Below are 62,994 nucleotides of genomic sequence, written 5' to 3'. Positions count from 1 at the left end.
GGCAGCAACGCTGACGCTTCGGGTTTTGGGGTGATGGACAGGTTAGTCGCCAGAGAGGCTTGAGAGTTTTGGCAGAGGATGCTGGTTTGCAAGTGCTGAAGTTTGTGCGTGCAGGTGGCCTGCTAGGGCTTCTCATAAATTATTTTCTATGTGAGACTCCCTAGCGGCATTACAGAGGGGTGTCTGTATGAAGCTGCAAATGTTCTTGCCATAAACCTCTTGCCTTTTATCCAGTTCTCTGCAAAAAGAAGGTCCTGTGACTGCGTTTTTGAACAAACAAAAAACCAACCCTGGAGGAATTGGGGCAGCTTAAAATTTAAGCAACAATTTTTATTAATAAGCAGCTGAGGAACAAATTGACACAACAGAGCTAAAAGGCAGCGAAGCGATTCCCCCATCCCCACCCTGCAACATTGCCCCGTCTTTTCTCCAAAGTACATTTTGAAATTTCATCGTTCCTCTTCTGATGGAGGATAATGTCTGTTGTCATGCCCTTGAAAAGAATAATATTGCTGCCCAGGAGCTGCGAAGAAAGCAAACCCTCTGAAATTTTAAGCTGTATTAAATCATCTCTGCTTTCTGAGGGCCCAGATATACTGTTTACAGGCAGTCTGATTGCATGGCAGTCAAAACATTTGCTTTTAAACATTTCCCCTGCCACCACTATAGTAAGAAAATAGCCGTTTATAAAGCTGTGCTTGCAACAAAATCCAATGTTGTTTGATAAGATCAGGTATACTGGTTGTGCATTTGGGGAATATTCAGCAAATAATACCAGTTTATATGGTACACATTCTATTATCCTGTATTTATTATATTTCCAAGAGGAAGTTATTGTTGGAGTCACTTTTTTATTAATAAACATCACAAAATGGTATTTTTTCTGGTGTTTAGAGGTTTCTCTCTTCCTTTCTATTTCTCTTCCTATGTGCTTTTGCTTCATCTCTATATATACAGTTAACATACCGATATTTAAATATACATTGTGATGTATAGTTACATAACCCTGTCTTGCAAAGCGCTGAAAAATGATCCCTGGCTTTATCTTCTATTTTTTAAAAGTAACAGGTTTTGTGTATAATCTAGCACTATCAAAAGACAGAGGGAGGCATGCTGCAGCTACATAAGGATCGTTTTACACAAATCAGAACAAAAATATTACAAATTATACCCCAGCAAGAACAATATGCTATATTCCTGGTAGCAAGCAAATCTTAAAGCCAGAGCGTATAAATGTGTTTGCTAACGAGTGGATACTGAGTTGATTTAATGAGTTGGTGATGCAGTCGGTGACTGCTCATTATCATCAGAGAATTTAACTTGCTGCAGCAACTCAGAAAATAAATGAGTTTAGCTCAGACTGGACTGTGGTGTGAGCACTTTTCCGCTGTGCAGCTTTAGCAGCCTTCAGTTTCTTCTGCTTCGTATTAGCCCTTCTGAGCTGTATTTAGGATCCTTTTACCATCCGTTGCTAATCCATCCAAGGAAGGGTAAGGAAGTGGTCCCAGACCCTGCTTCTCGTGAGCAGAGGCAGTGTTCAAACAGGTAAGCAGAATCGAAGGTCTTGACAGCTGGAGATTAACAACATGCTCCCTCTCAGAACAAATGACCATTCTTCTCCCAAGCGGTGGTGAGAGACTATTAGGAGTCCGGTTATCATCTAACAGGCATTACAGGAGATTAAGGACCTCTAAGGGTGCGGAAGGCTCCAAATAAAACTTGAGCAGGTCAGATCGCTTGCAAACGAGAGCAAATCGGGAGTCCTGGTTAGTTCTGCCGGTGCCTTGGTATGGTGTTAGGCTGGTCCAATGAAAACATGCTGTTCAGATACCACTTACGGAAAGAACATAATGAAAATCTTCACATTTTGATAGACTTTGTAGGACGTCATTCCTTAGGTATCAGTGTGCCGTCAGAGCTGTGGGTCAGAAGCACGGCACAGAAACAATAACAATGAAATTTGTTTTATTTTGGAGTTGGTAGAAAACCAGTGTCCCTCTAGTTTAGGGTATAAATGCTGTGGAAGAGGTTTGTGTGTTTGCACTTCAAAAGTCCTTTATCCTTACAATATACAATTAAAGTTAAAACTGATTCATTTTCTCCCTCCCTGGTGCAGAGTTTTAACATATGCTTCTGATTGCTCGTGCTTTGCTACTACTGCACGATTTTTACACAGTGCTGGAACTCAGAGATGTACGTAATGAAACTTTAAAACTGCGTCGAGTTTTGGAAATGTTCACCTGTTCAAAAAAAAAAAAGGCAAGACAACCTACAGAGAATTTTAAAAATAGACCAAGTCCTCCCGGAATTCAATTACAGATGCCTGCCAGCTGCTTCCCCTGCCTGGGACCTGCATTTCTAGCTTCTCTGTTCCTCTGGATGTTCCTTGCAAGGGAACAACCCATGTGACATGACTGATGAACAGACGGATTGGAGAGAGAGGTGCTGGGGTATGGGCTCCCCTGCTATCCTTCCATCCCACCTGCTGCTTGGGCTGTCCTTTCATAGTCACGATTTAAGCTGTGCGATTGTTGTACAATGTGGATACCGGCTGTGCGGCTACTGCTGGGACTAGCACTTTATTCTCAGGCTATGTGTAATGACTTTTTGAAAAGCTTTTTATTTAGGCCCTGTAGCACTGCATCTTACAAAAAACATTATAAGAATCCCATCTTCTTGGATCTGTATTCTGGCTGAGTTCACAGGCACGTATTACATCCCCCATTTGCTAAAACACTGAAGTGCAGACCTTGAGCAAAACTGCAGGCTTCATTTCGCCAGAAAATATATGCAGATTGTAACATATTTGCCCATAAATGCATGTGCTGGATTCTCCCATAAGATGGACCCTGCCCTTAAGGAATTGTTTCCAAACTTGCAATGCAGGGTCAGGAAAAAAAAAATATCTAAAAATCTGTGCTTACTTATTAAATTACATGTACTGTCTTTTGTTGTGTATCATCCTTTTTGGTCTGGTCGCAGATGATTCAGCTGTCCAGTTCCAGGAGAACATTTTCCAGCAATGTCGTTTGGATGTAATCCTCTTTCTGGTATTGTCCTGTTTTACCCCCATAGGCTTTCTGAGCGTGTGTGCCCATCTGTGTGTGGCTGTGGCAGGAGCTTTCCATCCAGCCTAGCTGTCTGCAGGATCTCACTGGTTCTGTGCTGCCTTGCTCTCTTGGGTATCGTTTTACTCTTTGATTGGGAAGAATATGGTTTGAGGGTTTGTGGCAGAGATTCATTTACTAATTCACAGGGGAGGGAAGTGGGGGAGGGGATGGAAGGGAAATAATTCTTTGGTACAGAACAACAATCCTCCAAGGACATAGTTACAGCATTTCTTGTTAAAGTACAACGTGTTTGTTTTCAAATCGTGTAGAAAATGCAGTGATTCTGTGGCTTAGGCTATTGCATTCTTAACACACAGCCATGATGCTGGGGCAGATGATACAGCTGTTCCTGGGCTGAGCAGTTCCCTGCTTCATGTCTGGTCCCACTGATTTCAGGGGAAACTACTTACTCGCAGGTCTTCACATAACGTGACGTTGCTGCCTGACAGCTGGAGACATGAAGTTGACTGCTATGTTTGATTTGAGATTTCTCAGTGATTTTTAATTTTGATGCAGGGATCCCAGCAGAACTGCATTTAATTAAGAACCTGATCCATAGCTCTTAGATTATGGGACGTGCCTGCTCACAGCGTGCAGAGCTGCCCGGCATTAGGGATTCCTAGACTATCTCCACATTAACTCATTAACTAATTTCTTCAGCAGCATTGTGCAGCTTCCCGTTCTGGTGCTGGCTTGTTTCGTGTTTTCGGAGGTTCCTCTCCATAGGGTTGCATGAATGTGCCCACAGGCTCTCAGGAGCTGAGTTCAGATTTGGTGTTAAAATCAAGCAGTTGTTTGCTGTTTGATAGGTAGATTTTTTTTTTTCTTTATAAGATTTTATGTTAGGTTAAAGGTCCATGCTTCCAAATTTTCTTTTTAGAGGAGCCCGATACCTGTGGGATAAACGAGATGAAGCTGTTGTCTGAGAAGCAGAAGCGCACATAGCAAGTCACTGGAGCTGGCAGATTTCAAAGGGCTGTAGCTGGTTGTGTAAGCCACTAGCTTGGATGGTTTGATGTAATGCTGTTTCCAGACAGTGTGGGGATTGCATGTGCCAGTGCTGTGTGTTGCCAGACGGGAACCACAGCAATTCACCCTGAGCCTAATTGCCACCTACAGCAAGGCTAGCTGCTTTTAAATGAGGAGGAGTGGGATTCTTTCTCTAGGAAAACACCAAAGAGTTTATGTCTTGCTATAAATCTACCTAATCTCTTCATTAGAGGGCAAGGAATAGCAACAGACCTCAGCCAGCATTGCACATAATGAAATATTTTTAAAATACTCTCTTTTATGTTAAACTGTAGCACAGGCAGAATCCAGAAAAATTGGGTGGCATTTCTAATAACTCGTACAGTGTTAGCGATGGTTTTGGATGTGCAGCATAGCTTCTTGTTACATGTGAGCCTTTAATGTGCTTTTTCAGTACCTTATTTCCCTCTATCTTGATGCTCAGATTAATTTTATTAGAATTATAGCTCTAGCCAGTGATGGGCTTCTTTTGGATGGTTGTGGAAAATACCCAGGAACATTGTTAGAGTGGAAAATACCAAGTTAAAATTTTATATTGAATTCTTTACTTCCTTTTCTTACCTACTTTACTAATTCCTCTCATTAAGATGTTAAGAATCAAATTGACTTAGGACTACTGAGGTTGCTTGTGTGTGGATTTGGGGGGAGGGTTGTGTTCTTCACGGAGTGCAGACATGCAAAAATAGACAGTTGGGATTTGATTGTTCTGCTGTGCTCATAGGAGCTACAGATCAGTGAAATGTAAGGTGACTTCCTTTGCACCTGATCCAAATTCCATTAAAGCCAGTGAAAAGATTTCTAATGATATTAGAGCCATGACAGGATCACTCCAGCCACACGTTCCTTGTACCCTTGCTGCTAGCATGGCCTGCTCAGTGTTCAGTGCGGGCTGGTGTCTGGATTCCCCCACTTTGTGTTAACTGAGCGGCATAAAAGGATCAGTCATAACAAGTAGGAAGTTTTTCACCCCTGCCCACCAAGAAACTGGTCTTTACTCATTTAGACGTTTCTCAGTCATTGCACCTGTTCCTCACTGTTACAAAACTAAGGTAGTTGTAGTACAAATGTTGATGGGAAGAGCTTAGATCAAAACTAAGGATTATTTTTTGCCAATAACTCTGGTTCTGTTGGGGACCTAAGCACCCACACTGCTCTCAGATAAGCTAAGTGGGCCCTTGGTGCCATGTTACTTTCAATCTGCCTACTTGGTTTGCAGATAGAATCAGTTACTTTGGCATTTGTGTGATCTATATTATTCCTTCTTGCAATTAGGAGCACAAAGAAAGGCTGATATTAAAAAAAAGGTCTCTTGTGGTGCGGATCTAGGGTATTAGTCATTTCTATGAAGAGAGTTTAGTTTTTGCTTGTGACCCTTTTGCATTTGTACAGTGTGTGCCATGAAGGCTAAAAGATGGTTCTGTGCTAGCAAAAACTTAGGGTGCCTTCAGTGCAAAATTTATTAGAGTGTATGGAAGCTCACCCACTGCCAAAAATATTTGCCAAAGCATGGAAGGAGTCCACTTTCCTCTGTTAGATAGGTCTGCAAAAAGTTGGAGGAATACATGTTTGTTTGATGATGAAACATTGTAGGTATGCACATCTGTATTCAGCTGAATCTCACGAGCTGAATGCATCTGACAGGCGCATCTATCTGCATCTGAGATCAGCTCCAGCTTCTCTGCTTACTTCTTAGTGTGCAACTAGCAGCTCTTCCAGCACGTTGTTCTTTAGCGGCCGTGCCTTGTGAAAGGGTTTGACCATTACAGCTTTGCAATAAATACATCTGTAATCTTGTTGCAGAAGCATCTTCATTAGTGATGTAAGAGCCAGCTATGAGCACTGCATTCGATCCATGTGAGCTCCTAGCTGCGGAATAGTTTATATTACCATAAAGCTCCTTGAGGTGGATTTTTCATCCCCTGAAATGTAACAGTAGCCTCACCTGCACCTGAACTTCTTTTGTGTATAATTTAGTACCAAAAGCAGGAGAAAGTGTCTCAAGTGATTTCCTGTGAACCTTTGCTCTAGGTGAAGGAGGAGACAGATGCATTAACTGTCTGAAAAACGGTTGACTGTTGGATCAATAGATCAGATAATGTGGTGGACAGGGGTGAATATCCTTGGCCACTATTAGACACAGTGGTATGAAGCAGATTTTCTTTTTCTATTGAGTGTCTGTCTGCCAGGTGGAGTGGTATTTAGGTGAAGAGATGGGCTTGCAGTTGTGAAGCCATGCTTGTCCAGCTAAGAAATCTATGGCATCTCTCAACTACTGAAGGCACAGCTTTCTGCCCAACAGGCACATTTAGCATCTCCCCACAAAGACCCAGTGATCTTTGAAGGATGTGGGAATACGGTATAACGTTTCATGGGAAATAACTGTCCTTGCCATAGTAAGCATGCGTAATACCATAAACCCTGTGGTAGATATTTACAGAGTGACTTGCACTGTTAAAGGGGAACTTTAAAAGGGAAAGCTTTTTGTAATCAATAATTGAGTTATTTTAACTCTGGCTGCATCTCCTCTGCCTGTGTTGTGTTGGCTCAAGACTGGAGTCCTAATTTAGGTAAAACTTTAGTCAGGAGGGCAGTATCCTGAGCCAAGCAGCCTACCTGCAGGTCCCATTCATCAGTGCGAGCAGAGGACCATAGCATCTTTCAGGAGCAGACTATAAATGAAGGCCTGCAAGATCTAGTCAGTTCCTCTCAATCCTGCTTTTGTCTTTGGCTTTACGATACAAGATTTATATTTGCATGTCAAGAAACAGATCATAATGGTTATCTCAGAATTCACTGTTATTTTGCAGTGTTTTTATGAAGCCAGTAGCCTAATGCTGCAAAGTTGTTTGTAATGTTAAGCTTCTACAAGTAAAGCAGTGAGGTATCCATGGTAACTGTCTCGCCTGTACATGGTACCCCAGGCTGCCTTTTCACACAGGTCAGAGCACGCACATTCCCAGATACTGACTCAATTTAGCCTGTCTTAAACATCAGGTATTTTTTAAAAGGCACTGGCTCTGACTTTTTTTTAAAATAGAATTTCGTATTTAATTAGCCATTTGAGCCTCTCTGTTCTGCTAGTGAAAGCAATATAAAAAGCCTTTGCCACTGTAAATACGTCTGTTGCCCCGACCTATTCAAATTAAACCTAAGTCTTGTGCTGAAAATGTTAAGGGCTTTGCAGCAAGGACATTCCAAATTAAAGTTTATACTTTACCACCAAGGAATCATCCTAATGTGAAGTTTAAAATAGCACAATTTCATCTAGGTCCTCCATTAGGTACTCAGTACACTCCATTTCCTTTGACTTCCCTTGTAGTTGAGGGTGCTCCAGTATTCAACTCTGAAGATTATCCTCCTTCCTTCTCCATCTTCTCGTTGATTTGCAGAATACACGTTCATTGAAGATTTGTTTCTGTTCTAATCTATAATGGGGTTTTTTTGCTGTTGTCCGAGGTACTTATCTGCATATACCAAAGCCTGAGGAAAATTCTCTGCAAAACTGAATGCCGTGCTTGGAACTTTTTTCACCTGCCAGCCTACATCCATCTTAAGCTTGTCCTGTCTGTTTTTTGACATAATGTTGCTTCATCTTGGTTTGTTCTGTCAGTTCCAATGCTTTTGCTATAATGAATCATCAAGTGTGTTTCTTTCGAGTGTTCAGGTTAGTGATTTGAGTGTGAAGAAGGAGGAACAGGCTCACCTTTTAACCAGATGCTTCTTTCCCAAATGCTCGCTTGCCCTTTTCCGTTCTCCTCCAGAGCCGTTTTACCAAACGAGGAGGCATGATTACCAGAGTTACTGAGTGGGAGAAGCTACAAATCAAGTTCGGCATGTATTATAATATGTCATTGGTACAGCCAGAGGACAGGGAGGAAAAAGGCAAATTCAGAGGGGACAAGAAGGAAGGAAAAAGATAGACGACAGCAAAGCAGGAGAGACAAAATCCAGATCCTCTCCCAGTCTTCTGCATCATCCCTTCTGCACTATATAAATCTGTCAGGCTTTTGGCCGAGTCTCGGCAGCTCTGGGTGCCACAGCTAGAATACTAATACTTGTTTCTACATATAGTGAATTTTAGGCCAGAGGAGGACATTAAGTATGTAGGCAGAGGCATCTGCGTAAGTGACACTCAATCCTTAGCAGTCAAAAACCCATTTCATCGTCAAGTGGACTCACAGGGAGGCAGAAAGGTGTTTAATATGTATAGGAAACCAATTTATGTAGAAAAGTCATTGCAAAGTTGTAATTAATCAAAAGGACTAAATAATGGTGACATTCTGGGCAGTGTTATTTAGGGCTAAATGGGGGATCTGGTGTTCATAGGTTGTCATCAGAACTGAGAAGTCTGATGCTGTGGATGTCTCTGCCGTGCAAAGGCGTTCTTTAGTGTCTTAGAGGATGAGGCATTTTGGACTTTGGTAGTACAAGAACAGAAAAGTCATCTGTGGGAGGCAGAAGGACAAGTTTGGAGAGTTACCTGGCTGAGCAAGTGAGCGTGGGTACCCAGGTCAACACCAGCAGAATGTCTCAGTGAAGGAGGAGCCCAGGGCTTCTCTCTAAGAAGCTGCGTTTTGTTCAAAAGCTGAAGTGTTTCTGCCTCCCATCGTTTTTATATAAACCAGTAGTATTTTGCTGAGCAAAGCTGGAGACAGATAGATGAAACGCAGACCTTTTCCATGTGAGGATTTTGGTAATGTATTCTCTTGTATGGCAGGTCTGCTTTTGGCCTGTCAAATGTAGGGCTCCAGCTGATATTTTGGGTCTCTATAGTGCTCTGCTCTGGGTATCTCCTCATCGGAGATTTAATAAAAACAATTTTTTTTCTTGAATCTACATTGCACTGCACTGGTTTTTGGATCCAATACAAATGGACTTGGGACACTTCATGTTCTCGTTTTAACACATGTGGATTGCCAAAGAGGAACAGACCAGAGGATTGGAGTGCTGTCTCTCTGTGTGGCCATCACCAAATTCTTCAGAAGAAGGTCTAAGAGTCCCCACTGCAGACAGAGTTGAAGTTTTCTATTCTTCCTGAAATCTTGGGATAATCCTTAACAGTAAGATCATAAATCTGTGGCCCCTAAAGCATGAGATTTTGTCCTCTTTCCCATAGCTGTTTTTTTAACATTTGCTATTGTAACTGGTTTCGCTTTTTGTCTATAGAAATGCCCAAGTCCTCTTTGAGTCTTGCTGAATTCTTGGTCTCGGTGACTTCCCATGGTAATGAGTTTTGCCATCTAATAATGTGTGGGTTAACAAGAATTTCTTCATCACTTTTTCATTAACCATCTTCACGTTCCATTAAAGGCCCCTTCTGGGGTGGGAGAGGAAACAGGAATTCCCGACCTCCCCCTCTCCTCACCATTTATACTTTTCCATACTGCTGTCACATCTTTTAATCTCTTTTCCATGGTGAGCAATCTCGATCTTTAATACTACAGTTTTTCCACACCTGTGTGCGCTCCCAGCACTTTTCTGAGCCTTCTGGGAGGTGGAAACCTGTAGTACACACAGAACTTCAGATGAAACTGTGCCATTGATCTAACTTAGGGCACTAAGTTCGTCTATATTATTTCCCACCCTATTCAAGCTTTTAACAAGGTTTTCATAGAGATATGCTAACTAAATGCATCAGCAATGCTGCATTCAGAACAGAGGATTTTACTAATAACCAGCATAGCCTGAGCTGTGAATTAAGTAGCCCCTAAGACTGTTGGTGGTGGGTTTTGGTTTGTATTCATTCAAAGCACTGGCTGGCCGGCCTGCATGTACAGTCTAATTTCCAATTATTGGAGCTGTAAAGTTCATCTTGGTTTTCATAATGCCATTGAGTCCTAATGTTGGGATGTTGCATGGCATTTATGAGAGAGATGTCATTAGTGGGGATATCAGCACTCTTGAAACACAGTAGAAAAAATTGCAGTCATAGGACCTCCAGAGCAGGTTTTCTCCAGGCTCACTGTCAATCTATGCTGTACTTAACAGCTCGAAAGGAGCATATTACATCGTATTTCCATAGCTACGTGCTGTGCATGTAGGAAAATTCCAGTGATAATGTATTTCTCCTTGGAAGTGATAAAAATTTAGGCATTGTAATGGCAACAGCTTCATAATAAATGTATACTAAAATATATTATGATGAAACAGCTACTGCACATGTGCAGCAATCTTATCTGTGACATAAATAACTCAGCAATTTTAGCAAATATTAAATATAAAGGGGCAATTTAATATTACGGGTGAACAGCTTGCATATTCATTTTTATATAAACATGAATCTGTCTTTAGTAGTGGGAATTTGGAAAGCTAAAACAGCCTTATGAAAATGTGTCTTTGTCTCCCCCTTGTCTCTACCTGTGAACAGTTGATTTAATTTCAAGCAAATTTTCTGATTTTTTCAACCAATTCTAGGATGGCCTCAATTTGTGGTTGGTTTTTTTTCTGTTCAATCTAGAAGAGAACTTTTTCCTGATCTTGTGAAACTTAACATTTAGAAATCGCTGTTGTTCCTAAAATAACATGACATCTAAGAAGCTATTGGGCTCTGGCATGACAGCTAATATACCTCCAAAAGTTATTAAAAACAAAATGTTACTTTCTTAACAATGTTTCAATTTCATTCTGTAACTTCGGCTAATAGAAACAGTTTATGAAACTTCTGCTGCAGTGTTAATGCAAAGTCAGAATTATTTCTATGGCACTCTTCAAAGGACATTATTAGGTTTATTTGTTGAAAGATTTGATGAAATCTTGGACTCCAAGAGTAGAAAGCTAATATTGGCCTCTAATTTAAAAGGGAAGATTGAGAACTGCTTTGAAAACAGAGAGGTTTTCCTAATAAAAGTTGCCTAAAAAATTAGAATGCCTGTCATTTGGAAGAGACACTCTGTTATGAAAACTTCAAATATGCCAGGAAAGACCAGCTCCAACAGCAAGTCAGTGCAGTTTTGTGAATCAGTAGGTAAAGGCCAGGATATACTTTGAATGACCCTGGGTAGGTGCTTAGCCTGCTCACTTACTAATGACATTAATGGGAGTTGAGGTAGCTTGGCCTGACCTAGGGTCTGAACCAAGCCCTGATTGCTCATTCCTGGGGAATAAATCTGCTAAATGCTTTTTTCCAGCCTCCTGAAGAATTCAGCACTCAGGTTATCCTAGAGCCCAGCTCTTCCATGTGGCAGCACAGCCTTTGCCAGAGCAGAAGCAGAGCTCAGGTCTTCAGTAACTTTGTTTCAGTTGTAAGATTACCCATTTCTCGTAGTTATCAAGGAGTCCTTTGCTTCTGTCCTGGCCTTACCTTGTAATCCTGGATCACCATTAATTCCTAGTTACTTGGGCTTCATTGTTGGCAGTGGATGTGCTGATTTGCTGTTTGAAGAAGAGGAGATGTGGCACTTTGCGATGATAGCCAAGTGTCAACAGCTATGTCCTTGCTGAGAGTCAGTAGGAAGGATCTGAGCTCCTCTTAGTGTGCAATATCATCAAATCTACTGGATTTGTAGGAGGTTGTTTAATATTTACTTGATATTTACCGCATCTGGCAAAGTCATGAGTTAGGCTCCTAAAAATGATGAAACTACTTTGATTTGGTTTCTTAATGATCAAAAACCCAACAACATATTTTAAGGGGTTTTTTTTCTTTTTGTTTTTTTGGCCTTCTAGCTCTGGCCACACACATTTCACATTTCCAAGTACTATTCCCAGGACCAGGAGCACTAGAAATTATGTGTGTGAGGGTGTGTGGGGTGTGGTTTTTGTTTTGGATTTTTTATTAACGTGAATTGGAACTTTCGCACAAGCATATGACTCTAGGTGCTGAACTTAAAGTGCCAATCATTGTGAAAAGGATAATAAAATTGGCAGAGCTGGCATTAATGGAAAATTACCAATTAAGTTTACTGGAAAATTATTCAAACTACTGCTTTTTCTTTAGACTAGAGAACGTGAATTATAAATATTTTCAAATTATCCTTGTCAAAATGGATAGTTAATAAAGACCAAGTGCTAGATTTGTAGTGTTGTCTAACTTTGCTCTACTTTTCTGTTAGTTTGAAATGCCTCCTAATTTCACAGATACAGTGAAATAGTGCAGCAGCTGGCTTTGCTCCAGGTGGGAATTGTTCTCCTCTGCTTAGAAATGGAGGAAGATGTTTTGTCTTTGCCGTGCTGTGCAGTACAGAGCAACAGGAGAATCTGCCTATCACTGCAGTTAGCACTTAGGACATCTCATGCTGTATCTTGACCCCATCCAGGCCATTCTTTTGAGCTGATGAGTGCTCATTTTCCAGCAAGGTAGATGCTAAGACTATGTTTCCATGTACCATTGATAACACTGGCAGTTTTAAATATTGCTGCTGCCGTGAACTGCCACAAGGTTGGCTCTCTTTCGCCATTCCCGTTTTGCAGCATGGATAGGAGCTGCTTAAATATGTTTTGACCAGCTGTTCTCCTCTGCAGTAGCCACAGTCTGTGCCTCCTACACAGACTGTAGGAGTGCAAACTCACTTGGTCCAGCTTTTTATGTTGGCCTTTCAAGAAATTAAAATAAATTCAGGTCTTCCCTTTTAAGCTCTTTAAGGCCTGATTTTGTATAGTCTTTAGGCACCTAAAAATGCAAGTATACTTGGAGGTTAACACATACACACTGAGTTTTCTCCTTAATGCCTTAAGTCTAAGAAATCAGGAACAATTTGGTATCTGTTTTCATCTAAGAATGCAAGCGGTTTCTCAGAAGCATCAGGCATGTTGGTTGTTTTGTCAGGCTGGTTTTCGGGGCACTACAGGTTGATTGTCAAAAGCACATCTGTAAATCATAGGACAGGATCTGGCAGTTGCATGTACTGAATGTTGTGCTGTTCAGGCAGGGATTAGTGGCATTAGAGGAAAAATGGTTATTTTTGATGAGGTCTTGGGATAGTTTTGAGACAATGCACACATCCCGTGATGATTTTGCAAGGCAGTAAATGCTGAGAATTAGTTCCTTTTAATATCACTATCTTTTTTTTTTTTAATAATATAGGCATACAGAGCAGTTCTAGCTGAGTAATTACTGTTAACTGGGAACATTTGTATGTTTGGAGAAAGTGGTACAGGTGACAGTTTAATGGCATTTCCACAGTAAAACCCCAAACCACAAAGTACTCATTTGGTATTGATACAACGCTGAACTCATGGCAAATCTGTTGAAAAATTTCCAGAGGCCTGGTAACCTGAATTCCAAAATAATCCTGATAACTTGGCTTAGAAAATGTATGGGTTCCTTCAAACGTAAGCGGTGACATGAGTATCTGGAACGCCTTAGAACGAATTCTGAATTTCTGAACTGTCCTCATCAGTCTTTGCTACTAGAAAAGGATGAAGTCGAGAAATCGGTGGAGTTGGGTGGTGGGTAAAAATGAGCAGGTGAAAAACTGAAATACAGAAGGTGCCCCTTGAGCCAGTTTGAAAATCCGGAGCCATCAAGTGAAGATCCTAGCATATCTAATTCAAAATAGGATAGGCAGTACGTCTGCAGTGCATCCCTTATCTAGTAAATCGGGTATCTGTCATGCTTTGGCTTTGAAGTTCAACATAATAGCAAGATGGTGAAACAGAATAATGTAATGAAAATGCTGTTTGGCCACTTCTATTATTTTTCCCTAGCTACCTGTTTCAAATTACTCTTAAAACGTCAAAGCACAGTAGTGCTCATAAGTATGCATCTGGAAATTAAGTCTCTGTTTTAGTAAATATTCACATTAGGACACTTAGGGGTAAATTTTTCTTGCAGAGCATGGGGAGTTCCACACAGAAATCCTGTTAACAAATAATAGGATTTGTGTGCATAACTCCCTGTGCATCACTTTGAAAGTTTACCCCCTGCAGCATAAGAGTTAGATAATTCTAGTCTTTGAAAATTATGCTTTTCAGATCTGGTCTTTTCCTACACTATGTTATTGATGGTGCAGTCATAAAAGCTTCTGAATAATTGTGATCAAATCTTACATTGTATTCTTTCAGTGGTGGAGAACTTGCGTTATTGTGCATCTCAATGCTTTGTCTTGTACTGGAGAAAGTTGCGAAGGAAAAATGACATAGGTGCAAACATGATCTGTTTTGTAAGTGCACAATTTATGACTACAGATAGAAACCACATAACCAAATGAGCAACAGGACAAGTGACAGATATTAACAATAGTATTTGCCCAAACAAAGACATGTTCTATATATACAAATGTGTATATACCTTTGTAGAGATCTTATATTTGGACCCAAAAAAAAGGACATTTGACAGCTGGTAATATTTTATGAGCCAATAGTAAAATCTTATAATACACAAAATCAAACTGTATTTTAAAAATGTTTTCTTCTCAGTCTAAGTTTGAATGCCCTAATGCTGAGGTTTTCACTAGTCCAAACAGTTTATCTCTCCTGCTGTATTCATAGTGGAGACACATTTTAAGAGATGCTGCCAAAACAAAAAATCTTTCTTTTAATATGACACTTTCCTGAGTTTCTTCAAGGTGCAATATCAGACAGTTACCAAGCAAAAACTGGTTTTCTTGTAATATGTCCAGTATTCTTTTCACTATCCATATTGAAAATAGACTGGCGATAGCATTTGTTTTGCAATATTTTGGCACTTAAGCTTCCAGCTTTCTACGGAACCTGGAACTGCAAAGGAAAGAAGAATTAAAAGACCACTACAAAAAATGAACTACTCTCTTAAACCACTGTAGCTTGGTTTTAGAGAAAGGTCATGCTTGTGGTTCGTTATTTTATCTGAACCTGTTTATGAATATCGGCGCTAGTTACAACCCCAGGTTTATCAGTTAGCATTTGTGATGTAGGCAATTTGTATTAAGACAAGTGGGATTAATACCAGATTTGTGTAGGATTGAACAATGGCACATTTAAAATGTGGGGCGTCTCTGCCTAATTAGAGACAGCTGAGAGGTGTGGGTGGCCAGTTCTGCTCTCCTAGGAGGACTCTGTCATGAAGTCTGGTGCATATTTTGTTTTTTTTTTTTTCTTTTTAGAGTTGTATAAAAACTTTTGCCAGGCAAAGTACATGTCTGCTCCTTCTCCTACTGAAGTTGCTGGCAAATCTCCTGTTGATTTTAGTGGAAGCAGAGCTGGACACTAACTGGACCCAACCTCTTATTTAAAAGTGCTTTTTCCCTGGGGTGAATAAATGCCCCAGTGTGCAAATAACAGTGCTGTTGGGTGTCCTGTTTTATTGGTGAAAATGCATCAGTTTCAACTATCAGTTGGCTATGAAAACATCTCGTTGCAAAAAGATCAAAACTAAAAAAAAAGCTCTCTCAGTGTAAAAACAAACAAACAAAAAAATAATCCCCCAAAACAAACAACCTGCCCCAATGCGTGAACCCCCTGGAAGTTGCTGGCATCATGAAGACAGAAATTGTCCACTTTGTGTGGACATAGCAGGAGTCAGGACTCTGGGGCTGTCTTCCAGGCTCGTCCTTGTGCAAGACTGTGCATGTAGTATCTGTGTGCCTCTGTTGATCCATTTTGGAGATGACAAGATGTCTGTGCCGTCTTACATTTCAAGAGCAGGTTGAATCATAATTCAAAGGGTTATAAAACTTCCATGCTTGGTATCTTCACAGAAGCCACTTGCACAAAACTCATCCTTCCGCTACCGTGGTTCATCTCCAAAGGAAATAAGGGAACAAAAAATGTGAAAATGGGTGAAAAACAACAAAAAAATTACCCTGAAGTAGACACTCAGACCAAGCAGAATAGAAATTTAATTGATAAATGTTGAGAAGAGACATGTAGAAGTAGGTGTTTTTTAAACAACCCTCATGGAAAGCCAGGCTTCTAACCTCATTATATTTACCCCTTTGGTGGGTTGACGCTGACTGGATGCCAGGTGCCCACCAAAGCTGCTCTATCACTCCCCTCCTCAGCTGGACAGGGAAGAAAAAAATATAATGAAAGGCACGTGGGTCAAGATAAGGGCGGAGGGAGATCACTTACCAGTTACTGTTGCAGGCAAAACAGACTCGACTTGGGGAAATTAGTTTAATTTATTACCAATCAAATCAGAGTAGGGTAATGAGAAATAAACACAAATCTTAAAACACCTTCTCCTCACCCCTCCCTTCTTCCAAGGCTCAACTTTACTCCCAATTTTCTCTACCTCCTCACTTGGCAGCAGCACAGGGGCACAGGGAATGGGGGTTGTGGTCACTTCATCACACGTTGTCTCTGCTGCTCCTTCCTCCTCAGCGGGAAGACTCCTTAGACTCTTCCCTTGCGCCATTGTGGGGTCCCTCCCACAAGAGACAGTCCTCCATGGACTTCTCCAGCGTGAGTCCTTCCTATGGGCTGCAGTTCTTCACAAACTGCTCCAGTGTGCGTCCCTTCCAGGGGGTGCCGTCCTTCAGGAACAGACTGCGTGGGTCCCCCCACGCTGGGTCCTGCCAGCAAACCTGCTCCAGCCTGGGCTCCTCTCTCCATGGGGACACAGGTCCTGCCAGGAGCCTGCTCCAGCATGGGCTTCCCACAGGGTCACAGCCTCCTTTGGGTACATCCACCTGCTCCGGCGTGGGGTCCTCCATGGGCTGCAGGTGGGGATCTGCTCCAGCGTGGAGCTCCATGGCTGCAGGGGCACAGCCGGCCTCCCCATGGGCTTCCCCAGGGGCTGCCGGGGAACCTCTGCTCTGGCGCCTGGAGCCCCTCCTGCCCTGACCTGGGTGTCTGCAGAGCTGTTTCTCTCACATATTGTCACTCCTCTCTCCAGCTGCAATTGTGGTGTACAGTTGTTTTTGTCCCCCCTTCTTAAATGCACTATCCCAGAGGCACTACCACTGTTGCTGATGGGCTCAGCTTTGGCCAGCAGCGGGTCCATCTTGGACCTATTGGACATAGGGGAAGCTTCTAGCAGCTTCTCGCAGAAGCCATCCCAGTAGCCCCCCTGCTACCAAAACCTTGCCACACAAACCCAATACAACTACAGGAAAAGGTGGCATGACGTCTTCGTAGATCATGTGAAATGACACATTTTTGTCACCCAGCTTATTCTCCTAATGTAGACCACAAGATCTTCAAATAGTTCTGTCTGAGAAGCCACCCAGTCGTGATTTAGTAACTGCCAGCAATAGAGACTATCACACCTCTTCTTACCCTGTTCCAACAGCAAATGCCATTACTGTTATATAAAACAAAAATAAAATTCATAACCCACAAACTGAAAAGCCTAGCCCCCTCTACCTCTTTTCTAGCTGAATTTCTGTTTTCAGCTTCTCACCAGTGTGTATTACACCTTTATCTTGTAAACTGAAGTCATCCATTATCAGATTTCTCATGTAGATAGTCAGAAAGAGAGTTCATGAAATGCGTGTTTAGACTGATAAGCTCAGCAGATTGAAAGCTTTGAATTTCTGAGGAGAAGGCATGTTTTATTCTCTAATCACTCTTGTGGAGCTTCTTCAAACCTAATCCAATTTGTCATCATTCTTCTTGAATTGTGGACACCAACATGTGATGCAGTATTCCTACAGTAACGTGCCCCTGCACGTATAGAAGTAAGATAATCTTATGAATCCTCCATAACAGCTCTTGCTATCCTTTCCAGAATTGTGTGATTTAGAGACTTGTCATTCTGCTCATTTTTCTCCAAAACCCTCCATTTTTCCACAAAGTCATGGACTCCTAAAACAGAGTCCTCCATTGTTTGGTGTTAAGCATTTTATTGTTACTACATCTATAACTAGACGTACAGAAGTCTGGACATAGTGAGGCTCATATTATTTGCTTCTAGTCAGTTTAATAAGTGATGCCTAAATTGTTATCGGTTACTTGACCTCATCCCCTTTTCTTCTTGTGTCCTTTCTAAATGCTACTAGTAATTTTTTTCTGTATTCTTCCATTTCATTGAAAAAAAAAAATCAGGCAGACAATAAATATTCCATGAGGTTGCCTGTTAGAAGCCCATGCACTCATTTACGATTTCTGGCTTTAAGTTGCACGTTGAATTTTATCAGTCACTTAGCTGTTAAGCCATTTGATAACTGTCGTTGTGGTGTTACTTAATAAAAAATGTTGCCTTACAGGATTGTCTCACACCACCAGTTTATCAAATTTTACTAGTCAGAGTGAGATTTTCATCATTAGCAAAACCAGAGAAGTAATCTTCAGAAGTTTGGGAAGGTCTATTTTTCTTAAACCTGTATTAAGGCAATTATTACAACATGATGCCAGTATGATAACTGCTGCGCGTTTATAGTAGCTTCCTTCAATTTTGTGTTAATGGACCTCAAAATCAGCCATTCCATAGTTTTTCCCAGAACTAGTCTCAAACTCACTGCAGTGGGTTTGATATCTGTAAAAAGCATAAAAAGTACTCCCATATACTTTAAGAGTATCATTGCATGTTAGATTTCTCCTAGTTGTCTGGGGTTTTGTTTCTGTTCCAAACTTTCTGGAAACCTGTATTAGTAGATCAGAGATCCCAGTCAGCTCCTCTTTTGTACTTGACTGCAAGTTATACAAATCTAAAGATTTAACATGCCTAATTTGAATGCATCTTCCTGGGTTAAGAGTGGAATATACTCGCAACATCATCCACTGTATCAGAGAAACATTTGTTGGATGTGGCTGCCTTTTCTGTGTGATCACTGATGAGCTGAGCATTTCCGCTTCGTTATTTTAATGTAGAGTGAAAACCAGAAGAGATCACCACATCATCTAGTTCAGCCTTCTGAACATCATAAATATCATTCCAATTCCGTAAGAAGTGTGCAGAGTTATAGAAGACAGGACAAATAATTTTTGGCAGTGTTACACAGTGGGCTCGTGCTGAAGCAGGTGTCCGTGATAAGCCTTACATACCACCCTCAGCCGTTGCTTCCTCACGCTGAACACCCCATCCTTATGTGGAGCCAGCCTTTTGCAGTCTCGGAGGAGGAAAGTGAATAAACCATTGTTTTAAGGCATGTAAATTGAGTTTAAAGGCCAGCTGGTATAATGAAATACGGAGTGAGAAAACGTAATTTGTTTGTGTCTACATGTTCCTATTGGAATAATTTTTCCCTATTGGAAACTTTTGTCTGTCAATCCCTAGCTATTTAAAACTGCAACAACAATAACCAGTTGTTGCTTTCTTGTGTCCTCGGTCTTTATCCTAGCTTTTGTTAGAGACAATGTAGTGGTATTCATGGGTAACAATAAGACTGTTATGTTTCATTGTGGTTTTTTCAAAGCTATACAATGTTTTAGCCATTACAGAAGGATTGCAGTCAGCTGAGTGTTGTTTACATGCCACTTCCATACCCTAATAAGAGGTATAAAAGAAAGCGTGTTGTAGCCAGCAGGGGAGAGATTCGGCTTGGAAGGTCGGGACTTCTGCCACGTCTAGAAACCTAGTCGGGGGAGATGGCACTGTGCTGCCTAGTGTGCTTTTATTTTTGGCCTCTGCTTCAGTAATGTGAGTGTCAGTAATAGTTGCTGCAAACTGCTTATTCATGCTACTGCTGTGATCATTTGCTTTTGGGCAATATTAATTTTGTGGCTGTACTAAGTTAGGAAACTGTTTACAAGGACATCAATGGCATGGCTGTCTCACTTGCCCGGGCAGCAGTTTGTCTTGTCCACATGATGGGGCTGTTCTTGACTATGTTTTTTGGCATTCCCATAAAAGCATACCCAGACACCTACGCCAGCAAGATCGGCACTTTTTCTGCGGGCAGGCTCTTTCCAGCATTTTCCAGAATGGCGCCTCACACAGTTACGTGCTGGAGGTGACGGGTGTTTCTGATACATTGCATGAGCATTTGCACATTTCTCAGCCCCGGTTCATACCGCTGGGCTTTTCCGCTCTTTGTAGTGGCAGCTAATTTCGCAAGACCCGGGGAAGTCGTATGGCTGCCCAAGGTCATCGCAAAAGGGATGAAGATCCCGAACTTGCAAATATGTGGGCTGAGTCTGAGGGCGTGTTTTTGGCACAGCTGTCAGGGAAAGCAGAGGTTCCACCACATTTCTGCTTCTCAAAAACGATGTCCTTGACTTTTGACAGTTTGGCTTCTGGGAACTGTAAGTGTTGTCTGGATTCGTGGGAGGTTGAGAGAGAGAGCGGGGAGGGACTGAGAGGGAGCAGGAATCCTAGTAATTAAGACTTGCTTCTTGGGACAAGAAGTGAAGTCCAATGCCTTAGTTTGGGTATGGGTGGATTCCCTCTTCCATAGCTGGCTGGAGAAGCATCTTCATATCGCTGCTTCTCCTGGTGTCTTTGAAGGTAACAAGGCAGGAAGAAGGCCTGAGATGTGCCAACAGTTACTCGCTTCCAGACAATAAGACCCAAGTGCTAAATCATTCAATTTATTAGTCAAATGCTATTTCATGGTCTTAAACAGTCTTCCTGATAAAATAAAGGCTGTTTTGATTGAACAATAAAGCTTGTGACCGTGGGTATTATTCTTAACTATATATAGATGGTTTTTGTGTTTCCTCCCGTGACTGCACTGTGACTGTTTACGTAATTTACCATGGCGCTCTGTAAGTCATCAACAGACTGCATAGATTGCTGGTTGAGGATGTTGCCTCAAGCTGAGTGGTTAATCAAGTGGTATGGCAAATGCCAGCCTTTCTGATTAAAAGATCTTGCCTCAGTGCAATGCCCATTCTGGATCAGGTCCTAGTTTCAAGTTAGAAAGGGTTTCCCACTCTGTGATCCTATTTGTGTGACATGGTTTTATGATTCTGTGGTATAAATGCCTGAGAGAGTTTGAAAAGGGACTTTATCCTGGTTAGACCATGTTTTTCAGTTCTGGCGGGAACTTTTTTCTCTTCAATAATATGTTTGTCTTCTTCAGGAGATGCAGAAAATGAGGTTCACTTTCCTCTAAGACACCGGAGTTTGGTCATGGCTAGAGACACGATGTTGAGTAGGAGGAGCTGGTGCTCTTAGCTATCTCAGAATCTTTTATGAGCTTGGTTAGTGTACCTTGTCCATGCATGCAAGGTTAAACCCCATCACAAACTAGGCTGGGAAGGAATCTGTCTCTGCGAGTCCTCAGAGACTTCTGGTTCTTTGTCTTCCTCTGTAGTGTAGAGCATGCTGGCTTAAGCTCACCTGGAAAATCCAGCTAATAAATGCCCTGGCGCCACAGATGAGTAAGTGATGCTCTCTATCTTTCTTGCGGCCACTGTATTTGTGGCTTTTGATATTTTACTATAGGCCTTGTGCTTGGCTGTTTGAGGGAACTCTGTATAGACTATTATCAAATGAAAACATCAAAAGAAGAGAACAAGGGAAGAATGGCTGGTTTGTGTTGTCAGGCTACACATACAGAATACTGCGTTCTGGCACTTGTTTGAGGTGGACAAACCCATTGTCCTTGAGCCCTGTGAAGCAGTGAAGCTCCACTGTGGCATGTGTTGCTCTTGGAAATATAAGTTAGCAGAGAAGTGGGAGTGCGAGTAGTGCTTCTTGAGGTGTTTCTGGGACTTGCTCCCCCCCTGCTTGCTGTCTGTGGTGGCCACAGAGACTTTTCAATTAAAAAGTTGACTGCTGCACTAATGTGCAGGCGCTGGTGAGCTGGTAAGTACTGAGACTGCTTCTGATGTACATCTTTATAAGAACTGTTTTTCATTAAAACCAGTAGGTGAGTATAAGTAAGGAAGAAGTTGTCCCATTTTACTGCCAAGCTGTTGAAATGAACATTTTTTTCCCCTTCTGTGGTAATCGTCAGAGACCTTTTCGTACTTTTTTCTTTATAAAATCTTAGGTTACACATACACTTACAGTTGTTGCGTCACCTACTGCCTCTGTAAAGCTGAGTATTGACTGCAGTGTTCCCAGGAGACTGAAGGCAAAATAAAAACGCCAAGTAATTGGTACCCCCACTCTTAATTCAGTGTGTCTTGTGTTACAGAACATAGGCAAAATGAAAGGGAAGATCTTCAGAGAGCTGCATGCAAATTTTGACTGGTTGTAGTTTTCGAAGTAAAGGAACAAGGAGATACAGAGAATGCCTTTTAAGCTATTCTATCAAATGTCATTTCTCTGTTTTAATATTTCATGTGATGTGGCTCTTTCAGATGATCAGCTGGATTATCTGAGATCAGAGAAAAGGGAGTGATACTACTCAGCTGCAGAAAATAGGAAAAAAGTACTGCCATGGCAGCGTAGGGCACAGACACACTGACTGCAGAGCATTGGCCCTTTGTAGAATTTGTTGCAATACACACATTTTGCAGATAGCCAGTAAAAATTATTGAGGCGGAGGTATTTGATCTATAATCAATAAGTTTAAAGGAAACTTTAAAGAAAGTTTATACAACTATTTAAAATTCTTCCCATGAGATTTGTTAGGTAAGACCATTAGATGTTTGTTTTCTGGACAACTTTACTATTTGTATGCTTACTAATTATAATGGAAGGACCTAATAAATTATTTATCTATGTTAAACAGCGTGCTTTTCAAACAAAGGAAATTGGCCACAACTCTAATTTCTTCTATTTTTATCTTTCTCTTAAAGGGCAACACTTTAAGGAAGATACTCCTACATCGCTACTTTAAAGGAGAATATGGAAGTGGTATGAATGGGCCTCTGTCTGCCAGCTACAGCAAAACTGCACAAGTGGGAGGTAAATCAACACAGATCGTTTAGAGAGAACAAAATTAGCAGCACCATTTTTTTTTCTAATAGGCACATTGGAAGTGTTTCAGGGATTCAGTTGGTGAATAAATCAGACACGTTCTGTAACCAGTGAGAAGAGAGGTAGTATCAGACTTTTCCTATTTTTAAGTTGCACGTGCTTGTCTCAGGTGGCTGGTGTGCATTTGGCGATACCGAAGTAAGGACTTTCCCCATATTCCCCAATCAGTCATTCAATTCAGGTCCAATTGGTAACACCATTTTAATTTGCCAGTAAATTCACATCCAAAAATTCAGAAAAGCACGAAACATTTGAACAAAGGTATTGCTCTTTCTGGAAACTGAAAAAGTTTTTGAAAATCCAGATCCTTTATTGATATATAAAAAGAATAAGATAAAAGGAAAAGCTTCTCACAAAGATGCTGGTTAGGCAATGGAACAGATTTCCCCAAGAGGTGGAAGAACGTGTCAGTTCTTGTTACAACTTTACTGGACAAGACTCTGATGAACCTGCTCTAACTACCATGAGCAGGAAGTTTGAGTAGATGATCTCTGTAGATCCCTTATAACCTAATTTTCTAAGAAAACCCAACATAATGTATGACTCAGGAAATGAGGCAGAAGCTAGGTATAGAGCCAGGTCAAAATACTTGCTGTTGCATTTTCAGGATATATTAAAGGCATGCCCAGATTTGTGGGCATTTCCAAATGTTACCCAACTGATCCTCCTTGACTGTTTCAGTGTAGACACTGGAAATGTTTACAGTCTTAATATCCTGTACAGCAAATTTTGCTCCCTAACAAACAGGAGAGTAAAGATTTACTATTTTTCTAGTTCTCTCTCTAAAAAGTGTGTGTGGGTGTGTATGACTTCATCACAAACAAAGCCTGAACCATTTTAATCTGTTTAATCAGAGCCGTACTGAATGATTACAGCAGTACTATATTTTTCCTGATGAAACAGATGCAGTTACATCTGTGTAAAAGTAAGTATAGCAGGAAAGATGGTAATCTGTGATAATCGAAGATGGTTGATTTCATGAGCTAATACAATTTGATAAAATTAATTAAAACCACACCTTTAATTTGAATTAACTCAAGTCTCTGTTCTAAAGAACATTATTGTGATGTTAATAGTCTAGGAGTTATATTGGCAAAAGCATTTAACTAGAAGGTCATACCTCTAACCAGAGAGGATTTACCAGTACACAATCTTTGTATAGATTAGGCCTGAGATTGAAAAGCAGATTTAAAAGTGGTCTCAGAGGACTGATCATACACACAGTTTACCATATGCAGCAGTGGAATTAAAGAAGGGGTTCAGTGGACAAATCAGTGTCATTTCCAACTTCTTTATTGTCTGAGTATCACAACAGAACAATGGTTCATGTTTTTGTTTTATTTCTTCTTCTTGGAGCCCAACACTGCAGTTTCACACAAAAATCTTGTTTGTATCAAGGGGAACTTTGCCTCAAACCGAATTTCAAAATTAAAATTATTGCATTGCTACTGTGTACATAAGACAAATGATTATTACTAACAGATTCATTTTCATATACATACATGAAACAAACATGAATGGTATGTATGTGTCTAACTTGCAGGTGGATTTTCAGGACAAGACTCAGATAAGTCTGGTGTAACCATGTTTGATATTCAGTGCCTACTGGATAAAGAAGGTGCATCAGAACTAGTCATAGATGTTATAGTAAACACCAAAAATGACAGAATTTTCTCAGAAGGCATTTTGCTTGGTATTGCATTGCTTGAAGGTGGAAATACGCAAACACAGGTACTTATTTCATTTACTTATTCACATACTGATTTTCAAATGCATTGAGTCTGGAGATAAAAAGAATCTTTTTGCTGTGAGTTCTGTAAAAAGTTTATCACTATAATATGTGTTCCTATAATAGAAATGTAAATATGCCCTGTTATTATGCAATACCTCATAGTGTAGGCTCTTTCAGAAGGTTAGTAATAGAAGAAAACAGTTTTCAGCTGTCCCTTTCTGTGTAGCACAGTGCTTCTTTTAATCTGGTCTTTGCCATACAAGCATTATCTCCAGCTATTTCATATCTCTCTTTTTAAAATTAAAAATGGCAATACTTTCAAGTTTATAACAGCAAAAAAAAAAAAGTTGTTTTTTGGGAAACGTTTAGGGACTTTTATATATTTCTCCAAAGAGACAAAAACTGGCCATGTGAGAAGACCAGTATCCCATTCCACAGAAAATAACCGCTTTAAACTACCGATTCCAGTTCTTGTGAATGATATCCCTTTCACCCAACTTTAGCCAAATAAGATGATTGTTTATTCTTACTCTGTGGTCAGGAGAGATATCATAAGAGAGGAGAGATGGTATGAATCACTCCCTGCATTTCCCCATATCTCATCATTGCCTGTGAAGGGAGCCTAAATAACCAACTTAGACCTCATTGCAAGACTATAAAAGTTAAATGAAAGGGATCCCTTCTTGTGTCTTTATTCTGTAAAAAAGGTAGTACATTCTGTGACCCTTAAGAGAGTGTCCAGAAAAGGTTAAAGAAGGGAGATTTTTTTGCAGCTTTCTAAAATTAATTGTTAGGGGCTCTAAAAGGCTTTCACTTTAAGAAGAGAGTTTGTAAACTGTTGAAAATGATACTCAGCCTGCTTGACAGTAATACTTAGGAGCTGGACTTAATAACTCAAAATATTAATTCCAATTCTGTGTGAAGTACAAAGAACGTATATAATCTAAGCTGTAATATTACATGTTTCATGCTTCCTCTTGTTGTTACGTAATAACAACTACTTTTCCCTATTATTTGTAGATGGAATATTATAACCCTAGAATGCCTGGAGAAATGGAAAGTGTCACGAAGTAATTTAACTTCAAGTGTAGTGTAGTGACGTTTTAAAGATTGCAAATAGCAGTGTTCACCATTTTATCCAAATTTTAAAATGTTATCATCAATCTTTGTTACCAGCCTTGTATATCACTTTGTGAAAGAACTGGTCAGGCAGTGACCACCATTTGTTCTGTGTAAGTGAAGTAATTATTCATCATTTGTTTCACAAAAAAAAATGTGCATTTTTGTATTTCTTCTTCCTTAGAAGATTGATATCTAAAGAATATGTTTTTTGCAGTATTCAACTTACCAGCAACTGAAGGAGCAAAAAAAGTCGGAAAAATTCTTTAAAGTCCTGTATGACCGCATGAAAGCTGCTCAGCAGGAGATACGATCAACAGTGACAGTGAACACTATTGATTTGGGGAGCAAAAAGAAAGAGGATGATAGTGACCTAACCATATCTGTTCCAAAAAAGAGAGGTAAGGAGGCACCCATGTAAAAGAGGGGAGAACTGCATTATATTCAAACCACGTGTACTGCTGTACTGCTCCACTGATATGCGTCAACCAATAAGTTTTAATATTAATCATTGCTAATTTGCATCTTTTGCCTGTTTTACTCTAGATTACAGGCCATCTCTTAAGCTGGTTACAAAGAATTAACTTTGATGAAATCAGTGAAGCTATGCAAGTTTACATCAGTAGAAGATATAGAACCATATTTTTAGAGAAGCAGGAGTAGAGACTGCTGCTAATGGGGCTATTTCACAAGAGCAAGCACAGGAACTGATTTCCCACCCTGTGGTCCTTCCATTGTTCTCATCATTTATTGTATATGGGAGAGAAATAGTAGGGCTTTTTGTTTTAATGTTCTGTTTCACTCTGGTTTGTGGTTTATTTGGAACACGCTATCCCTGCATGAATGTTCCTTTGATATTCTTTGTGAGTTGCCTAGAGGTCTTCAAAAAGTTAGGCACCAACAAAGAAAAAGTTGCATTCATTATTATTGTTTTCTTATTGTCTAATCAAATGAGGAGAAAGAGTTTCAAAAATGAAGGAAAATTATCTTCTTTTCAGTAAAGGATTCAACCCTGCATCTGAAAGAGGGTATGAAAGGACAGTTAACAGAAGCATCTTCTGCAACATCCAAGGCTTACTCTGTGTATAGAAGAGAAATGGACCCAGAAATAGATCTTATGAGCTCAGGAACAGATGCTGCAAATGCAGAAGAGAAGTCCACAGAAGAAGCAATCATGAGCCCTGCCATTGCAATCATGCAGCCAATATTGAGGTTTCTTCAGCTACTGTGCGAGAACCACAACCGAGAGCTCCAGGTAAAGTGTTTTTGTGCTGAGCTGCAGAAGGAAGTATTACAGGAGATGAAACTTCATAAAGGAAGAAAAACGTGCCTGCGTCTGGCTGCTATTGCAGGATAGGGTGTCTAAAATATTACGTTCTTTTGGTCCAAGGGATAAAACAACCCTTTCCAAGCAGCATTTGCATGCTCTGTTTGAGCTCACGTGTATGTCTTCAGAATTGCTTGGAGACCGCAGCATAGCCACGTGGAATTGAGAAGTGTCTAAATGTCCTTGTTAGTACGGTTTGTGTGCACAAATGGTGCGTCACTTGCCACAGGCTTGAAGACCACAGCAAGTTTCTGGGCAAAGTTTGGGTACTGCTCTTTTCTCTAGGTATTATGATTGAAGGCTTTAAGATGCTATGCATGTCCCCGCTATCAGTTGCTCTGGTAGAAATTACTGTCCCTCTACCAACCTTTGCGAAATGAATTTTCTGCAAATATACCTCAGTGTCATGTCCAGCAGCCTCCCTTAAAGCAGTGTTGGAGGTGATTTGAATTAAGCTCCCATTTTGTGCTGCCATGGCCAAGGAGCAGTCATAATGTGTCACTGTACCTGCTCAGCTGTGGGGCAAGAAGCTTCCAGGAGAAGGATCGTAGTAAAAAGACGAATGGGCGATATATGCAGGACATATATAAGGCATCTAAGGCCAGTGCAGATGTTTGCAAACTTCACTTTCCTAAGCTCTTCTTTCTCTACTGATTTAATCAGATAATGGTTCTCAACAGCTGCACTAAGGCATGATGTATTTTCTACGTTATTGTGTACTTCATTACCTAAGGTACAATGGTCATAGTCATAAATTGTTCCCCTTAATATTCTCATGAAAAATACTGTATGTTTGACTTGACTCTAACTATCTTGTTTTTTTGTTGGTTTTTTTGGTGTTTCTTTTCTCCATCCACCAGAATTTTTTAAGACATCAGAACAATAAAACAAACTACAACCTTGTTTGTGAGACCCTTCAGTTTTTGGACTGTATCTGTGGAAGCACGACAGGCGGACTAGGCTTACTGGGACTTTACATCAATGAGAGGAATGTGGCTCTTGTGAACCAGACACTGGAAAGCTTGACTGAATATTGCCAAGGTCCATGCCATGAAAATCAGGTAGGGCTCAAATAACTTGTGGATGCAGAAGAACATACCTGAACGTATGGTACCTGTGTGCTTATCATAAACCTTTCAGTGTTCTGAATAACATAAATTCACTTGTAATTGCTATGGCTAGGCTTAACATGTTTCAAGCTTTCATAAGACCTGAGCAATCCTTTTAAGTCAGAACTCAATATAGCATCTTCCTGTAGTATGTCTGCTTACATGCAGGGTTTCCAGTCCTTTTGGAGAGAGTTTAATGTCTTATGTCAGTGGGTCCATAGCTTAAACCTCACTTTGTGAGACTGGATTTCGAGTCACAGTTGTGGAACTACATTGCATACATACAACGTATACATTCTTTTCTTCGTTTTCATACATTTTGCCTTTGCTGATGTTTATATAGGTTGATAGCATTTACTTTCCTTAATTCACATAACTGCCACGAAGTTTAACTTCTATCCTGCTATACTACCTGTCAGCATCTTTAATTATGATATCAGTAGTGAAATGGGTGAGACTAAAGATCATGCTTCTAATCTTCTGTGCCTTGCTTGATGTAGTCTTTTTAAGGCATGTAGGTGTGACTTTTGGTAGATGGGTAGATGTCTCTTTAGTGCCGTGCTGAGGCAGTATAGAAAGGTAAAGCATGTAGTTAGATGCTGCTGTATTTGATCCGAGAAGGACTGTAGTAAAGTTGTCACAGTGGATGAAATGTCAGAATTTTTACTATAGATTAGTAATGGGAAAATTGCGGTGGGCAAAATTACAGAGGCAGTCTATATACTAGACATAGCTGAAAAAATACATGTGATATTAATGCTACTTCATTAACGTGCACAAATGAAGTGCAGAGTGCTTCTATTGCCATTGCTGGTAATCAACAGCCTTTACTTAATACTTTAAAAACAAGCAAACACAAATCCTTTAGTGGACTAAATTTTAAACAGTCATATTTGATTCACTAATGGATGGGGAAAAAAATCTGTAAAAAAAGAATAATTACAGGACTGGAGACAGAAAAAAAAAAAATCTATGTTTCAAGTTAACTTGTTCTCCAACATGTTTACTTAGGAACACTGATAGTGGAAGGGAATGATTAGTTACACTTAATTACTTAGACCTACCTGCCAGGAAGTTACTCAGGGTTTGAGTTATGCTTGTTTACACCAACCGCAACTCTGATTCAGTGTATGTCAGAGGCAAATGCTCCACAATCTCATTTTCATTTTTTCTCCTCTCTCTGTCTTTCTGGAAAATTTTTCCTATCCTATTGTCCTATAAACCTGTTAGGAAAAAATACCATAGGCTTGTATAACCGACACTTATTTATAAGGCTTAGAAGGTCTGGGACTCCAGTTGTAAAAGCAATTGGGAAGTACTATTGGTCAGAGTTAACACTTTTGAATTCCATGTCCAGAAACGTCCTTCTGTGCAGGACTTGTCCACGTGCATGTAAAAAACCTTAATCTTTGCAAACAATTCATGCTATAACAGCGATATTAATGCTGGTTGCTGGATACAAATTAAGAATTTGAGTGTGCAAATTTGATTATGCCTACATTCAAGTATGTCTTTTATGTCTCTGCATGGGTGTTCAGCTGAATCTGGCAGTGCTGCTGTGGGCTGCTCTCTCTAACTTCTACCACTTGGTGCCAAACCCTGCATGATTTCACTGCAAGCGTATTTTTTGCTTGCACCATCTTTTTTCCAGTTGTGTACTTCACTACTGGCAGCGTTGGGGTTAGTTCTGTACTAGGTAAGTCTCCCCCAGCACCTCTTGTGGCACGTTTTCAGGCTGCTCTGCTTTGGCTGGGAGGTTCATTGCTGTTACAAGGTCTTTTAAGTTCTGGGTCCTTGTTTTGGAAATTTGCTGGTGTGCATATTCTTTCTCTCCCTCTCTCCACGCATCCAATCCCCCTCTTTTTCCCCCTTCTTCCCTCCCTCTCCACCCTCAACTCCCTTTTCTTCTCTTATTTTGCAGACTTGCATAGCCACCCATGAATCTAATGGGATAGATATTATAATTGCACTCATCTTGAATGACATAAACCCTCTTGGCAAATACTGCATGGACTTGGTGCTTCAGCTAAAGGTACAGTAAATGTAAACTTGTTTATTTAAATTTGAGTAATAATAGAAGACATACCTATGCAAGAGCTCTAGGCAACCTGACATTTACTTAATCTTACCATAGCATAATATATTCAGCAGCCTTTGAAAACGTGTTGCGAGTAAATTCAGCTCACCTTCTGAATCCTTATCAGGCCCTCTGCCACAGGTCTTTTGACCCACTGTTGTGTTTGGGAGTGTGCCCACAGTCTGTTGAAAAAAATACGATGAGACAGACACGACATAGCTGGCATGAAGAGTCTATACTGCGGGCATAAAATCTCACAGGACTGATAAATAGCAGCACTGTATAGATACGTAACAAGTCAGACATTTTCTGTATATACTGAACTCTTAAAAAATTACTTGAGAAGGAGATGTTGTGAAAAAAGAATAATATGTCACATGACCCACAATGTCAAATAAAGTTGAAAACAAGTGAATTGTATTTTATTTCCCTTCTCAGTGTCCTCTGAGGAGGAGGACAAAGTGTAGAGGGAGGGCGAAGAGTAGAATGGGAGGGCTTGTAATTTTGTTTTGTATTCTGTGGCGAGTTGGATAGGCTGGTAGATAAGTTTCTTCAGTCTGTGTACCGTTGCATGCAGAGGAGAGCTCTGCAGCTATACTGTCTGCCAAGTAGGGTAGAACTTGTCCAGGAGGAGCCTTGGGTCATTGCCTTTTCTTGCCTTCCGAATGAAGTATTTCCATTGCAGATGATCTGTTTCCTCCCCAAAACCTCCTCCCCAGCAAATACTTTGTGGTAGCTGCATTGCATCACATTGGCAGTCTTATGGATGTCTAATAAAATAATTAGTATAGCTATATATCATGTACAATGAAACATTGAATCAACAGTGTTTTACACATGATTTTAATAACTGTAATTACATTTTTGAATGGCAATGTAATTCAGGCCCCACTCTTAAAACACAAAACACTAAGCAAGCATTTAACTTTGAACATGCAGACAGTTCTTTTGAAATCCAAATTTCAGTCTCTATAAAGACCTAGCTAGAGTAACTCCAGTGCCATTTTGATTTGCCATTCTCATGAAGCTAGCAAATGCTTCTAGAACATCTTTTCTATATAATAACCAAAAATGGAGTTTAGAGACACTGCTGCAAGGACCAGTTTGGCCCTGTTCATAGGAGGCAATATACGCCTTACTGTTACTTAAATAGCAAAAATCTTGGTGAATGATACCAAAGCTTCAGGCTGTGGAAATTATTCTAATTTTACAGAATCACAGAGTCATTTCGGTTGGAAGGGACATCTTGAGGTCATCTTGTCCAACCACCCTGCTCAAGTGGGTTCAGCTAGAGCAGGTTTCCCAGGACCGTGTCCTGTTGAATATCTCCACAGTTGGAAACTCTACAACCCATCCGGGCAATGTATTCCAGTGTTTCATCACTCTCACAGGGAAAAAGTGTTTTCTTGTGTTTAGATGGAATTTAATGTGTGTGTTATTTGTGTGCATTGCCTCTTGTCCTCTCACTGGACGCTGCTGAGAGGAGTCTGGCTCCTTCTTCATTCCCTTCCATCAGATATCTATACACAGTGAAAAGACCCCCCTGAGCCCTCTCTTCTCCAGGCTGAACAGTCCCAGCTCTCAGCTGCTCCTTATATGAAAAATTCTCCATTCCCTTAGTCACCTTTGTGGCTTTTTGACGGACTTATTCCAGTAAGTCCATATCTTTCTCCTACCAGGCAGCCCAGAACTGGACACAGTGCTGGGCCAGATGTGATGTCAAGAATTAGATCCGAATTAAAAAGTTGCTGGTTTTTGTTTTGAGCTGCAACACATTGAAATCATATAGCACTGAGTTTACCAGGTAATGTTTAACACTGACAATCTGTCAGTGTTTACAGGCAACTCTGAAGTTGCAAATACATAAATTTTGCGGTGAAAATACAGAAAATACAGATTGCAAAGTATATAGGCCCACACACTTGCACATACAAACAAGCTCAGACACAGTTTTCAGGGAACGTTATATGTTGAACTCATACCCCCCAACAAAAGCAAAGGCAATGCAGAATTATATTTTCCCATGCCATCTTAATTTAGCTTGTTTTGCACATAGTTTGTGATGTGGTATTTAATTACATCTTTGTGGATTATATTTTCCACTGGACTCCCGAATCATTTAGTGAGCAGGGTAGACAGTGTTCATTGAGTGCACAGATGTCCAATGTTCTGTTCTGCCTCTTGTTATTTTGAGTATGACCCCCTGGCCTTCCTTACTGAGTAGTATTTAAGTCCTGGCACACAATATGACCTCAATATCTGGCACTCTGTATAGTGGCAAGATGAAGAGACGTTGTCAGCTTTAAGGGTAGAGAGAGTCTAATACAAGTGTCTTTTTGGCTTTTCTCATAGCACCTTATTCTGCTGTATGTAGTTGCTTCACACATTAGTTTATTTTTCCAAAATTCTTATGAGGATATGAGATGGGAACCCACGTAAAGAGAAATGAAGGCCAGGAGTACTTTGGGCTGTCCTGTTTGTAGCACCTGGGAACTGATTTTTTGAAGTACTAATATGTTATGAAGAACTTTATACTGTATTTTCCAAGTAATAGATCTCTCTTCCTCATTGATACCTGGGAATGGAAATCAGATCCTAAGGTCTGAATCCAGTTCTTCAGAGCAGCACCTGTTAGGAGTCTTAATCAAAATGCTCTCCTTTCCCTCTATGTGGTCTCATTCACTGTGCACGTTAAACTTTGGCAATGGAGGTTGCATGGGAAAGAGCCTGAGTAGACCTTTCCAATGGACCGTCCTGATTTGATTTTGGAGCAAAAGGAAAGGGGAGCTATGGAAAAGTTCATATGGAGTCCTGTTCTCCTTCAGCCAGTCTCAGTCTGGTCTTTTCTTCTCATCTGGTGTTCTTTGTCCTTATCTCATTCTTGTGTTGGCAAGCTCAGGCTCCTCTCTCCTGGTTTCTCACTCAACTCCCAGTCTCCTCTCCCAGAAGGTCCTAGTTCCCCTGGCATGTATAAATCCTCATTCTATTAAGCTACCCTCCTTCCATCTACCCCTTCCTTCTGGGACTGACTTCTCATCCTACAGTCCTCCAGTTGGAGATGATCAAACCTCAGCTTGATACAGCCCTGAGCAACCCGCTTTGAGCAGCAGGTGGGACTGCTGAAAGATGAGTCCAGAGGACAGCCTTGAATGTGTGGTGTTGTGAGCTAACCTGCAGAGTTTTGTGATTCTGTGCCCACCAAGAAGAAACTCTGGGGGCTTTTAGCTATGAGACTAGTAAGTTTCCACAGTATAGTATTCAAATTGTAATTTAAAAATGCTTGTGAGTTGGACAAATTTGGCTGGGTTTCCCTGAGGACTACAACTTGCATGATTGTGTTATCTTGGCCGCTAGTGCTCCCGATTTTCAGCTCTGCTATCAACACTTGGAGATACAAAGACTGCTTAAAACAGAAGTTGCTTGAACATGCAGAGAATAACATCCTTCTTGTTGCCTCAGTCCCAAAAGCAGCTGAACCCTTTTCCTCCGAAATTGCCCATACTACTTGTCAGAGGCACACTCTCGCTGACGGCTGTCAATAAGCAGCTGAGAATGAGGTTGTATGGTGGCTTGAGAGTTTTACTGGCCCCTGCCTATACCATGGGACTGTGGTCTGCTTCCAAGTATTCACACAGCTGTAGTAGAGGATGATGAGGGGATGCTGCGACACGTCAACCAAGGCAACCGCACTCTGCCAGAAAGAAGTCAAACCTCACAAACCATTCTTCCTCTCGTGTTCGCAACAACTGATTTAACTGGAAGATGTCAAAGTAAAGGATGTCTTTATGTGCGCCCCCAGGAGTATTTGGTAGTTAAACATAATTTCAGGAATGTATGAAAACAGTTTATTTTGTAGCCTTTGAAATAATAACCTGTCGAACTTTATAAAAACCAAGGGGGAAGGAAACCTGCCTGAATGATGAAACCTTTCTTGTAAAACGTTTTGTAATTGCCCCTGTTGAGTATTTTTTAACAGAAAGCCATGGCAAAATTTGCTAGGTGGGCAATAAGAAAAGGAAATGGAATTTCATTTCTTGTGCACAGTATAGAGCAAGGCTCTCTATTTAATTTTCTTCCAATATAGCATACAGGGTTGGTTAGGCTTACAGTATGGTGACATTAAAATGAGAGAAAAACCCTATTAAATATGTCAGTAAAATAAAAGATGCAAGTAGTTAAAAATCTTACCCGCTAAAAGTGGTCCTCATAATCTCAATTAAAGCAAATGGAAAGGTCGTTAATCCATGACATGGATCTAAACTTTGCATTAACTTGGTTTTGTATCTCTAGAACAATGCCTCCAAGCTTTTGCTGGCGATTATGGAAAGCAGGCACGACAGTGAGAATGCGGAAAGAATCCTTTTCAACATGAGACCAAGAGAACTGGTGAGTAAACTTCTGAATATTCATAAATCTTTTGGCTGAAAAAAAAAATCTGTCATTAAAACATTTTTAAAACGATCTGCATCTAAGCTGAAAAGTGTTGGCAGCATATAGTGACACAATGTATCAGGATAGTACTAATTCACAAAAAGTACTTTAAAAGGATCAAGCATGCATTATTTCAGTCTTTACGACTTCATTATTTTTATCCGTTCCAAGCACTTTTCTGTAATCGTTTCCTAACCAAATTATCGTACTCTGGTAGACTGTCTTCAAGTACACTTTGTCAAGGGCTGGCAAATTAAGCTTGTACCGTTTGTGAAACAGTACTAACAGAAATGTGTGTGCAGACATACAATATATAACGTATAATATGTAACATATAAGTTATAAATATATATATATATTTGTCCCATGAACAAAGAGAGTTACAAACAGTTGTTGCTGTATTTTGGAACAACTGTGATGTTTGTGTAGGTCTCCAGGAATTTTAAATCGCTTGGAAATCTGCAGAAATTGTTTCCAATCCAGTTGACCATGTAACAGCAGTGACTGAAAAACCCGTTTTGCTGGTTTTGGGGTGTCATTGCTAAGGTGGCATGTCAGCACGATGAGGCCATCCCTTGGGTACAACTGCAGGATCAGGCTCTGTGTGGGGAACAGAGGATTTTATAGAATAGAATCACAGAATCATTAAGGTTGGAAAAGACCTTTAAGATCATCAAGTCCAACCATCAACCCAACACCAGCACGCCCACTAAACCGTGTCCTGAAGTGCCACGTCTACACGTTTTTTGAACACCTCCAATGATGGTGATTCCACCACCTCCCTGGGCAGCCTGTGCCAATGTTTGGCCACTCTCTCAGTAAAGAAATTTTTCCTAATATCCAATCTAAACCTCTCCTGGCACAACTTGAGGCCATTTCCTCTCGTCCTATCACTAGTTAGCTGGGAGAAGAGCTCAACACTCACCTCACCACAACCACCTTTCAGGGGGTTGTAGAGAGCGATACGGTCTCCCCTCAGCCTCCTCTTCTCCAGACTGAACAACCCCAGTTCCCTCAGCTGCTCCTCATAAGACTTGTGCTCCAGACCCCTCATCAGCTTCGTTGCCCTTCTCTGGACACGCGCCAGCAATTTTGCCCCCATTGGTCCTGTAAGAGACTTTTGAATATTTTGGAATTTCCCCAGCACCCTGCCCCTATCTGTATCTTCCTTTCCTTTTTGATTTACGTTGTGTTTTTTTTTCCTGAGAATGCTGAGTGATGTTGCAGCCTGTTCTAGCCAGAGGGAGATCATGGATGCACTCTTAAGTGCTGCAGAACACTACCTGCCATATCTGTAGATCCATCTTTAAAAGCATTTGTGAAAATACCTCAGCATTCCTGTTCCTTTCTCATGATTTCAGTTTTGCTGATGAGAAATGTAACAGTTTAGAGCTTCATAAATACTTCAAGCTTGTCTTTATCAGAGTGTTCGCTCTTCTTGCCGAACTGCAGGGCCCCCAGCCGGGCTTCAGCTGAACAAAGCGAGTGTCTTCAAACACAGTGTGCCTTTTCCCCAAGAATGACATTTATTTCATTTCTCCCTGGTTGGGTTTGTGTTACAGGTGGATGTGATGAAGAATGCATATAACCAAGGCCTCGAATGTGACCACGAGGAGGAGAATGGAGATGATGGCATCTCCCCGAAAGATGTTGGCCATAATATCTATATTTTGGCACATCAGGTGTGTCTTATTTTTTGTATGACTGCTTCGGGAAAACTGTTATGGGGTTAAACTCCACACAAAACCTGTCTGATCAAAAAGGGAAGTTTTCCCTTCTTGTGATTTCTGGCTCATGTATGTGTGACTTTATCTGGAAAGGTGCTGAGAGCAGGACAAGCGAGCAGTACCACTGTATGCATAGGCACTCTGTGGGATTTGGTAGGCTCTGGTAGGGTCTATTTGTGTGAAATAATGAGGTAGAGCAAAACAGTTAATGCCTGCTTAGCTTTTTCTTCTTTTAACATTAACAGCTCATTTATATCAATGAAATTACAAAGCATATTATCATTATTGGTGTATTTTAAATAGTAGCTTCAGTTGTGATACCAGGTAAAATAAACTTGAACTGAGAAGATTCCTATTATTTTAGATATATTAGTCAGCCAATAAGAATAATTGGGCCTTTTTACTGTTTTCTCCTTTCAAATTATGTTGTAGTGCCCTCAAGCTTTTTCTGATCACTTTTGCTTCTCTACTGATAAAGACAGAATGTACACTGAAGGTTTTTATTTAACGGGATATTAATTCTTCAGAGCAGTTGGTATCAAAAACAGTTTATCTTGCAATTATGGTAAGAGTTTTGAAAAGGTTTTTTAAATTAAAAAGGTAAAGACCATATATTTCTTGATTATATCATAAATGATAGCATTTGGTATTTCATATAAGGGCCAAATTTTTTTTAAATGTTTTTACTAAGTAAGAAGAAATAAACAGAATCACACAGAATCACAGAATCATTAAGGTTGGAAAGGACCTTCGAGATCATCAAGTCCAACCGTTAACCCAACATCACCATGCCCACTAAACCATGTCCCAACGCACTACATCAACACGTTTTTTGAACACTTCCAGTGATGATGACTCCACCACCTCCCTGGGCAGCCTGTTCCAATGCTTGACCACTCTCTCGGTGAAGAAATTTTTCCTCATATCCAGTCTAAACCTCCCCTGGCACAACTTGAGGCCATTTCCTCTCATCCTATCACTAGTTACTTGGGAGAAGAGACCAACACCCATCTCACCACAACCCCCTTTCAGGTAGTTGTAGAGAGCGATGAGGTCTTCCCTCAGCATCCTCTTCTCCAGACTGAACAGATGAGGTTGGGGAGTGTTCTACGTTCATTATGCTTATTAAGTGCTGTTAGGAATTGAATACTCAATGGAAAAAGAAGCAGAAGCGATCTATAGTTATACTAGTATTATGCAATGTTTCTTTCAAGCAAGGAATGCACACACAGTTACTGAGTTATGCTCGCGTGCTTGCAGCACATTTAAATAAGTAAGTCTTGTTATTATGTTGTTGTGGTTGACCATGTTCTACTCTTGTGCTGTATGCAGGACTGTATATAAGATCCCTGTTGAAAATGATAGAATGTCTAGAAAGCATCTGTAGCTCCTGACCTTGTACGACTTATTTACTTCTTGTATGAATGCTTATAATGAAAATTTAAATGCATGCCAAACTGAAATGTTGGTATTTTATGTCTTCTGCCTACAGTTTGTGTTAAATGACTTAACAGGGTTTGACAGAATAGAAAATAAGTTTTGGGGAGTACAATATAGGCTTAAAACTATATATGAAGTGGCTGCTGGGGTCATTTTACAAAAGAGGTCACTACCAAGGGTACACTAGCTAGCTGAGGTGTAGATTAAGCTCTGTCCCTAGATGCATATTCAGGGTGCGGGGAGGTCCGTGATGCCACTCCACAGCTGTTCCAAATGCCTGATCCATGGTCGGCATTTTGGTTGCATAAGGCTGGATATTTTTGCAGCAATTTACTGAGCTCCTTCCTGTTCTGTAGAATTAAATGCCATAATTGGCTCTGTATGCTGTAAAAATATCCATGTTTTTACAAAAAAGGACTGTTTTCCTTTTATTGCATTTCTGTAACACAGGACATATGTGTGTTTACAATAGCTTTGCACCCATGTCAAGCCCCATATCAAAACAGAGCAATGGAAAGGCAGGCACTTTGGGGCCTTTCTCTCTCCTCCACTAATGAAAAAGCTATGATTCTTGGCACAGGACTGCTAATCTTTGACCCCAGACTCTTCCCATGTGTGCCCTTTCGCTCGCCCTGGGATGGGCAGGATACAAGCGTGGTCCCTCCTCAGTACGGCCATTGTTGCCAGGTTCCTTTGCTGGCTCCTCTCTCCAAACACGCTCTTTATGCTTTGCTGTGTGGACGTGGCTTTTTGGTGCCTGGGCCTTCCACTTGGCTTAGCTGACCTGATTTACATAATATTTCTTTGCTGTGCTCCTTACAGTTTCATAGTTCATCTGACTTATTTTTTTCTACAACCAATGTGGCTCTTCAGTCACTTTCCTGACACTTGCTTGTGATCACTTGCTCTAGTTACAGCTTTTTGGTCCCTCTGTAATAGCAGAATTAAGACCAAGAGTTCCTCTTTTTTGCTGCTACAGCCCTCAAACACAGACAGTTTATTTTGGGGAGCTCAGACTTTCAGTTTTTGTCGTTGCACTCTTCAGGGCGATGGTGGGTTCTGCATTTTGCCACCACTACATCCTTCCTTGCCCTTCCTGTGGTTGACTTTACCAGAAGCAAAAGGCATTCTTGTAAATGTTTGACCCACAGTGCATAGAAAGTTATAAATATGTCACAAGCAAGGCTGAGATTTCTGTTACTAAATCTCCTTTAAAGCTCCCAACCCCTACCCCAAACGCATATGCAGGCACATGTATGCAAGTGCATGTGGACACTTGTACATCACACACACAGGTATGTGGGCGCAGCAGCCTGGGACATGACGGTAAGATGCTGACTGTTAAATATGCCGTGTCATGACCGTTATCACGTCTCTTCCACATGTTTCTCTGTCCTCTATTTTCTTTATTTCTTCATCTTCCTCCAGTCTGCCACGTGCCATAGCTGTGCTGCTTCCCCTGCACAGACTCCAGGCTGCCTGGACACTGCTGCTCCTCACTTTTCCCATTTGACGCGTTATGAGCAGAAATGAGAAAGCCACTAAGAGAAAACAGAACTGAGTTATCCATGAGGAACTACCCTGAGCTGCACTCCCTACTCTGCAGCCTGGCTTTGGGGTAGAGGCTTCTTCCACATGTAGCTCTTCTACAGCCGCTTGTGGAGGAATGACCCAAACTGGTACTTGGGGTCACACTCTGGAAAAGCAAGCCTATTATTGCTAGATAGAGAGCATTCACAATTCTCTTGAAAATCCGCAGAGGAGATTCTGTTTTCTTTGTCTTGTTTAAATGTCATGCTCAGAGCCAAGGCTTGAACTTGACATAGCTAATTTCTTACAGTAGTCTTGGGTGAATGCCAGCAGTGTGTTATGGATAGTTCCATCAGCTCTTATACCTCTTCTTTTCAAGCCTCAGTCAAAATAAATTGGTGTGGTATTTTTATTGCTGTCCTTTTAAAAGTTCGTGTTTAAAGCAGGCTACACTTTGTTTTGCAAAGTTAGTAAGGCTGTCCTCAGAGAGACTTCATCTTGATGTGATGTCTCTGTAGAGATTACAAAAGCTTTTGACACAGTAACACAAAAAAGTTTCATATTTACTCACTTCTTATGTGCAGAAGCATTGGTGTAGGAGAATCAAGTTTTTAAATGGCTACCCAAAAAAAGAAATCATAAAAGGCCAAAGAAATCCTTTGGCTTTTCAGATGACTGCGTGAGCTTGCTACCTGTTGGTTATAACAAAGATTTCAGTAGTTTGTAAACTCAAAAAAGCTTTCTTGGAGTTAATAGTAGTTCTGTGAGGTTCATGACCCCTTGACATTTACTGTGAAGTAAGAGAAGTCACTGGTTATAGCCACAGGCTCCTGGAGTTTGCATGCACGTATATATGTGCTTCTGTTAACAGCAAATACTTCGGAGCATTTCTCTGTGTTTTTCAGCTAGACACAAACTCTCTAAATGGGGCATGAAGCCCAAGCTAATACTTCAGCAGGAGCTTTATTCATGAGGCTTAGAAGAACATGAAATAACTTTACATAGCTTCTAGTCAGCTTGCAGCATGGGAAGAATGCACTTTCATCTGCCTGTAAAACTATGTAGACATGTCCTTGATCTAGAAGGATGTGAGTGGGTATGGACTAGGGAAGCAAATTGTAATACTGTAAAAAAACTTTTAAAATTTTCAATGCCTTGTCACTTCTTCCATCTGGTTCCCAAAGCTGTTGCAGGAGTACAGGCGTACTGACCTAGCATGTCACCCCTTTCATGATGTATGTTCTGTGCTCTCAGACAAGCAAAATGTTTACTCAACTGCTCAATTTTAAGCATATGCTTACATGCATACAAAAGGCTGAGAGAGTTGGGGTTGTTCAGCCTGGAGAAGAGAAGGCTCCGGTGAGACCTTATTGCAGCCTTCCAGTCCTTAAAGGGGGCTTATAAGAAAGATGGGACAAACTTTTTAGCAGGGCCTGTTGCAATAGGACAAGGGGTAATGGTTTTAAACTAAAAGAGGGTAGATTTAGGATAGATATAAAGAAGAAATTTTTGACAATGAAGGTGGTGAAGCACTGGCACAGGTTGCCCAGAGAGGTGGTAGATGCCCCATCCCTGGCAACATTCCAAGTCAGGTTGGATGGGGCTCTGAGCAACCTAGTCTAGTTGAAGATCTCCCTGCTCGTGGCAGGGGGGTTGGACTAGATGACCTTAAAAGGTCCCTTCCAACCCAAAGATCCTATGATTCTATGATTCTATGCCTTGCTGGAGTGGGAGCGTACATCTTGGAATTCTACAATACATTTATAACCTCCAGGTAAATAGAAGGTTGGGTTTTTTTAATGAGGCTAAGCTAAAAACTTACTTAAATCCCAATGAAATACCAAAACTACTTTTATTTATATAATTTCCTGGTGGCACCAAGACTTAATGAAAAATTATTTCCTCCACCCCGTAAGGTTAGAAGACATTAACACTGCTTGATACCAATGCAGGTATACACCATAAACAGACACAAGCTTGAACCAGGCTGTCTTCTGATAGACTAACACAGTTGGAAGTGTTCTTACATTTATAAGTTCTTAAAATAAACCAAGTTAAAAGAGGTAGGATTTGCTGTGAATTGTAAGGTTCTTGCTGCAGGTACTACTAAGCATACTGTAGCAATAGGACATCACGAGTAAGTCATACTCCTTCCTCTCTGGTGCTAATTTTAAATGGACTGAGCAAAACAAGTCATTCAGCCTTATATATTTGTTAATATATTAATATAAAAATCAAGATTTCTTTATCAAACTTGGCAAGCTTTATCAAAATAATATCTTATTGCCGCATTTACTTCATGCAGTTTGTCGCATATTCGTGTACACACGTGAAGAGTATTTGCTAACTAGGCAATTAAAGTGGTAATAATTGATGGCATGGATATATAGTTTGGGAGTAGGGGTACACTACAGGCTATTTTTTAAAAGTTACTATTTTTGACATTTGAAATCGAACTGCTTTGATAATGAGACTTGGATAAGACACTCATTAAGGAGAAACTAAAGTCAGTTTTAAGAAATTTAGCTATCCAAGTAGGTGGAATTCTAAGAAGCACAAAGCCTTTTTTTTTTTGTGGGTTTCTGTTTAGCGTGTCATTCTAGATCTTTCATCAGGTTTGAGTATAGCAAGGGCTGGGGCCACCTTTATTTTCCAGATCAGTGCTGTGCCTAGAGCTGCATGGTTCTGGGACTCTTATACGCTTACAGCAGAACAAATAAATGATAATAATAACACTGGCTTCAGAAAGTTTTTAAGAATTAATTTTCCTTTTTATAGGATTTTGGAGCAGTTAAAAGCTTTTGTTAATTTTGTTTCCCCCTCTTTTAAAGTAGGTGGTATTACCCAGTAATACCCAGGTAAAGACGCCAAGCCAGAAGCAAGTATAGACAACAAGTCATTAGCTGTCATGAGAAGTGAATACAGCTTGCTTGATCCCCAGAAGTTTCCTTTAACTGCTACACTGGGTTTCCTCCTATGCTCACTCAATCCCAGCTACTTTACTAATGAGGAAAATTGGCATTTATCAGGTAATGCACGTGAGAATTGCATAATCACTAGGCACATTAGTACTCCCAAGAGTCTTTTAAAGAGATCATGCTAACGTATATTTTTCAAATAAATTTTCCTGTGCTGCTAATATGGATTGTTAAGGCAAGAAGAGCTTTCATAAGATTGAGGGAGGTATTGTAAGGTTTAAGTTTTTTTGTGGGTGGTTATTTTTGGTGTTGTAGCTTGGAGCAGCTGCTGGCTTTCCTTCACTTAGCTGTATTTTAACATTTAGACAGGTGAACTTAGACCTTGGTCCTCCTTTTCCCTTGTGTTTGTGTGTGTGTGTGTGCATAAAATAAAATACATTTATTAAAACATATTCTATAAAATAAATTTGAATCCATTTGTCTTGACCGATGTATAATTCAAGTCAGGTCAAGGGGTTCCATGGCAAGACCTTGCTTAAAATGATGGGTACAGATTTTCCATGGTTTAATGTACGGGGAACACGAGAAGTAACACTGTGAATATGTGCCTACAAATGTACGACAGGATCACTGCATGTAACTTGTCCTTTAGTATGAGAATCCAAAGCTTTCTGAACTGGCTGTGTTGTCCCAGGCGGACAAAACAGTATTCTGCTTGAAGTGTGACTGTGGTCAGGGTGAAATTTAAAAAGAAATGTTGATGATCTCCCTGTCCTTGTGGGAGCTGTGACTTCCAGAGCGTTTTGCTCTAAAGGACAGTCTTATCCTCATCCAGTTGGGAAGCAGCTTTAAGCTCCAGCAAGGATCCGCCAGGAGAGCTGAGATCTGGGACTACACTGGTTCAATGAATTTTTAAGCTTGCTGACCTCTTTCTGCCCATCCTCTGCCTCAGGTAGATGCTTTGCTCAAAAATGGAACTGTGGCCCATTAGTCCCATAAGCGCCTGTCTTTACAAAACATTAGGTTGTGCCTAGGTTCTGCTGATGAAGATTTTGAGTTGATTCTGTTCTGTGAAGAAGATGGCTTGGTTTATTTGAATTTTCATACATCTCTGACTGGTAAAGTCTAAAAAAGTGTTGCCTTTAGTGCATGAGAATAGGATTTTGGAAAAAAGACCCAAATAGAAAAAGGTCTGAACTTGTCTGGTGTAAATGGATGTACTGTATCAGAATCACTGGTTACATTGAGTGAAAATATAGATCAGTCACATTTTGTGTAGCAATGACCATTTTCAAATTTTGCAGCTGATGTGAGCAAGCAGCAATTGGTAGGTTTTACTAGAGATTGTTTTCCCAAGCACCTGATGGTAAATGGAGAAAAATACTATACATACTTAAACAAACAGGACTACCTTTTGAGGCCAGATGATCAAACCTATCCTTTAGGGTAAACCTGCCCTTCAGGATGAATAGCTGTGAGTTTGTGCAATAAAGATGCTCCCTTTCTGCAGGACAGGTGGAATTTTTAGAGCTAAAGGATGTTGGTTTTTGCAAGGCTTTGCTGAGGTTTGCAGTTTTTTGGTGTGTTGTTGGGTTTCTTTTTGTTTCTCTCCCCTTAACAGAGAAGCTCTTGCTGATAGCAGTGCCAAACAATGGGCTAATAGGGACAAGTCCCAGGAACTGTGACTGTCAGGGGACTCGTATCCTTGGCTGCCAGACCTGAAACTTCTCATAGAACTTTTATGCTCCACATGTTGTTTTGTAGTTATCATCCTGATGAGACAGGCTATGGCACCAAAATGACACCGGCTAATTAAATGTCAGCAGAATCAGAAGCTGTTGCAAGGCTTTTACACTTAGATTGCCAAGATTGAAACAGAAGCCAATGACGCACATCACCCTCCTTGCGGCTCATTAGGGTGGTATATAACTCTACCTTCATCCAGCTACAGTGTAGAGAGACAGTATGGAGGCTGCCACAGGGGCTTGACACTAATGAGCACCTGAAAGATTAAACAAATGTCTGTGGCTGCTGTTAGGTCTCGGGTTAAAACCTTGGCAACTTGTGCTTCGTTGTTAGGTCTCAGGTTAAAACCTTGGCAACTTGTCCTTCGATGTTTTCTTTTTCTCCCCTTCTCCTTGGAAGCAATTCACCTCAGAATCCTGTTGTGTCTTTGATAGGGATCTATGTGGGCACCTCTGTTTTCCCTCTGGTGTCCTGTTGACTTAGGCTGCTGAGAGCTGCTAGGATTCAGGCTAGAGCTTTTTAGTGTAGGCTGGCCACAAAGGTTTTAGCTTATTTTCATTTTTCTTGTTCTACTTCTCTAGAGTAAGATCAAGTGTCTATTATACATGTGTGTTTTATTATATGTAATATTAATAAGGGATATATCCTGTTTGGCTGTGGCGACTGTGCATTTCACGAGTGCACAGGTGGCCTTAATATTTCTGCTTTGTGGGTTTCTTCTTCTATCTTTAACTTCTGTAATCCTGTGTCCTTGTGTTTCGTGGTTTACAAGATTTTTTTGTCATTGGGAAATATATTGTATTGGTGTCAGGGCCCAAACGTTACACCAGAAGATATATCCTTTCTTTGTCAAATGTCTGCATTGTGTAATCTTAGTCTGTGGTTTTTACTCTCAAAATTGGCTGTGAGACAATGAAATACTGTTGAAGACATTCTCTGCTCTCAGGATCTATCTGCAGTCCCGTATTAGTAATAAACATACTACCTTTTAATTGCTATCTGAAGCAGCATGGGCTGGGGAGACTGATTTTAGTTCTCCCTTGGTTCTGTATCAGCAGCAGGGCAGTTACTTAGCTTCCCATGTTAAGAACGGGTCTTCATTTAGCCAAATCCTCAGCTGGTCTACATGGGAATGCCTCCACTGAAAGTAGGCAAGCAATACTGATTTATACTAGTAGAGAACTTGACCTGTTGCCTTCAAACTCTACTCTTATCCTAGAGCTCACCACTTGCATTTGGCATGCACAGTCTTCATTAAGTGATGATACATGTGAAAAAGAGCATGGCTTGACTTAAAGCTTTTCGATTGAATTTGCATGCAGAAGCATTAAGTGGAAATAAAATCATAGCTTGTAAACTGAGTAAACTCAATCCAGAGGTCATTGAGAGACAACAAATATGGAACCACACAGTGCCATCTTTACAAAGTCACTCTTCAAAGTAGACTTCCAGTTGCCCTCAACTGCAGTGCGTACATATTGTCTGCTCAGAGATGTATGTAATGTAGCTACTTACTTTCCTCAGATTGCAGCAAACTGCCCGTATTAAGAAAGCTGAATTACACGAAATGTTGAGTTGTAATAGTCTACTGTAGGTGAAGGCTTGCTCTGGAGGCTGAGCTGAGGCTTTTCCATTAGAGGTGACCTTCAAATGAACCGAAGTGCTTTTTGTCTTATATCTAAAGTACAACTAAAACATCTTACTCTAAGCTAGGAGGAACTTGCTTTGTTTGTTTGTTTTGAGGGGAAGTGAGGGTAACCTTGGAAATATCATGAAAGTGAACTCTGGTCTTACTTAATATTATCAGAGCAGTTCTAACAGGCCTCAGATATCTGCATGGTGAAATCCTACACCTTAATTAAAAACGGGGGGGGACATCTTCTCTAACAAAGACACACTTTTTCATCTGTCCCAATTGTTCAATAGTCACTGAAGTAATTACAGGTTAACAAAAATAAAGAGCATTAATCAGAATGTCAAAATATGTTTGTTCCTCACAGTTGCTCAGTTTTAACTCTCATCTCCTCTGATGTCATAATTTAATTAGGTATCTCAGTCATCATAGAGGTTTCCAGAATAGACAAGGTCTGAATTTGTAATCTACAAATAGGCAGAGCTACCGCAGGTGCCATCCTCTTTATTTCACTTATTTAACACAGCACAGAAATCTGAAAATGAGGTCCATCTTGCACTTTTTCTGAGGCAGCTTTAAGAGTTACTGATTAAAAGTGTCCAGCTGTGAAATTTAGTTTTAACAGCTGATTATGCTTTTCTACACCAAAAGTGAGGTGATCAGTTACTTATGACCACCAGTAGGTTTACAAGAGTAAAACACCTTCAGACCTGCACACAGATAAGCATCTAATCAACCTGGGGTTAAAGAAATGGTTTCTCTGCCATTATGTATGGGCAAGGATTTTCAGGATGTGTTTTATGAATGATGATCTGTGGTAGCTTTAAATGAACTCAGTCTTTCTGGCCTTTTCTTTCTATGAGTCTGTCTGCAGAGCACCAGTTAGCTGGTTGTTGGTTGGGTAAAGCAGCATTATTTATGAATGTCTGGTGAGGAGAGATTAAATTTTTACCCTTTTGCTCTCCCACCAGGGACTGTTACTTCAGAGGTGCAAGGTGAAAAGTGCTCTCCTGAGGACAGTAGCCATAATACAGAGTTGGAAAGAGCGACTCACCATTCTACTTTCTCTTCTCTCTGTTCCTATGCCCCTGATTTTTGTTTTTTTTTTTAATATTTTGTTCTGCTAATTGGAGAGTGAGGCAAACATTCAACAGCATGATGGAAAAAGTTGGAAAATCTTACCACTGTAATTATTTGAAGGGACTCATCTCTCAGTTTCTGTCCATCTCCACATTTGGTAACTGCCCTGTTTTGTACCCCACGAAGTTTATACATCAGACCCATGCAGAGATGACGAAATGCATGTCTCTTGTGAATTTGACCGATTGCAGCTTCATCTGTGTACTTGCTACTTTAGTCTTATATGTTTTTGACTCTGAATGACCAAGTTACGGTTTTCTGTGTGTTGTGGAAATAACTGTTGAAGAGGTGGGATGCTAACAAGATTGGCGATGAACAGACTTTTTACTTTGTTGTTGCTGTAACATCCATATAATGGCCATACTCACTTGAGTGCTTGAATCACAGAGGCTGAGCCTTGATATCAAGTTGCAACTGAGGACTTAAGCCTCTTTAATATGCTTCATTGAAGATTGATAGATGGCTCATCCCAGCCTCTACAAGTGCAGTGTATGTACAGTGGCTGTCTTCCAAGCCATACCTGCATGTAGCAGAGCTATTGGTTATATCATAGGTTGGGTTGGTGAACTGCATCCAGCTTAAGAGGTCACAGTGTGCAAAAGACATCATGGCACTATACTGCAAATGTATGAGATGAGATTTAAGGGTGGGAAAACACGAGGAGGGAGCCAGTGATGCAAGTCTCACACTTTAGGTCAGAGACTGATCTGGTTTCCATGTATTTTGTGTAGACCCTGGAGAAGAAGATGAGCTCATTCTGGAAGTATCAACCCATGAGTTACTTTCTGCTCTGCTCTTGGTGCCAGAGGAAGGGAGGTTGACTGCCAGTCAATGTCTTCTAGTCTTATGTCTTACAGAAAGAAATATGTGTAAATATGCCAAAATAAGAGTCATAAGCAGTTCCTCTTTTTGTTTGTGCTAGCCTTCCTTTTCTTTAGAAGACACATACTGGACAGCAGTAGATAGCTATTTTGCAGACAATCACTGTTCTGAATAAGAAGAGGAACCTAGAAAGTAAAGTGCATGATAACAAGAGGATTTTGGGAGTTCCTGAAAAGGGTATGCCATTCATAGCTCTCTTATCTCAGGTTTATGTATATACTTTGTATGTATATAAAGTGTTGGTGGCTTTTAGAGGTGAACAGTTCTCTTCCTGTGTGGATTTGGGATCCATATGCTTGCTGGTCTGTTGCTGGTTTTGGCCTTTCTCAGACTGGGTTTGTACAGTGTTGGTGAGCATAACAGTAACGTCTTATTTTGGGCACAATGTTTTATCTGCCTTTCATAGAAGTTGCGTGTGGCTGGGATCTTCTTGTTATGCTGTGAAGAAGACTAGTTTCAGTAACTCTGCTCACTTTTTCTTCATCTTCCATTGAACTTTCTTGTTATCTTCCCATAATCATGTCTGACACTTCCATCATCTCCTTATTACCTTCCATCCTGTACTCTCTAAAATTTTGCTTACGGTAATCATAGGAGGCAGTCTACAAGTGCAGTTGTGTCATCCTTTTGGAACACTCAAGATTGCATACAGCTGTCCACATCCTATGTTCAATATGGTCAGTGTACACCAAAACCCGAATGTGACCAATGTATGCATTGAGCCGATTTGACAGTCTACACATAGCCTGCAGAGATGTTTCACACCCAGCGCCCTCAAATTAATTTTGTTTTGTTGCAACACATTTTATCTGACCTGAACTTTCCCCACACGTACACTTTTTTTTTTTTGCAAGTAAGCTTTGCCTATGAAAGAAATTACAAAGATGACAAAGGGAAGTAAAGCTCATTGAAATATTGGAAAGTCATTTTGTCTTCTACTGGCTTTCATCAGAGATAAAAGAACAGCAAAACCACAGCAAAAATAGCAATAAAATTACTATGGGGGCTGCAAACCTAATAGTGGTAGAGATCACTTAACTGTGGTAGTTTCTCTTATGTGATAATGTTGAGGTGTTTTATTTCTCCCTTCCCTGTGAGGTAGATCGCTATTATCCACAATTTGTAGTGTGCACCACATGGAGGCTGGGGAGGAGAGGTGGTGTCTCAGAGGTTACACAAGGCCATGGAAGACCCAGCAACAGAATCCAAAGCATCTGGACCACCCAGGGCCCTGCTCATGTACCACAAGCCATCAGGGGAAGATTAACTCTGAACCCTTTTGGTTGCTCTGTACAGTGTAATCATCTAAATTAAATCAATGAATACTTGATTTGAGAGTCTCCCATTGCTCTATCCCTGCTGTTCCTAATGTTTGTTAACAGATTGCTTTGTGGTAGAGTGCAAAGGTGCCGCTCTATAAAACTGTAATGACTTCTGGAAAGGAAGTTTGCCCTGTGTATTGCAGAAAGCACCATTCAGTTTTGATTGGAACATGGGGAGTTGAGAAGTTGTTATTGCTGTTAGTACAGCCAGTTGGAATAAAAATTTCTGCTCGGTTACGGTTAAGATGACATTTCCTTTTTCCTTGCTTTCTCTCTCTCCTTGTTTACCAATGGCAAAGGAGTGTTCTCATTTGCCCTGGGCAGGGAGCTGGTGTGTGGTAAGGTGCTGGCACGCCGAGGAAGAGGATCACATTTTGTGTCTCCTGTCCTCTTCTGTCTCTCACCCATCCTGTTTGCTACTCCCTTGACTTTCTCTTTGCTGTTGTTTCGCTCTCCTTGAGGTTTTTCTTGTCAGTCCCGAGGCAGCTTTTTTATCCTTTCTTGCTCTCCAAGCAGAAAATGAAGCGTTTGGTGAGATGACTGGGGCTTCCCCTCGTGAGGGGGTTTGGTGGTGCCAGATCTCACTCTGCCTGGCTACAGGAGCCGAGGGACCGAAGGGGAAAAAAGAGGAAGAGATTGCGACTGTGAACGAGCCCCAACTGCACAAGTCTGTCTGCACAGCAAGGTGAAACTGATCTGAACAGATGCCATTATTCTGCCGTTCCTGGAAGTTGTATTTGGTCTTGTTGGTCCCCAGTGAAAGAACGCTGGCCTTTGGGCTGGCAACCCACATTGCACTGCCTCGGCTTACAGCAGGTCTGTCAGATGTCATGCATTGCACAGCAGGTCTGTACAAACCGTTTTTTTTTGCGTCCCCCAGGGTCTGTAGCTCGTGAACGTCCAGGGCTGTGCTGCTCTGGCCTCTCTCTGCCCTGACACCTTCGACAGGGCTGACTGGCACATCGGAGGGCTGGCTAGTGAGCTGCCGCTGGGGCACGGGGTAGGGGCAGAGAGGGCACCGTGCAGTGCTATAGCTTGCAAGCGCACCCTCCCCAAAACGAGCCCCAATCCCCCGTCCTGACCTAACCCAGCGCCCTTCCCCGCTCGGGTGTGCCGGTGTGCCAGGTATCTCCCCCGCCAAATAGCAGCCTGACTGCTGCCTTACAACTGTGAGAAGAGACTCCAGGGAACTGGTGACAAGGATAATAGTTTTTAAAATAATTTTCTTTCTATTTTTTTAGGTGTTTGTAGTGCTTCTTTATGGTAATACAGTAAATATAAAGTGTTTCAAGGCACAGAAACTATTTGTGTCTTTATTTGTGCTTCTCAGCCAGTTATCCAGAGCTTATACTAATTCTCCATCGGCCTTTTCTAGAAAATCAATTTAACACTTTTGACACTTTGCCAGTGAACCGACTCTTCCATGAAAATCCTGGTTGCTTACAGGGCACTAAGCCTCACCCATTTGGATCCCTTTATACCATTCTAGTCATAAAAAGTCACCTTTGCCCCCCAGGTTTGGTAGTCTTAAAACTCTAGAAGGTGAAACAGATCTCACAGAATTTGGAAGTCTTCAGCCTGCTGTTTCTAGCTCATATTTATCTGATTCGTGTCCTTTTTGGGGCCTGAAGCAAAGCCCGGTGAAGCTGGCAGGAGTTTTTGCTGTGTACGGGGTTAGACCTCATGCCTCCAGTGAGGACTGGGCTATTGAGGAGACCCTTGCAGTATCCCAAGTCAATGAGTTATTAACAGGCTGATGACATGAATGTTCACAGCTTTAAATCACTTCTTCTTTGAGAACATTTAAATAACTGCATTTTTGTTGAAGGAATTATTGACTTTAAAACAAAAAGCCTGCCGGAAACCCTTATGTTGTTAATCGCAAAAGATGGGTCTGCTGTGGTTTTCCATGCTGATGATCGTATATGGAATTCTAGGTGACCAGCAGATCTGATTTTATAATCATGTGTGAGGAGTTTAGACTGAGTATTACTTGTAATTCTGTCATTTATCTGTACTGTTTCTTTATTAGTGTCTTCAGTGTTCTTGGTCTGTCCTCAATCTTTCACGTTTTGTACTGATGCTTCATTACAGTATTTTTCCAAATTTTTGAAGTAAAAGTCTTTCAAGATGAACAACAATCCTTCTTTGGGAACTGACTGAAAGCCAAGTTATGTTTATTCATATAGCTATTGCCTTACACATCCCCTCTTCAGAAATCACTGTTCTATTGTATGTTATTGCTTTCTCATCCCTACGTGCCTTGATGAGTAGTAAAATACAGTGTTGACATTTAAAGTATCATCACTGGCATGGTTGATGGGTGAGTGAGTGCCTGACTGAGAGAGTTTTCTCCTCAGAGGTGATATTTTTTCGGGCTCTCTGCAAATTCAGGCTCTAGTGATGGGGGTTTTTTGTATTGGTTACACCTGACGCACATTTTTGAGCTTTGCTTTGCAAACGTAGATGGGGCTGCTCTTTTCCTTCTAGTCACTATTGTCCATGCCCGTCCCGTGTCTTGTCGTTCAGCCGCCTCAAAAGGTTTGTGCAGCACTTTGTAAATAACATTTAAGTACATCACAGGAGTTAAATATGAAAAAATGTCAGTCGGGGCTTGCACGGCCTTTACAGGCCAGTCGCAGACTGTCACCTAGGGTGTATTATCAGCTTGGATAAGTTTCCCATATTTTAGGTTCACAGTTTGTCACTACATTGTTATTTTCATTGCTATGTCTTTGATCTCAGAAAAAGCTCTGCACTCGTCGAGGAGTCTGTTGACACAGTCCCCTTTGCCCACGTGGGCCTTTGAGCTCATTACGGGGTGAAGGAAGGATCATGAAAGCAGAGCTTCAGAAAACATTGTAGTTGCCAAATAACATAGCATTTATAAAGCTCTTCTGTGTCTTACTGTGGGCCTCTGCTTCATATCTGAGCTTTCAAAGATGACTGTCCACACCATTCTTTCATTGATGTAGCTGTGACAATACAAAAATATTAGCAGTACTTGACGCCGTGTCAGCGTAGAGGAATCCATGCCACGTCGGAACTGCAATACAAGCAGAAAGTAGATAGACCCTTTTCTCTGAGGTTACTGTCTGAAGGTCTAGGCTACAGAAGGCAAGTGGATACAGAGAGATGGGGAAGCGGAAAGAAATGAAATTATGAGCGCTTATTGCCTACCATTGCTGCTGACAGCTTTAGGTAGGATTCCCTTCTGAAATCTGCTGTAGTTCTTCCAGCTTGGTCAGCAATCCCTGGTTGGTTCCGAAGTCTCTTTGCTGGCAGCCGAGGTGCCAGAGGACCCTGCCCTGTTCTTCAGATGTTTTTGTCTGGTGCTAGTGTCAGGGAGGCCCAGCTGTGTGGTGCTAGGCTGTATACACACATCAGCACAAGACAGTCGCTGCCTGAAAGCACAAGTCTAGTAAAGTATAATGAAGACCACTGAATGCACGTGTTTTGAAGTTGCGTAGCGGCTGTTCACATGAAAGCTGGTAGTAAAATATGCACTGCATCAGTGCTGTCCCAAACCACCAGCAGTCTGTTAAGTTTAACACACCGTCGCAGTCAGTCCCATTACAGCACGAGAGGGCTGAGATGGTTTTCCCTTCTAGTCCGTGTGGTAAGGGAACTTCTGTTACTCATATTTATCAAGAGATACTTTTACAGTAAAAGTTATGGACAGTTGAAAGCATATCAGGAAGCAATACCTTGAGTTTTCATATGGGTTACAAATGGTATTTCCAATTCTGTACACAAATTCAAGTATGTTTATAAAAGAAGTTTTTTGTGGTACAAACGGGTATTTCTGAATCTGTGCCTGTCCCTTTTTCTAAACTGGCATAATTTTATGAGAAGAACTATGTATACATCCTTGACTTGTTATTTGTTAGAAAACTCAAAATCTTAATGGTTGGCATTGGAGAAAAGGGTCAAGATACAGGCAAAGTTCCTCTGTATTAGAGAAGATAAAAAAGGGGAAATATATATGCTTCTGGTTATGCTAATTCATGGCTCCAAGCAGGGTGTGATTGCATTCTGTCTAGTCAGTTCTTTTGTTCGTATTTTAAAGAAGAGATATAGCCAAAGTAAAGGGCATCTGGAGATGGACAAAGGAAATAATTGAGTCACAGAGAGTCTTCTGTTTGAGGAGGGATGGGAAAGATAGGGATTGTTTTAATTTAAAGAAGAGACAAGTAAGAGAGGACGTGACAGTAGTGTACAGAATGATGAATGATACAGAGAAGGTGAATTGGGCGCTCTTGCTTGCCCTTTCATCAGTACAGAAATGGAGGGACATTCAATAAAGCTGAAAGGTGAAAATAATAACACTGTTTAAAGGGAATTTTCAAACAGTTACTACCTTGTTTCCACACACTCATCTTGTTTCTCCATGATGCTAGAACATATATTGAGGGGGATGCCAAAGACCTATAGAAAATGAATTCAGGTTGCCCTCTTGAGATGATGTTGTGGGTGTACTGCAAAGACTACTGACTGAATCAGGTTATATGGCTTGTATGAAGGAGAAGAACTAGTCAGATAGCCTTAATGATTCTTTTTAGCCTTAAAAATAAGTGGAAGTTGCATGAGATACTAATACATGTAATGAGACTATCTATACGTTTGCTAGACAAAGTAAAAAAAGTAAATGTTCAAGGAAGAAATCTATTATTGATGGAAAGCATATTGCTTTGCAGTCCCCCATGTGATTTTTTTTGCATGTCTCCCTGAATATCTGCTTGTGACCCTTTTATAAAAGGCTGATGTTCTGCCACATTGGTTCAGGGCTCTACTGTCAGGACCAAGCAGACTTCAGTCCTTGAGGAGGTTGTAGGAAATACGTTTATTCTTCCTGAACATTCTTTTCTGCTATTCTCTTGCTTTTGGGCATTCCATTTATTATTCATCTTTAATTAATAAGTTTGTATCAAGATTCAGAAGAAAATTTATTTTGATCAGTAGATTCTAGGGAACTTCAATAAATATAATAATTTCGATATGTATCTCTTCCCCCACCCCTTCTTAGTTAACAAGGGGATGGTGAGACATGCAAATGGCTTATAAGTAAGCGTGATCACTTTCTGGCTAGATTATTACAATATCTGTTTAGATCCATTGTTGCTTTCAGACTTGATCCCTGACACTCTTTTTGTAGATTTTATTTTATAATTTCGCAACATACGGTGTTATTTTGTGTAGTAAACCCAAACCCACCTGTGGTGATCATCGCTTCAAAGTCTCGTTCCTGCAGTCATTTTGAGTGCTGTGCCTGCCTCATTTCTAATGTCTGTGTCTAGTCTGTTGTGGTGATGTCTGTGTAGTGATTAAGACCTGGACCACGTCTGCAAGATAGCCTTTCCTTTCCTGCCTCAGTTTCCCTCACCTTACAATGGATGAAACACCTCACAGATTCTGGATGAAAACCACTCACTATGATATAGGGAAAATTGCATTTTTAGTAGTGTTTCATCATGCCTTGTAATTAGGGCTTTGTTTCTCACTGATCTTAGAGACATTATGAGTGCATTTGCTGACATTCTCAGTATTAAACTTTGTGCAACTATCGAGCGTTTAAAGTATTTACTATTCAACAGGAAGAGATGTATTTTATGAGTCATGTAAAGTATATCATATGTAGAAGTTTGTAGGAGGAGATACATATTTGTGTGTTTGTGTGTGTACATATGTGCTATGTATATAAACTGTACAGTTAAGAATGTATTTGCCTGCCCCTGCAGTCCAGCTGCCTCTGAAACAGTTATGGACTTTATCTTGGCAGCCCTGAAATACGAAGCTACAACATGGTGAAGAACAGTTTAGCTATGTGAAATCACAGAGAAAATTTAGTTCTAAATGTAATTACCTAGTCAGAGGTATGCAAATTCTGTGTCTGAACTTAAGTGAAAAGCAGCAGTCTAAATTTTTGGCATTTGTCAAAAGCCCTCCAAAAACCATCTAGGCTGCAGGCTAAGCTGCCTTTCATAAATCTCAGCTGAAGACTTGCTGCTGACTTTTTAAGACTAAATTATTTCTGTTGTTCTCAAGTAATTACATTTTTGTTGTTATCTGTAGAAAGAGCCCCACTGGTTTGACCATGTAAGTATATGGGGGTGGGGGAAGGAGGATTTGTGTTAGTTAAGTGGAGATGATAAAGCTGAAAACATAGCAGCAGGACATAAATCAGATTTTTTTTTCTTTTTCTAGTTGGCTCGTCACAATAAAACATTGCAACAGATGCTGAAGCCAGGGTCAGATCCAGATGAAGGAGATGAAGCCTTGAGGTATTACGCCAATCATACGGCACAGATAGAGGTAAAGAATTGCTCACTAGAAGATTGAATATGAGACAAGTTTGCATCTTGTGCATGGTATATTGCCTCCTTTTAAGCTTCTGAACAGCAAAGCTTATTCAAATGGTGTAGATTATTTATGAGAAGGAGAAGGTTGAATAATATGCTTTTGGCTATGGGAAAAAAAGGAATGCACCTGTATTAAAAGTGGCTCCAAATAATCATTTTACAGTAGCTTTCCTGTGTGTTACCAAACATGTTTTGTTAGGGAAATAATGACTGTGGATAGTAGCTGTGTCATGAAGTCAAGAATAATCTTGTATGGTACATCACTCAAATAAATAATCATGAGTTTCAAAGCCACTGATGCTAACTGATCAAATTAAAAGTTTGGCTGGAGTACAAAGAGGTTTTGAAGTGGTGTAGACATTCAGTATGGCTTTTGTTCAAAAGACCAAGGCTTGGCTTGGTTCATCAGTTCTGTTCTCTATTTTAAACTTTACCCCTGCCATGGATTGGATTTAGATCAAGATCCACAGAGGTATTTAGGTTATTAACTCTTTTATCAGATCCTGTGCTCTTACAGATTTCGTGGGATTATAGGCATCAAGATAGGAGTTAGGCACTGTAGTATCTCTAGTCGTTAGTGACTTCATAAGGATGAGAATTTCTGTGGTGCAAAGATGGCTGCTGCAAGAGACTGCAGGAAGAAGAGGCATCTGGCTCTCTCTTGGAAATGCTGTGTCAAGTCCAAAATTGTCCAAGTAGGAAAACTGCACAGTATGGTTGCACACAGGCTCAGCCTGAACCTGAACCAGTAGTTTCACCTTCAGTGGGCTCCCAGGCTCCATCAACATTGGACCTGAGCTTGTGTGTGTAGGGAGCCGTCTAGTGCAAGCTCCTCAGGTCCATATTGTCGTGGCTGCCATCAAGACAGGCCATGGCTAGGTCCTTCTCTGCTTCCCACCATCCTTTTTGCTTGATACTGGTCACATTATCCCACCACAGGACGGATGGAAGCTCCATGGCTGTGGTTGTCCAGAAGGCAGCTCAGTGTTCCACTTAACATATTTTAATACTTTGGGTGCTCCTGAGGTATCTCTTAGCAATTATAAGCCGAGTTGCCTGGGTAGGTTGTAAATTTAGGCGTGAAACAAGCACTGTGATCTGCTTTTGTGAGGCCAATAGTTTCTTCCTGGTGTCGTTTCTGAAATCTCCTAAAACCTCATGGCTGCAAAGCCTGTTCCTCAAGCAGATATGGAGGCCTTTGTTCTCAGGGAGGCTTTTTAAATGTCATTCTGCAAAGCAGCACATACAGCCTACCTCTTCATTTGAGTCCTTGACGGAATTGAAGATGTGCCGTCAGCTTCCTTTACTCGCCCTACCAGGTTAGCTGCTAGTCACGTAGTCCCGTTGCACAACTGCTGGCCTGAGACAGAACTATTCACTTAGGACACTTCAAAATAGTCTATTCAAATTTCACATAGTGCACATGCCCATGGGCAGACAATTATCCTTCGTCTCTAACACAAATGTGCTTGAATATGTTACTCTTAGAAATGGCTCAAAATGGGTGGTTTTAAAGTATGTTCACATAATAAATATGAATTAACAGAGAGAAAGGAGGGTTCTTGAATGCAGGACTGTCACTGGAAAAATGAAGCTCAACCCAGCATTGCTGCTACATCAAATGGATGTTCGCTGGTCTTTCACTAAAAGCAGTCCTGGACCTGTTTGGCATTTCAGATACAGCACCTCTATATCAGGGTATCTCATTTGTTTGATTTGAAAGTCAAATTGTGGGTTCTTTTTCACTGGTGGCTGTACAGAGACGTCGATCTAAGAGTCAAGATGAGTTTTCTAACCATTCCTCTATTATTAGTAATGTAGAGTCCATGAGTAGAGTGGAGAAGCAATTTTGATGACAGTGTAGGGAGATGGAATAAAATCTAGCTCACTCGATGGTAACTCGGTAGGCCCTGAAATACAAACAACGCAAAACCTTGGGTTTTGCCAAGTAAGCAGGTAAAGGCTGACAAGATATGGGTGCTGTCTAAGGAACAAGGTGCTATTTTTGCATGTTCACCTTCACAACTTATCTCATCATAGAAATAAAGTCAAGGTGAGAAAAGAATTTTGTAATCCGAGCAGAAAGCCCCTGAACTTCTGCACTGTTTACTGGGAGAGATTCCTTTCAATTTATTGCAAAATTGAAGCATTGTGCATCAGAACATTTTTTATATTTGGGGGAATTTTGGGCCTAGGTTTTGCTTGAGACATGTATTTGCCACCTTATTTTTAGGCAGGCTTTTGAGGATAGAAAAGCAGCTTTACTTTGTTTTAGGATAGATTGGTTCAACTTCATTGTAATGTTCAAATAATTTATGCAATAATTTATAAATAAAAGGGGTGCTGTGAACAAGAAAAGATATGGCAAAACGGTTGGAAAGTCACTGATCTGAAAAAAATGTGCATTTTATTTATAGATTGTTCGCCACGATAGAACAATGGAACAAATAGTCTTCCCTGTCCCCAATATTTGTGAATTCCTCACTCGGGAATCCAAAAGTCGGGTGTTCAATACAACAGAGAGAGATGAACAAGGGAGCAAAGTCAATGACTTTTTCCAACAGACAGAGGATCTGTACAACGAGATGAAATGGCAAAAGAAAATTAGGAGTAAGTATTGCAACTTCAAAAAATAGCTTAATTATGCTAAAACCCTGCTTTTTAAGCCTTCAATTTTCTTCATTTTAATAATACACTTTTCTCTGTTCACTCTGATACTGCAACGGACAAAACTGTTTGGGGCTTGAGAGTGTCGGTCAGCAGAGTGTAGGGCAGCCGAGACACTTGCATGCCACCATAAAAGAGACATACTGTAGAGCAGTTAGTAATGTCAGTAATGTGTTCAAGATGATGTTTGGACTCCAAAAGTTAAATTGAGGGATGGATGAACTGGGTGTAGTTCCACTAAACTCAATAGAGTTGCACCTAATTAAGCCAAGGCCCCTAATATTTAACAAAACCATATGTAGTTGCATATTTGAGGTTTTCAGATTCCTAAAAGACCATTAAAAAACTTGTAAATGTCAGTCACTTAAAAACATCTCTCACCAGAACCTCAGCTGCTTTAAATCTGCCCGACTCCCATGGAGTCAGTTCTTCTCTGCCAGTTCACATCAGCCTTGCTCGACGAGGTTGCAGTATGCCCAGTCTGGAAGCCCATACTGGTATTAGTCCCAGGGTAGTGGGTCGAGGCGTTACGTACCACCTTCAGCTGCTGGCGGCTTGCAGATCTGACAGGCAGGGTCAAGATCATGACAAGGCTGCAAGCTAATGAAGCATCTACAGTATCCTTGAGGGATAAGGAAGAAAGTTACATGTTATATACATATATATATATAAAAATACACAAGAGTGATCACTTCGGTCACTGCTAAAAAGCAGATGCTGCTGGGGTGGCAGACGTCAGCTGTTTAACAGCTCACAGCAGCGTTACGCAATTGATTAGGAAGGAAGTGAAGAATAGGAGCTATGGTCAGAGCAGCGGGGAGTTTGGGTAGTCAAAGCAAGATGGTTTAATGTAGCATCCTTAATGTGATGGTAGCATGAATGTGGGTTGCAGTTTTTAGAAATGTCAATTCCCGAGCTATAATTTTCAGAGGCAGTGGTAAGTTTTCAGTGTGAATCCTATCGGCCCAGGTCCGCCTCCCTTGGTGGCACTGTGAGAACTTGCCTGTACTGACAAACTGACCAGAATTGAAGTTGAAAAATAACTGGTTCCAGAATAACTCCCTATCTGCACAGTCTATTTGGGAATAAAAGTCATTATATTGTAGACAAATTACTCTAGTAACAAAATCATATCTGCGGTTTTTGCTTAAGAACACGAATAAAAGAGCCCAACCCTACTTACATAGACCAGATCTGCCTAATGCTATAAGCAAAAAAAATAGGCTTACTTTTATTCAGAACAGAAATTCCTCAATTCCTTTCATCAGTGGAATGGCCCACAAATTCCCATGTGCTTTTTTTATTTGAAAAGATAATACAGGTTGGGGCTCAGTTCATTGTTTAGGCCAAGTGTCTGTTAGCGTGCAGTCTGTATTGCTTAGATTGACACGTGTCATTTGCAATGGCTCCAAATGCTTAAATCTCAGCAGCCAACAGCATAAGGTTATCACAGTGAAATCTGAATATTTACCTAATCACAATTAAAGTCTATTTAGACTAAAGCCTGAGACAGTCATATGCAGTTGAAGGAGTCTGCTGTTTATAAAAAGTTAGCTGGGTGCAGGCAAGTCACGGATATCCTCTGCATGCTTGCAGGAGGCTCTCAGTACTTTAAAATCTAATTAATAGGAATACATCATCTTCAAATAAACGTCTCTGGCTAGAAATTTTTTCACACCGTTGCACATAGAGTCTTGTTTTAAACGTTCATTTGAACATATTCTAGTGCAGTCATATATATGAAGTCCTTGCCTGGGTCTTAGTACCCTCTGAGCTTGTTCCTAGCCTTTTTGCTGAATCGTGTATGCGACTCTGGACACAAAATCTTAACCCTGTTTTGCCCTTAGTTCCTTTTTAGTCTTTTCTAACTAGGTCTTAAGTTCTTTGGGCTATAGACTATTTCTGTGTATTTGTACAGCACTTCACATATGGAGAGCCTGGTTTCGTTTGAGTCCTTTTAAGCTGGAGTACAGAGCTGTTTATCAGCAGGTGACCTTGGACGTCTGAGGATCATGCAGGAAGCAGTCAGCTTTCATAGAATCAAATTCCAGTCAGACCAAATTTTACCTGCTCCCCAGAGCAGATCAAGATGTATTTAGTTTGACAGAAGTGGGGAAAATACCACCGTTCTGCAAGCTTGCCTATTTCAGTGTTCTTTGAATAACGTCATCAGTGTACTTGGTCCAAATGAGTCATTTGGATGACCCGTTCTGGGCCTTCTGGTTGACTGGGATGCAGAGTGCTGAAGTGTATTTCCTTGCTTGACTTCGTGCACAGAGGCTACAGTTTCAGAGGCAGGTGAGAAGACCCCTTCACAGAATATCCACTCCTACAAGCTTAGCAGAGGCAAAAACCCTGATGTATAATAAACTGTATTGGGATCTTTGGATTAAAGGCTTTGCTTGAAACTATGTTTTATGGAAAACCTGTGTTTAATATTTGCCTATTTTAAAAGGTCTGCAAGATCTTTCTTTTTTTTTTTTTATTTAAAAAAGAAAATATTTTCTGCTGTTTTCTTCATTCATCTGTATTTTTGTTAATTCCCTTGAGACCATTACTGATTGAGTTCCTGCCTGCTTTAATTTCATTAATTGTTGCTCCTCTCCCCTTTCTAGATAATCCACCCCTGTTTTGGTTCTCCAGACACATCTCTCTCTGGGGGAGCATTTCCTTCAACCTTGCTGTATTCATCAATTTAGCAGTTGCTCTCTTCTACCCGTTTGGAGATGATGGAGATGAAGGCAAGTGGAGGTTTTTTTTATTTTTCCTTTTAATTTTAGATACTTTCAGTTCTAAATTAACACAGTTACATAAAACTTGCGCCTTCAGGTATGCTCATATCTGCAGAAGCCATTTAGCGTCTTCTAAGTAGGTACCAGATGTTGTCTGAAATGTCGTAGTTGATATTCTGTGCGTCACATGTCCCATGCAGTGCCAAGTAAAATGGACAGAAAGTAATTGCTGAACTGCAGATCATCTAGATGATCTGAGCTAATTCTTTTCCTTTCTTTTTTAATATTGCCATATTGCAGTGTATTACTGCACACATTCAGTTACAGCTTCTGAGCTAAAGAGGGATTCCTGGTGGCAGACGGACTGAGATTCCTTAAAACTGACCAATATGAATGACTTGAGTCTTAAAAACATATGGAATAGAATAATTTGAAAACCAGCTTGTTGGGTTTTGACTGTTTTGTTTATAGGGATAAAAGGACATAACTGTTGCAGGGGATAAATGCATTATATAAAAATATGTTTAGAATCTATGATTCTGTCTCTGCTTCGTCACATGTCACAGGAAATCTGGCAAATAATAAATTTCATTAAATAAATGCAGCAGACTAATGGGAGGCCTCTTTGAATCCAAAACAAGCTTAATTGGGATAAAGGAGACTAAATAGTTCAGAATACTGGTAATGGGAGTGGAGCCATTCACCTCTGGGTCTTTGATTCGTGTCCAGTGCAGTCAGTAATGTGACTGAAAGTCACCTCTGTCTGATGGCATGTGAGCTGGGCTGGTGGAAGCAGTCCAGCTTCTAGTAGATACATGTGCTTTTCACAAACACCAGAGTTGGCACCAGCAAACATTCCTGTTGGCTGGCTAAACAGAAAGGCAGCAGATTAAAGTATATTGGCATGGAGACCACGCTGCCCTTTCGCCCTGCGGGGTGGTCTCTGCAGGTCACAGCACGGGCATCTCCGCAGCCTCGCGAAGCAAAGTTTGCAGGGCTGTGCTGTGTAAAAGGGAAGCGGTTGTACGTGGTGCTTTGCTGTTTGTAAACTGAAGAGTCACTCGGCGTGCACCCGCCTTACAGCCCAGGCAGGATAAGAGAAGAAATAAAGAGTTAGAAATAAACCTTTTAAACTACTAAATTTTAGCTAATCTATACTTGTGGAAATCCTCTGGTCTGCACATCAGTAGGTATTAATACTTACTTTGAACTGCAGATTTGTATAGTATTAGTTTAAGTGGCCCCAGTAATCCAGGGACTTCAGTGAGAGGATTCCAGTTCCTATTGCTTGTAAAAGCAAAAGCAGTTCCTGAGCAATAAGCAATAGGTGTGACCAAATGGGATTAGCAGGTCACGCGGCAGCCTCCTTACTTCCAGCCTCCCCCTCCACCAAAACCTGATCTGACAACCACGCCAGACAAATGATTGTCTCCCATTTTTCCCCTTTACCTTTGTGTAAATTCCCCCCATACTCGGATGTCTGAGGTGCCTGGGCTGATCTAATCATCCCAAGAATGATGCCTTTCAGTAGATTTCTGCAGTTCTTACATCATGTGACATAAGCAAAATTGTGCTCCACACGAGGACTCCGTGCCTCCGGCGTGCACGTCTGCACGCGTTACCGGTGTGGGTCCTGCAACGTGAAATAGTTTGACCTGCAGTAGGGAAGAAGGAAAAATAATTTGTTAAAGAAACACTGAGTGCTTTGGCCTCACCTTTCAGATCCACTTGGCAGTTATTTTTTAGGATCCATTAAAAGTTTCCAAATCTTGTTGGCGAAGAAACTTATCTGACAGAGCCACCCTCTGCCAGAACGAGCAGGTTCACCTCCTGCCAAGGATATAAACACTCCTGAACTTTGGAAAAGTTCGGATGCCATCTGAATGCTGAGGCTAGGGCCTCATCTCTTTGTTTGCTGATCCCACTGATGCTGCTCAGCTGTGTATCCGTTGCCAAAGAGATAGCATGATTTCTATTGTGAGTCTAGCTAAATTTTCTACTCCCTTGTCCCCCGTCACTGACCTCTCAGTTCATCTGATAACAATAGAAGTCAGTGTACAAGTGTGACGGTGCCCTGAGATCTGAATGTGCTTTTTATATCGCAGCAACATGGTGTGTTTCCAGGGCTTTAAGCAGAGGAGAGAGGGAAAACAGGGGCATCGCCCAAAACTCGGGGAGAGCCTGGAGCCAGCATCTTGCAGAGCGGCAACGAGACCGACTCTGGCGGCCGCGGCTCGCGCGCCCGCAGGAGCTCGGCAGGACGCGGGACCCTCCGCCTCCCCAGGAGCCAG

The 62,994-nt window shown here is 40.9% G+C and overlaps 1 protein-coding gene across 1 annotated transcript; it reads left to right on the top strand.

The window, feature by feature from the left end:
- Positions 1–22,631: 22,631 nt before the first annotated feature.
- LOC104626521 (inositol 1,4,5-trisphosphate receptor type 2-like) lies at positions 22,632–60,712 on the top strand (the record flags this gene model as incomplete). Its single annotated transcript, XM_010294461.1, has 11 exons — positions 22,632–22,740; positions 24,356–24,543; positions 25,881–26,064; positions 26,662–26,918; positions 27,851–28,051; positions 30,021–30,131; positions 34,467–34,562; positions 36,170–36,289; positions 55,150–55,257; positions 57,722–57,914; positions 60,587–60,712. Coding segments are annotated over 11 exons (1,693 nt in total), but the record flags the coding sequence as incomplete, so codon positions are not given.
- Between the last annotated feature and the right edge of the window lie 2,282 nt (positions 60,713–62,994).

Source organism: Phaethon lepturus, unplaced genomic scaffold, assembly GCF_000687285.1.
Source record: "Phaethon lepturus isolate BGI_N335 unplaced genomic scaffold, ASM68728v1 scaffold16889, whole genome shotgun sequence".
Taxonomy (NCBI): Eukaryota; Metazoa; Chordata; class Aves; order Phaethontiformes; family Phaethontidae; genus Phaethon; species Phaethon lepturus.
Note: the sequence above shows the minus strand (reverse complement) of the source record. Positions and strands in the feature narration are given on the sequence as shown.